The sequence below is a fragment of the Nymphaea colorata genome, chromosome 7, assembly GCF_008831285.2.
Source record: "Nymphaea colorata isolate Beijing-Zhang1983 chromosome 7, ASM883128v2, whole genome shotgun sequence".
NCBI classification, from domain to species: Eukaryota; Viridiplantae; Streptophyta; class Magnoliopsida; order Nymphaeales; family Nymphaeaceae; genus Nymphaea; species Nymphaea colorata.
This window is the reverse complement of record NC_045144.1, coordinates 21,689,363-21,757,397: the sequence shown is the minus strand read 5'-3', so window position 1 is coordinate 21,757,397 and position 68,035 is coordinate 21,689,363. Positions and strand designations below refer to the sequence as shown.

The 68,035-nt window shown below is 38.0% G+C and overlaps 3 long non-coding RNA genes across 3 annotated transcripts; 2 read left to right on the top strand and 1 right to left on the bottom strand.

The window, feature by feature from the left end:
- Positions 1–24,077: 24,077 nt before the first annotated feature.
- On the top strand, positions 24,078–25,342 carry LOC116257916 (uncharacterized). The gene is made up of 2 exons (XR_004173501.2): positions 24,078–24,444; positions 24,897–25,342. It is a non-coding gene; the product is annotated as an uncharacterized LOC116257916 (long non-coding RNA).
- Positions 25,343–33,510: 8,168 nt separating this feature from the next.
- LOC126410256 (uncharacterized) lies at positions 33,511–34,793 on the top strand. The gene is made up of 3 exons (XR_007573919.1): positions 33,511–34,278; positions 34,433–34,604; positions 34,694–34,793. It is a non-coding gene; the product is annotated as an uncharacterized LOC126410256 (long non-coding RNA).
- A 17,637-nt stretch (positions 34,794–52,430) lies between these two features.
- LOC126410258 (uncharacterized) lies at positions 52,431–58,808 on the bottom strand. The gene is made up of 3 exons (XR_007573924.1): positions 58,672–58,808; positions 56,453–56,507; positions 52,431–52,682 (listed from the first exon to the last, which is right to left on the bottom strand). It is a non-coding gene; the product is annotated as an uncharacterized LOC126410258 (long non-coding RNA).
- Between the last annotated feature and the right edge of the window lie 9,227 nt (positions 58,809–68,035).

Genomic DNA, 68,035 nt, shown 5'->3' with positions numbered 1-68,035 from the left:
TACATATATATATATATATATGCAGAACTAATGCCAACCATCTCAGACCAAGAGAGGGGGAGGAATACATTGAACGAAATCTGCCACTAGCACCATGTTCGGTATCCATCCATCATCATCATTAATTCGTTATGGCCGCCCAAGTAATTCGTTTAACGATTTTGGGAAACTAGAAGTTTAGTGTGAACCTTTTGATTGAGAACTCATGAATTTTTCGTCGAATCCTGATTCAATCTAAAATTTTTATTCATCAAAGCCGTAGCTTGAGATGTTGGCTTTGTAAATAAGAATGTATTGAAGATATAGCACATGATATATGTATAAGATGATCAAAATACTTAAGTTCTACAAGTTACTTGCACTGAGCACAAGGTCGGAGCAGAAATTCTTGCATGCGCAAAACCGTGAAAAGAATCAGCCGATGCCAATGCATAAATAAATAAAAAAATTGGGCTGTAAGAAATGTAATATGCAAAAATGTAGGTGGGTTTTGTGGAAAGGTACACACAGCCCACCCTTGGGCAGGCAGGATTGTTGGCTATGCAGGACTGGGTTAGTCTGACACCCGACATCACCAAGCTCGTCTAAGTACCAATCGGTTGCTGAAAGCTTTGTTAAAATGTCTTTTCCCACTGACGGTGGCCAAAAACTAGCTACAAAACATACATTATCTATCTATCTAGAACAGTATTTGTTCATTAAGCGCCTAATAGAAATGGCTAAATAGAAAGACAGACTGCCCACCAGCAATATTAATTTTAGAAAAAGGAAAGAAAAGGGAGGAAATAATTAGGATCACACAGATTTTTAACCAATATTTCTTTAAAATATTTTGTCACTAAAACCAACATAAGACCCAGTACATAAAACAAGTCCAACTATTCACTTCGAATATAATTTTAAGGGAAACAAATAATTGTGTATAGGTTTGTGCACTTGCTTTCTTGCACAATATTTGGTGTCAGCATAGAAGAAAGGGTGAGCCTTCATTAACAAACAGTGGTAACAGAACACGTGCATCTTGCTCACAACAACAACATACGTGCTCACAACTTTGATAATTTGGCACGCTTGAAGAAATGACTTAACTGTATTTAAGGTTCTCATGATATTTTCCGTTTTAGAATGCTAATATTACATAATGAACATTACTTTTTCTCAATGTTTGTCTTTCAACTTTCCATTACAAAGGATCAGACGGTTCTTGCAAGTGAGCAGAGGTGTACGTATATGTGTGTGTATGGAGAGAGTGCGTTGTGTGTATATATAAAGAGAGGCGATGAGAAAGGCCAATGATGGTGGGGTCTTGTCCTCGTCAAGGGAGATGGTGGTCGATATCGAGAGAGAGAGAGTGAGAGTGAGAGTGAAAGGAAAAATAATGAGATGGGTGGTGCTGGTGGTCGAGTACTCACTACTAAGAAGCTTACTGCTATGGGAATTGTGATAGTAAAAGGATTAAGGCTGTAGATCTAGTAGTTAAAGACAGCTAAATTTTCTCTCTTTCTAGTAAGGTAGACCTCTTGACTCAGTCCGACCATGTGAATCCTATAAATAGATCGTTGAGAGGATGCCATTTGCACTCATCCAGTCATCCACCATTAGTTGGTATTCACTCTAACTAGTGGGCTATCCACAATGAAGCAAGTTCCTTTCCCGTCCTCTTTCTTGCCCTTCTCTTGCTGCTCTCTGTGGCTTTTGCACGTATTGTTGAAAAACAGGGTAGTTTTCGTTTCTAGCTGGTCTTTCGTTACTTCCCTCCAAACGATGTCTGCTAGGTGATCATGCATACTTTTTCTGTCAAACAGGCAACTTCACAACCGAGTTGCTTAGCAGGACGCAGCCAACGATCGATCCAGGACAGATTTAATTTTGGTTGTTAATCTTGTAGTAGTGGTGTTTGACATGCATTCGGGTAGTCACTAATGCTGCTTGGGAGCTGAGGGAGGAGGGACCCTTGGTTCTTCGCCAGTAACTAGGCTAAAAAATATCAACCGATCCAAAAAGCATAGTAGTCTACTAACCAGACCACCTGCTTGGCAGCTTGAGTGTCGATGTGACCTATAGATACGCAACATTGTGACATTTGTGCATCTAGCTAGACAAGCATTCAATTAATTGGTTGGCTAAACACTTAATTTCCTGAACATTATGGCTATGGATGCAGATGAAAAGAATGCAACAGGCGATGTTTGTGGATCCTCTTGCGGCAGTGGTCGATGCTGCCCTCTGGTTACTCCTGCTGCCCAAACGACTGGTGCTGCCGATCAAGTTACATATGCTGCGGCTATCATGGTTGCTGTAGTCTTATGAGTATGGTGCACTCGTGAATGCTCACGGTGTCGCTAGCATACTGAAACCTTCTCGTCGCTGATATGTTATCATGTTGGTCATGCTGATAGTAGTAACTTGTGGTATATCTAAATAATAAAGCAAGCATGTCTAAATAATAAAGCAAGCATGCTTATTGTTGCTAGCATGCATGCAGGGTCTGTACTTCCTAGTTCTTGTTGCCCGCAAGAACCAGAACAGTGTTTCCGTCCATCCTCTTGTGTACTTGTGCAATCGAAATAAATGCACCGATGTTGTGCTTAGTTATTTTAGTTGAATTTGTTTTAATATGTATATATTCTACAAATACTTCATCCCCTCTTACCTTAATTTCTTTTTCATTCTCTCAAATATTTGGCTGGCGGCTAGAAGCTTTCTCAATTTTAGTCAATAAGTTGTCTATATTCCACAAGGTAGTAGTTCCGATCAGCAGGTTATCGAAAACAGCAAAAACTAAGTCCGATTCAGGGCTCTCAATTTGGGGTCTACAAGGAACTATGAAATCCGGCAAAAAAAACAGCTTTTAAGCATGAAATGGACTTTTGGACAGAAAATATAAAAGAAAAGCATTCAAGTGGAGTTGATATTAATGCATAATATGTGAAAGATGGATAAAATACAATGACCAAGCACGCCAAACATTGAGAAAATGCGCGCCCGAGAGAGAGACGCACTGGTGATTCCCGGACGCCCATAATCGTCCGGACAGATGATTATGGTCCCCACGCCTGAGACCGTCGACAATGGTTTAGTGGGCGTCGAGAAGGACTGGCAATGGTTTTTTGGAGCTTTGCCCACGGCTTCGGCCGTCGCCAGAGCTTTGTCTGTACGACACCCTAATCAGATCCCTTTGCTGTACTTCCAATCACAACAAAAATCGTTTGTATTTTAGCGCATGTAAATCTGATGTTTTACAACATAAACTCAAAGTCTCTAACGCATGGATTAACAAAAGTGTAGAAAATTGAAAAAAAATGCGAAATGCAATAGATTGTATCAGAACAAAGAAAAAAATGATTTCAGCAATTCAAAAGCACAACTTTCATATTATGGACATGTTCTTAGTTGTCATGATTGCAGGTCCAACCCATATAGTCGCAAGTGCATATGTAACGAGCTTCTAAGTGAATGAAAAAAGAAAAGAAATGCAAAGGCAGCAATTAACATGGTTCGATGTTATGCCTCCATCTACGACAGGGAGCATCGAGCTCTCCCTTTTGATTCTCATTGACATATGGGAAGAATTACAACAGCAATATATATTGGATACAAATTAATTTTTGGATATAGATAAATGACAAGAAACAAAGACAATCCTTATCGGCGTAACCACCACCAGCTGGATCGATCAACACAAATGCAAAGCGATATATATATATTATATATATACATATATTATATATATATATATATTTTCAAATAGAATTAGGGAGGAAAAAATTTCTAAAATTTAATTTTCATTGTTGATCATTCAAAAAAATTATCCATCAAAGTATAATACACAAAAATTCAATGTCATCAACAATATTCAACTCTTCTCATCTGAAATTTTGTTCTTTAGATGCCCAGCATGCATAAAAAGGATGAAATTGTTTTTGTTATTGTCGGCCATTGAAATACAAAATAATCATGTGCAACAAATAACTCTGGTTTAACAGTTCTTCTCGATCATTGCAAAGAAAAAACAATTTCATAACAGAAGGTTTGCCTGCAAGCAGCTGCCAATTTAATGTAGCCGATAGTGGAATTAAGCTACTTTCACAATCGTACAGGAAAAGGAACCGAAAAAGAAAAGGATGTTGAGATTCCCAATCAAACTAGCAAAATTTGAAAACATTGGTAACATGTTCTGCCCAACAAAGTGTATAAAGAGAATGAATAAAAGTGATTTGCAACTCTCTGACAAAGTTCACATAAGAAGTCCAAGAAGCTCCAGGTACATGTCAATCAACTCTTTTTTTAGAAAAACGAGCAAAAAAAAAAAATGTTGGTACGGGATTCTCATTACAGTATCATTTGGCATACTTTGGGCACCCGCCACAATGAACTTCATAGCGGTGGCAGAGCTAGAAATTTAGTTATTTTAAATTTTGAACTTTATAAAGCACCTGTATAGAATATGTCAAAATTATAGAATTATCAAACGCTGAAAAGTTCCACACTAACATTGGAAGACCTAAGCAACTGTCAAAATAGTAGTTCCCCCACCTTAATCGTCATAAATGGAGGCAAAACCATAAACTGAAGGTTTGGTTTGCATGTTCTGGAATATCACAGTTCTACATTTTTTTCTTGGGTAGTAATTTGTATTGTAACTCAAACTAGCAAAATTTGAAAACGTTTGTAACATGTTCTGCGCAACAAAGTGTATAAAGAGCATGAATAAAAGATGATTTGCAACTCCCTGCAAAGTTCACATAAGAAGTCCAAGAAGCTCCAGGTACATGTCAATCAACTAATTTTGCAAAAAAATTAGCAAAAAAAAAAAAATTGTTGGTAAGGTATTCTCATTACAGTATCATTTGCATACTTTTGGTACCCGCCACAATGAAGTTCACAGCAGTGGCAGAGCTAGAAATTTTGTTAAAGGGTATCGATATTTTACATTTTGAACTTTATAGAGAACATGTATACAAATATGTCAAAATTATAGAGTTATCAATGTTGGGATAAATGGATTGGACATGGGATCAAATGGATTGGACACGAATCTACTAAAATAATTCAACAACAAATTATAGTCCAATAGATCATGCAATAAGCAACGAATCAACGACCTAACACTCCAACCAAACTAACCACAATCACAAACTGCACGAGAAATTTTTACGTAAAAAAACCCCTCAAAACAATGAGGGTAAGAAACCACGGGGTACTACGACCCAAAAACAGTCTACTATAATCAATGAGTGAAGTGATCCCACGAGGGGCTACACAAAGCCAACCCTCAAACAATAATATCTTAGATAAAGAAAGAGAATATCACTGATTGAATCCAGAAATCGTGGATTAGGAGGAGATGCATCTGGCTTCTTCCTCGATATCAAAACTTGCTCAAGGCAAGTGCTCGTAGCCTTCTCTTCCTTGCCTCCCTCTCCTCCTTTCTTTTTCCTCAAAAGAAACCCTAAAGAGAGAGAGACAGAAGAGAGGTTAGGGGCACCATCGGGTGCCCTCCCTTTTCGTCAGCGCGTCACTTAAGTGAAGGGTCGGATAGGGTCGGGTCCTCTCTTGTGGCTGGACCCGACCTAACAAACTCCCCATCCAGCCTCAAGTGAGGGAACATACCTGCAAAATGAACAAAATTAATATACTGCCTTAAATACAGTCATTCCAACAAAGTATCTACATATGTCATGCTTCTCTTTAGGTAGAGACTTCTTCATCATTTCTGCAGGATTATTATTTATATGGATCTTATCAAGAACAAACTGCTTCGACTCTAGAAAATCACGTATCCATTGATACCTCACGTTTATGTGCTTTGACCTTGCATGAAAAGTAGAATTCTTTCCAAGGTGAATAGCACTCTGACTGTCACAGTAAAGCACATACTTGTCTTGACTGAACTGAAGTTCATGCATGAACCTCTGCATCCATAGTAACTCTTTGCTCGCCTCTGTAGCTGCAATAAACTCTGTTTCAGTGGCAGATAATGCTACACATTTTTGAAGTCTGGATTGCCAAGAAACTGCACCACTTGCATATGTCAATAAATAGCCAGATATAGATCTTCTCCCATCAATGTCTCCTGCCATGTTTGAATCTGTATAGCCAACAAGAATAGATTTTTTTGTCCCAAAACAAAGTGAAAAACTGTTAGTCCCACAAAGATATCTCAAAATCCATTTAATTGCTTCCCAGTGTTTCTTTCCTCGATTAAAGATAAGCCAACTAACAACTCCAATTAAATGAACAATATCAGGTCTAGTAAATACCATAACATACATCAGACTACATATAGCTGATGCATAGGAAATCTTCTCCATATCTTTCTTTTTTGAACCTATCCTTGGACTCTGCTTGGTGCTCAACATGAAATGCGCTGCAAGAGAGGTGTTAACAGGCTTTGCCTTGTCCATATGAAATCTTTGAAGTACCTTCTCAATATACTTCTCCTGAGATAGCCATAGCTTCTTCGACTTCCTATCTCGTGTGATCTTCATACCCAAAATCTGACTAGCAGGTCCCAAGTCCTTCATTGCAAAAGACTTGCTCAACTCCTTTTTCAAGCTTAAAATTCTCGATATATTCTTGCCAACAATAAATATGTCATCTACATAAATCACCAAATTGACAAAATCATCACCTGAGAATTTCTTCACAAAGACACAGTGATTTGAGGTAGTCTTCGTGTAACCATACTCCCCCATAAATGACTCGAACTTCTTGTAACATTGCCTAGGTGCCTACTTTATACCATACTAGCTTTTATTTAATCTGCAAACATGGTTTTCTTTACCTTTCACAAGAAAACTTTCGGGCAGCATCATGTAAATTTCCTCATCAAGATCACCATGAAGAAAAGCTATCTTCACATCAATCTGCTCGATCTCCAAGTCAACACTGGCTGCCAAACTGAGAACAATTCTGATAGATGACATCTTGACCACCGGTGAGAATATCTCGTCAAAGTCAACCCTCTTTCTCTGATTGAACCCTTCACAACCAACGTAGCTTGGTATCTTGGGTTTAGAGAGCTTTCATCATGCTTCACTCTAAAAACCCATTTGTTTCTCAATGCCCTCTTGGCTTGGGGCAACTCCACAAGCTTGAAGGTGTGGTTGTCATAAAGTGACTGTATCTCATCTTTCATGTTTTCCATCCACTTTTCCTTGTGCACATCATGCATAACTTCTTCATAGCATTCATGCTCACCAATGTCAGTCAACAAAATATAGTCACATACGGGATATTTAGTTGAGGGACGCTGCTCCCTCATGGATCTCCGCTGCCAATCTGCATCTGAGGAAAAACCCTTCAAATTCTGGTCGTCATCTTCGTCATCTAAATTAGGAATATCTGGCATGTCTACTTGTCCTTCTCTATCATGTATCTGCCCAATAGCATCAACTGGCAAATAGCTGCTATGAGAAAAATCATTTACTGCTTTCTGAATATCCACAATATTCTGATCTTCAGCAAATTCCACATCCCTGCTTCTGACAAACTTCTTCTCAACTGGATCATACAATCTGTAACCAAATTCAACATTGCCAAAACCCAAAAACATGCATTGCCTGTTTTTTATTCCAACTTCGATCTCTCATCCTTCGGTATATGCACAAATGTCTTGCATCCAAATACACGTAAGTGCTCATAGGATACATCCTTCTCATACGAAACTTTGTTATGAACATCACCATCCAAAAGAATATGTGGAGACAAGTTAATCACATGAGCAGCAGTATGTAAAGTTTCACACCAAAAAGAATCAGATAATTTAGCTTCAGATATAAGACATCTAACTCTCTCCATGAGTGTCCTGTTCATTCTTTCTGTCACGCCATTCAACCGAGGAGTCTTAGGTGGAGCCTTCTGAACTGCCTTTTAACCAGTGCATTAAAGTCCTTAAAAACACCAAAGACTTGGTCTTTCCACTTCAAAGAATAGACCAAACTTTCCTAAAAAAATCATCAATAAACGTAACAAAATAAAGTGCTCCACCATGTGAACTTACTTTCATAGGACCGCATACATCTTTATGAACCAACTCAAGTGCTTCTAACTTTCTGGAGGGTGGATAACTCTTGAAAGAGACCTGCGTTTGCTTCCCTACAAAACAATGGCTGCATTTATCAAGTTTATCCTTCTTTACATCTGGTAGAAGATTCTTCTTGATCAAGAATTGCAATCCCTTGTCACTTATATGTCCCAGCCTCCTGTACTACAACTCAATAGATTTCTCATCTTGTGTCACATGCACCATCTCTTTAGAAATCGATGCTTGTATAATATAAAGATTATTGTTGTATTTCTTGCCTCGGGCAATAATCAAGTAACCTCTGGTAAACTTCTACTGGCCATCACCAAAAGTGTTGTGATACCCTTCTTCATCGAGCCTTCCTGCAGAGATAAGGTTCAGATGCATGTCAGGTGCATGCCTCATGTCTGTCAGCTTCAATAAGGCTCCATTCGCATTCTTCAGAATGACGTCGTCTCTGCCTACAACTTAAGACAAAGAACCATTACTCATTCTCAAAGTGCCAAAATTACCAGAAATATATGAAAAAAAAAATTCTTATGGAAAGTAACATGAAGAGCTGAACCACTATCAACAAGCCAACAAGTATCATCTCTGGCAACATTAACCATGTCAGCATCGCAAACCATGAACATTTCATGCTGTGCAGCAATTGCGACGTCATCATCTCGGTCATTTTTCTTCTCTTGTTTCTCCCTAATTTTATTCTCCTTCTTCAGCTGGAAGAAATACTTCTTTATGTGCCTTTTTTTTCCACAGTGGTGGCATCCAAATTCTTATATCTGGATCTGGACTTGCTTTTGTTTTTAGAAATTCTTATATCTGGATCTGGACTTATATCTGGATCTTATAACTCTTGAAAGAGACCTGCGTTTGCTTCCCTACAAAACAATGGCTGCATTTATCAAGTTTATCCTTCTTTACATCTGGTAGAAGATTCTTCTTGATCAAGAATTGCAATCCCTTGTCACTTATATGTCCCAGCCTCCTGTACTACAACTCAATAGATTTCTCATCTTGTGTCACATGCACCATCTCTTTAGAAATCGATGCTTGTATAATATAAAGATTATTGTTGTATTTCTTGCCTCGGGCAATAATCAAGTAACCTCTGGTAAACTTCTACTGGCCATCACCAAAAGTGTTGTGATACCCTTCTTCATCGAGCCTTCCTGCAGAGATAAGGTTCAGATGCATGTCAGGTGCATGCCTCACATCTGTCAGCTTCAATAGAGCTCCATTCGCATTCTTCAAAATGACGTCGTCTTTGCCTACAACATTAGACAAAGAACCATTACCCATTCTCAAAGTACCAAAATCACCAGAAATATATGAAGAGAAAAAATCCTTATGGGAAGTAACATGAAGAGCTGAACCACTATCAACAAGCCAACAAGTATCGTCTCTAGCAACATTAACCATGTTAGCATCACAAACAATAAACATTTCATGTTGTGCAGCAGCTGCGACATTGTCATCTCGGTCATTTTTCTTCTCCTGTTTCTCCCTAATTTTATTCTCCTTCTTCAGCTGGAAGCAGTACTTCATTATGTGTCCTTTCTTTCCACAGTGATGGCATTCCAAATTCTTATATCTGGATCTAGACTTGCTTTTGTTTTTATCTCTGCCCTATCACTTTTGAATTTACTCCTCCTCCTGTTCTTTGTGAAAAGAACCTTTGTCTGAGAAGAGCAGACCTGAGATTTTTTTCTCATCTCCTCATTGAGAATACCTGACTTAATAGTCTCTAAAGAAACAACCACATTAGCTGCAGAATTAGTAAGCGAGACTCTAAATGTCTCCCACGAATCAGGCAAAGTAGCAAGCAATAATAATCCCAAAATCTCATTTTCAAATTGAACTCCCATACTGGATAACTGACTGGTGATCCCCTGAAAAACATTTAGAAAATCTGACATTGAACTGCCCTCCCTGAATCTCAAATTCATCAATCTTTTCAGAAGAAATAATTTACTACATCCTGTCTTGGAGGCATAAAGATTTTCTAATTTTACCCACAAACTACATGCATGATTTTCATCTTGGATATGGTTGTAAACATTTTCATCCACAAATTGTCGAATGAAACCACAAACATGTTCATGTTCAAATTCTCATTCCTCATCAGACTTGGAATTGGGCTATTCTTTGGAAAAAATTAGGAGGTGCATAGCCTTCACATATAAGAGATCTTTTATTTTATTTTTCCATAGACTATAATTAGTCTCATTTAGGCTAATCATATGACTAGTACCAAAATCAATTTTGTTATCCACCATGTTGACTCTAATACCACTTTGTTGGGATAAAATGGATTGGACACGAATCTACTAAAATAATTCAACAACAAACTATAGCCCAATAGATCATGCAATAAGCAACGAATTAATGACCAAACACTCCAACCAAACTAATCACAATCACAAACTGCACGAGAAATTTTTACGTGAAAAAACCCCTCAAAACAATGAGGGTAAAAAACTACAGGGTACTACGTCCCAAAAACAATCCACTATAATTAATGATAAAAGTTATCCCACGATGGGCTACACAAAGTCAACCCTCAAACAATAATATCTCATCAAAACAATATGAGATAAACAAAGAGAATATCACTAATAAAATGAAGAAATCGTGGATTGGGAGGAGATGCGTCTGGCTTCCTCCTCGATATCAAAACTTGCTCAAGCCAAGTGCTCGCAGCCTTCTCTTCCTTGCCTTCCTCTTCCACTTTGTTTTTCCCCTTTCTTTTTCCTAAAAAGAAAACATAAAGAGAGAGAGACGTAAGAGAGACTGGGGGCACCATCGAGTGCCCTCCCTTTCCTTTCGCCCGTCACTTAAGTGACGGGTTGGATCGGGTCGGGTCCTCTCTTGAGGCTGGACCCAACCCAACAATCAATACATAATTAGACAATTTGTTTAGGTTGGTGCGAGCAATTGTTGATGTCAGCCACACCAAACTCCCCCACAAGTTGGCTTGGTGGCATGCACAAAAAATTTCCTCCTGTCATCATTTCTTAGCTAATTTGGCTTTTGCTCTTGATTTTTATATCTTATCTCTTCTTTCAGGCTTCAATTTGTGGCAAGAGGCCATTGAGGGGGCCACTCGGCAACAGTAACTAAATGTTATGTTTCTATCAATCTATCACAACAAAAATGGCTATCATGTCTAAAAAGCTAAAGACCGTGAGTAATACTTATTCTGAAGGTAATGTCAATCCGTCAGTGTACATGATGTCACTGAAGGCTCCGCTGATGGTTAGTCTGAAGGTTCCACTGACTATTAGTCTAAGCCACCAGTATGAGTCAATTTATACTAATGGGCGTGCTTGATAATGTATTTCATTAGTTTTTCAGTATACACAGCTACTCACGAACATTTTGGTATGTATATTGCGTTGGTTAAACGAATGGTTTTGCCCATCCATCAGTACTGACAGAAGTTGTCCTCAAAGTGAGCATGCTTACGGTTGACCTTTGTCTTTTATGTAAGTGGCCTGGTAGTTACCAACTTTCTTTTCTCTCTCTCTCTCTCTCTCTCTCTATATATATATATATATATATATATATATAAATAGTATCTCTCCTCAATATTTGATAATAACCTTAATCATCTTGAAGTACTTGTGAGTAGCAAGGAAATATATGCAGATAACCAATTGCTGGGGACTAAAATTTCCATGGTCATGTGGGCCATGAAAGCTCTACATGCATGCATTTATAGAGTTGTGATATATATGTCTGTGGAATGATGCTATGAAGTTTCTCAACTTCCCACCATGCATGGATTTATAAAGAAAGGTAGGAGGCCTTTATTCAATTGGCGGGAGTGGCCAAGGGTAGCCGCCTGCAAGTGGGGAGAGCGAGTCCATTCTTGTGGTGGCTGAGCATAAATTATTTGGGAGGAGAAAAGTTAGCTAAAAGATCACGAGCCTGCAGCTGTGGGTTTCTCGGCCCAATTGTTACTCATTTCATCACAATAACATTTTATTATACATAGGTAGTAAACTATGGAACCAAGTTGCAGCTCCATAGGATCTATCCGGCATGGAAGCTAAATTTCTTTGAAATGACAAACATAAATTATGAATTAGAATATAAATGGTTGAAGAGGGTATATTGTTTATTTATGCAAGTGGATGAGGAGATGATGGATGAAGATGTGTTAAAAGATAACAAGGACAATGAAGAGGTGCCGAAAGATAATGACTTGTTAGAAGTATGCAAATAACAATGAGAAAATGAGCGCGCGAGAGAGGGATAGAGAGTTGAAAGAAGAAAACAATGTTGGGTCAATAATTATAATAAGAGTCACCTACCAACCTATATATATATATATATATATATACATATATATATATATAAAACAAGTATATATATATATATATAACAAGTAGGAATTTCTTTTTTCTTTCTTGATGCATTGGTGCTGCTTGTACACTGCGTTATCAAAATTGAATTGGGAGGTGATTTTTTTCAACCTATTCTCAATTTTGCATTTTCTTTGAAGAACTTTCTAACATTAGTACATATGTCTAACTGTTTTGTGTACATCAAAATTGCCCCACAAATGAATGCAAGGCTCCTATCTTAGGGCCGTAATACGTACATGTCTTTTTCTTCTGCCCCAAGACCAAGTCAAGATCCTGACTGATCAATTCAATTCACGACAGTCGACATCAAAATCAAGTGATTGTTATTTAGAGGTTATCTGTTACAGTACATGCCCTGGCCCATTTCGATAGAGAAAGAAACCAACAAAAAAAAAAATCGAAATTTTCATGAGATTTTCTGCAATTATTTGCAAGTGAAATTTGTCTTTTTTGGAGGATCCATACAAAAAACTCAATGCGAATTTCGGGTTTGATCTCTTCCAGAGCTTCACTAATCCTTCAATGAGAGCCGGATGAAAATTTATAATTCATGTTGGAGTAAATAAGTAAAGGTGTACCACCTTGCATATGCGTGAAGATGACTTAATATATATTTGATCATCTAAATCACGGTGCCAGAACTCCTATGCTACTAGTTGTTTTGGTTCTTATTAAGGCACATATGCATGAACTGAAAACTTAATCAGATTAATTCTTCTTGAACGGAACTGAACCTACATAGATGTGAACTGAGGTCTGATATCTTTGGCTGTTATCTAATTTGAACTAGTATTGTTTCAGTAGAGTTTATTTCAAATATATATATATATATATATATATATATTTTATATTTATTTATTTATATATATATTTATATATATTTATATATATTTATATAGTTGACACAGTACAGTTTATTTCATAAAAACTTACATATTGGCCTTTAGCTTAGGAGGTCATCTTGAATGCCTATAGGTTGAAGAAGCAGCACAGGTATACATGAAGAGCTTTGTCAGTTAACCAGTCCTACAAAGGTTGCAAAGCAAGACAAGTTTTTTGTAAAAGGAAAAAAAGAAGAGTGAAACTGCACGACCTGAAGGCAAAATAGATTCTATCTGGGGATGCTGCTGGTTCAAGTAAATACTACGTTATTTATTTATATTTATATTTATTGTGTGTGTGTGTGTGTGTTTGTGCGGGTGGGTGGGTGTGTGTTGGGGCAGGGGGGGGCGGGGGCGTAAATGGCAGACCACTTACGTAAAAGACAAAAACTCCCTAAAATTAATTGTGAAAACAATTGTTTTAATATAACCTTTTAGATATATGACAGCCATATATTAAGTTAGTCATTTTTTTTTACTTTAATAATGTTGTTTATAATAAAAAATGAATGGCTTTCATACATCAAAAATTTAATTGTAGAAAAATTAATTTTTTATAAGGATAACTGGAGCTTAAACACAATTTATATTAAGTTAGTGTATATAAATATACTAAGTGGTTCACATGTTGTTTAAAATACTTTCTAACAAAAATTTGAGGGATCTAGGTTTTGTCCCTTTCCTTAAGTAGTTTGGTATTTACCGGTGTGTGTGTGTGTGTGTGTGTGTGTGTGTGTGTGTGTGTGTATGTGCGTGTGTGTGTGTGTGTATGTGCGTGTGTGTGTGTGTGTGGGTATGTTGGTAGATCTCAAACAGCTAGGCCAGGAACAAAACCAGACCACTCAAAATCTATTGTTCAAGCATTTTTTTTTGTATAATCCAATTGTATAAATATCATCTTAGGACTGTCTTGATGAGAATCATACACTAAATCGGTTTTCAGTTTAACATGTTTCTATTGCTATAAAAAAATGAACTTCTCGACTGATTTCAAATCGTATAAAAATCAGTGATTTCCTTACAAACAACTTTAACTATGTCATATTGCATGTTCGTTTAAACTATTTTCTTATAAGAATTTAAGAGATTTGGTTTTGTCTTATGTGATTTGAGATATACCAAATTATATATATATACAGAGACAGGAAAATTGATCAGTGTTCTGGCTATATAGAGTCACTCAGCTCATTCTCGAGAACCATCTCATCCATTGTAATGAAAGGTTCAACAGATATTTTCATTTGGTTCAGACTTTTTTCTCTTCATTTTCCTCTCAACAGTCCATCATGATCATATCGGTGCTTGAAAAATAATGTATAGACCATTATGTCTTTTTTAATCTAAAACGGAAAATACGACATACACTATTGGGGACAAATTTTTTGGTCCACTCATAATGTTGTTTTCAATGGTGCACTTCATTCTTTGTGCGAAAAGACCATTTGAAATTATATGTATTTCATGTAAAAGAAGTCATGTTCTACCAGGTCAAAGAAGCCATGAGGTCGGAATCCAAGAGGACTTGAAGCCAATGATACCAAAAGCCAAAGACTAAGATGTCAATTTCCTTGTTGCTTGCAATTTAATGAATAGAATATGATATGCATATATCAGTTAGAAATATCACTTTCTATATTATCTGGCATTAGGTTTACCTCATCCAATCTTATTAGACCTAAGAGATAAAAAGCTAGTGGTTTAAATTTAGTCAAATTAGTTGAAGAAAAATCATTGTCTACTAAATGCCGAATCGCCACTCCATGTGAGAAAATGCCATTAATTGTATCCCTTCGCCGTACAAATTGTATCTCCTAGTATTACAGAAAAGGCCATGGGTTCCAAATCCAAGAAGATTTGTAGCAAATGAAATGACACCAAAATAAGCAGGAGACTGGGATGTCACCAACGTTCCACAATGCCACTTGCAATTTATTGGATAGAAAATCGTTTTCATCAGCTAGAAAGATCATTTTCTATATTACAGAGCTGGCTTGAGGTATAAACCCCACCCGTGCATGTTTTTTAAATTTAGTCATCTCAATAAAATATCTACTTGAATAAGAACCTTGAAACCATTAACTTATTTCTACTGTCGTGTCAATTATCAAAGGTGTCGACACGTATGTTGTTGTTGTGAGCAAGAAGTACCACAGTTTGTTAATCAAGGTTTACACTTTCTTATATATTGCACCAATTTATAGTGCAAGAAAGCAAGTAGATAAAAGAACACCTCAAGCTGTAAAAGATATAGAATCACATATATACCTTACAATGTGAAGTTATTGAGAAACATGCAAAACTATTGATAGAGGCATTTGCAATTTTGCATGATGCGTGGAAACCTTGCTCGATTCATGTAAAACTTGCCCAATGTATGCAACCACTAGTCTTGCCAGATGCAAGCAAATCGTCACTTTCGCATGCAGTACAAGAAATAAATCCCATTCTCTTCCAAACCAAAAACAACACATTCAATACTACTTTGATGAACAGATATATGACCCAATAACAACAAGAGACAAAATCAAATAAGAGCAGCTAAGAAAAGATGGCTCCAAAAGGCACCTACCTTTCTTCTCTATTTATTCTTCTTTCTTCCTTCTCTCCTTTTCTTCCTCTTGATGCACCTACATGCACACGAAACTTGCTGCATTATTCTTTTCTTCACTTTCACCGTGACCCTCCTACCACCACAAGGGTTGTTATCTTCTTCTTCTTCTTCTTTTTTTCTTCTCCCCTTCTTCCTCCGATGGTCTTTTCTCTCTCTCTCTCTCTCTACACACCCACCAAATCCGTTGAGTGGAAAATTAAATTTGGTTTTAGAAAGAAAAATCAGGTTAGGTTTTAAACGAGAGTGAGAAACATATGCTTTTTCAGTTTTATACGGTATCCTGCTAAAAGGCTGCTGGGGGAAGAACCCCCTCTTTATTCAACAAAAAAGGAGATAAATGTACCCCAAAAAAATTTAGATCTCCATAAAAAATGGGAGATGATACATGTGAAAAGGAGCTAACCAAAGGGATACCGTTGCCTATCCCATTCAATGGTACTGAGGTCAGGCCCATTGGGGCTGTTTGGCACCCATTGGGGATTCTGTTCTAAAATTTGGGGTAGATTCATAAAACATAGTATTCCATGGTTTCATGAATTTACCGCAAATTTTGAAGCAGTTTTGCTGAACAGCAACAATAGAATGTGTTATGTCCTGTCCATCCTTATATCGTCCAATGTATCCATTTCACATGAGATGTGAGTAGGCTGTTAGGCTACCAGTCTAGCATGTTCTTTCTGCTAGGGCTTTAGCCAAAATGGAGTTACACTTCGTATTGGTAACTCGATTGCAAGATTATCTCCAGGTTATAAGTGTTTTGTTTTTGGGGTCAGCCGGTGGTTGGAATGGTGCTAGAGGTTGGACCCTTGGGGAGCTATATATTGCCTGGCAAGGGTAGTTGCCTACACCAGCCGCACAATTTTACACAATCATTCCTTATTTTCATGTGGAAGTCGTTAATTCTTCGTTTAGTGGTCCTTAAGGTATGAGAATCTTAGTAGTGTCCCTCCCCCAAAACTTTTAACTCTGCCATTGAGGCTGAATATCTGAAAAGGGCCGTGGAAATCTCGAAAAGAAGTCGTGAGAAGAGACAGAGAAAACAATGAAAAATGAAGAGTATCACACATATGGGGTATTTACACCCTTTTACTAATATTTTTTAAATCAACCCACCTTATTACATAAATTTTCAGAAGATGGGTTATAATTTTACTACTTTTATTTCTTACCGTCACTTTTTGTGAGCTTTGGTGATGAAATGCCTTATCATAAACCTATGAAAGAACATAATTTATACTGTTGAATTTTACCTCTTATAAATGCGGTGTCAACTCGACTTTGAAAATGTGGTTCCTGAAATTTCTGCTTTTCCATGAATTTATTTTTCAATAAGAGTAGAATAGTCATTTCAAGTATATTGGGGCACTTGCTTTCCAGTATCTCAATATTTGACTTATTTGGAATCAACTGAACCATCGATTTCAAAGAGATCATTTGATCATTCAGATTAAATTGAAAATATAATTAAACATAAAGCATATTTATTTCATTGCACATGAAAGACGTAAATACTGGTTCTTGATAACAACAACAACAACAACCAGGAAATCCACCCCTGGGTGCATGCTCCTCCAGCAGAGGATAAGCAAAACCAGACCTGTCATGTATCCGACTCTAGTTCCATGCCTCAGGTCCCACCTTCGTGCTTCAGTGCAGACCATGAAACCTCATCTGTTATTTCACCCATGGGACCCCAACCCTAAGCTCAGCTCAAAACGGACTTCTAAACTGGTACTCAAATTCAAATCTCAACCCTAGACCCAAGACAGACTTTTATATCTATTCCCAAGTCTGATTCACGACCACTCGATCCAAACGGATTACTAGGCTCATATCTGAGTCCAAATGCAAGATTTAAATCCAAAATCTAAATTTTGACCAAGATTCAAATTTAAATCCAAGTTCTAGAGCAGATCATGGAACAGTTGTAATGGTGTTCCATGAATGTGCCTCATTTTTTGACGCAGTTTCATCAGACAATAACAAAATGTTCTTGTTGTCAAACACCCTCTAAAGAGTTCATATTGTTCTAATGGTTGGACTTGTGTGAGTGGTTCTGTACATGAACCCATACTTGTCTAATTAATGGTGCGCCCTCAATATTCTTCTACTTAGTTTGATGGATTTAAAATTTGTTGAAGAGTTTTGAAATTGACTTATAGTGTATTAATGACCCCAGAAAAGAATTTCTGGCTAGCCGCTATTTCATTGCAATTACCTCACCAGGACAAATGAAGTAAGCGCTAGCTTAGGGCTCCGGGCGCCGATACTTCTTTCGATGGCGATTTGACTAGTGTAGTGCCAGAGAAGTACCCAACAATAGTGCTATGTAGTGTAGCACCCTTCAAAACACGAAACAAAGAAATGGTGCTCATGATTTTATTGCCCTGCAAATCGTGCCAGTGACTGGCGTGAGTTTTGGTGGTCTCTACCGGTGTAGCCTGCTGGATAAACGTGATTGTTTTGCTTACATTTATATTGCCTATACAAGACTCAGAATGTCCTCATCATCAGCTGGTAAGACCCCAAATATCAAATACCACTAGGAAACAACCACAAATCTATACTCTCTACATCGAGCAACTTGCGGTGTCGTTGCCTGGTCGACATCAAGAGCATACGCACAGGGTGACATGATCTACTCTTGGTGGGCTGATGGTTTTGGAAGGAAAGAGAAGTGAAGGAAGAACAGAGATCAGTGAGACATACTTTTACTGTCATCTAGTTTACGTGCAAAAGTCAGAGAGAACAGCAAGAAAACGGCAAGAAAGAGGATAGGGAAATTAGCTTCATTGCGGATGCTAACTGATGGAGAAATACTCACAGGATGGGTGCAGCATAGCATCTCGCACATTATCTGTTTATAGGGGTGACATGAGACTCAGAAAGATCTATCTAAATGTCCATCTAGAGAGGATGGGGTTTGAGATTTGTAATACTGAAGCTCGCCTCTTTAAGTATCCCCGACTCTGCTGGTCAACCCCAACTCGTTCTTATTAATTAGTTTCTGGCTTTGATTCTTGATTAATTCCATGCTTAATTGGAGAGCTTATCTTAATCCTCAATCTGTCTTCTTATCAATTGTTATTTCTTTACTCCTACTTACTCTGTGCCAGTTCTTATCCTACTTGCTTCAATTGAAAAAGAAAAAATCAGCCTCACCAGTAAGACGTTCACATGGAACAGATCTTCCACAGTGGAAAAAAGAAGAAAAAAAAACCTACTATTACCATCCTTCAAGGAAAGGTTTGGACATCACCAATTTTCTTGGGTGAAGGACCTTCCTCTCCTCCTGAAATGGTCGTCCAATCTTCTTCACTCTGGGATCCTTGGGCTATATTTCTTAGATGAAAATACCAGCTCAATGTTGCTGATCTTTGTCTTCATTTAACTTTCCCACAACTCTTTTCATTTGTAAAAAGGGATATAACAACCTGCTCTATTCTTACACCGAAATGGTTTGGCAGATCACAATTCACCTACTAACAGCTTCAGTTTCAATTCAGAAAGGTGAGGAATGTTGACAACCATTCATTTAGCTGACTCCCTCATAGGTCCCTTAGGATTCATTGCAATCTTAAAATGTGAGACTAAACTTTTTAATGTGTTGTGTCACGTAAGCAACATGAATGTTGGGTTATATCATCGATCCATTCTAACAGATGGTGTAAAAGACCCTTCGGGCATAATCTGCTGTTGTTTTTAGTTATTGGTATTCCTCCTTTTCTCGAGAGTAAAATTTTCATTTGGGTTTTTTTTTTTTTTACCCTTTTACGCATTTGTCCTGTCAGGGAAGGCCTTTTTTTTTTGGTCCCACTCATTGAGTTGAGTCCCACAATCAATTTTATCTGCATTCAGCTTTTGGGTTTTGTTTCAACTAAAAAAAAGCAAACAAGAAGAATTACCTCGGCTTTAGATCGCCCGATTTATATCAATCTTTGCGAGCATGCACACTTTGTGCAAAATTAATACTGGAGATCCATATAATTAACGAGATCAATCACTGCAAGAAAAAGGACAGTTCAGTAGCATGAAAAAAGTGCCGTCACTAAGAAAACTGTTTTTAGCGATGGTTTTATCGTTGCTGAAGACTTAGAAAATTGTAGTTAAAAGTCTTTAGGCATGGTTTCAATCCTTTGCCACAGATGTTATAAACTGTGCCAGAAACAACTCAGACTAAAAACTTGTAGCTACCGCTGTTACTTTTTAGCAACAATTTTTTTAGTATGTAGTGAGTTATATATATATATATATATATATGTATATATATATATATATATATATATATATATATGTGTATATATATTGTCAGAGAGAATGAGAATTGCTGATAACACAAAAATAATGATCATACAATTACAATTTTGAAATGATAACATCCTATTGATTACATTTTGTACATGATTAAAAAAAAACCCCTTCCAATCTAACAATATCACAAACTCACCAACTCAGGATTGAGAACTCAAAAGGATTGTCGAATAGTGTCGGTAAAACTATTATGGACTAGCTTCTAAAACGTAGAATAAGTTTAGTAGAAGTGCTGCTGAGGAGTATTGACAGGACTCCAGTGCGCAAAAAGCATATCTGTGATGATCAGCGCCAGAAAAATAATGTCTTGATTATTATGCCTTTTAGCATTCTTAAAAGGAAAATATGACACAGACACTAATGCATGGGGAAAAATCTTTTGGTCCACAGATAATGTTGTTTTCATATTTGGTGAACACCATTCGATGTGAAAAAAGGCCATATAAAATTATATATTTTCCCTTGAAAAGGAATTCATGTCCCACCATGTGAAAGAAGTCAGGAGGTCCTAGAGGTCCTAATCCATGAAGACTTGGAGCCAATGATACCAAAACCCAAAGACCGCGATGTCAACCTCCCTGTTGCTTGCAATTTAATGAATTAAGATATTGGTTCGAAATATCACTTTCTATATATTATATGACATTAGATCTGGGCCCCATCTGAATCAATTCACAGCTCCATCTTATTAGACCTAAAACATAAAAAAGCTAGTGGCTGAAATTTTGTCAAGTTCTTTGGAGGAGAATAAGTTTCTACCGAAAATGTTATTTTCAATGGGAATCGACATTCCACGTGGGAGAAGGCCGTGAAATTATATATGGATATCCCTTCGCCAGAAAATTGTATCTCCTATTGTGACAAAATAGGCCCACTAGGTCCAAAAGCTGGAGATTGGGTTGTCACGAAGCTGGAGATTGGGTTGTCACGTACGGTCCTTGTCACTTGCAATTTACTGGACAGGAAATCATTTTTATCGGTTAGAAACATCAGTTTCAATATTATATAACTGCCTTCCACCAAATCGAGTACTCGAACTCATATACATGAGGTTCTTTGGTACAGGATAGGCATGATGTGCCGGTCATCTTCTAGTGGACAAGACCGTTTTTGTCCATTGTTTGATGAGCTTAGGAACAAAACCTCATGTTCATTCTGTTGGGTGTTTCTGTTTGGTGTTTGTTTCGTGTTATGTCCGTTCTAGCTATTTTCATTCTGCATTTGCATCTTCTTGTGAGTCCATTCTCACTCTTGTGTAGGCGGCCGGCAGGAGCCATGCCAAACAGGTATCACCATTTCTGCAGCATGTCTCTTTCAACATCCTTTTCTTCTTGTGAAAGCTGAAGAAAGGACCACCCTTCTCTGCCATACTACTCGGGATCTGCTTAATTGCCATAATAATTGATTATTACACACGTGAAAGTAAAAATAAGTTATGCGAGATGAACATGTCCTACTACTTGAAACTGGGGGAACTAGAAAGTCCCAACTGATTTTCTCTTCTTTTGATTTTAAATCCAAAGTATACCTTGGGGATTGTACACTAGGGAACACAATCCTAGCAATCAAACGTGCCTAATCTCTGCATATTGGTAGATAAGCACCTAAATATTTTTGTATGGTTATTAAAATCAATTTTTGAAAATTTAAAATATTGAAATCAATATAAATTCAATCACCATTTGTTGTTCCATAAAAAGTTCACGAAATTGTCATCTAAGACATAGTAAATTGGGTAAGGTTGAAAACAAAATTGTCAGCCGAAAGTCCGAGATGAAATGGAGTACTCCTATTCACTTGAAGGGCAGTTTGACAGCACGACTAGTATCCCATGAATCTAGCCCAATCTTTATGACATATTTCTATGTCCTTGATGTCAAATGAACTCTAAAGGGCAGTTGGAAATTCACATTAAGAACCCAATCTGAATAGGGCTGTTAGATTCACATATGAATCCAAATTATGACTTACAAACCAAAATTAACGCGTAAATACAATTTTCAAAATATATGGACATTGGATAGATGTAAGATACTTAAAACTAAATTGGATCTGAATGTGATCAGATAAACCTAAATCTGAATCTGATGTTATTCCTTAAATTTGAATTCGATATCAAACTTTTTTGTTTCATGTCTGATTTCTTTTGAAACGTCCCGGTAGGATATGTGATCTAAATTGGAAAAATAATCTCTAATGCCAGTGGTCCAATGGGAGACCGGATACATGAACAACCCCACCCCATTAATGATCATGGTACAGTGCCAGTGGACCATGTACATCATCTCATCTATGAGGTAGAATATGTCAGCTCCATTACGTAGATGAAGCTTGCATCATGGACTAGACGACTAAGAATGATCTAACACCGCCGTCCGTCGATGGACATGCCTGCATCAGAGAACGTCATGCTGGAACGCCCTACATCACAAATAGCTGCTGCAAGCTTCGTACTGAATAATTAACTGGAGATAGTGACCACCACCGCTGGAGCTATATACATATATATATATATATGCAGAACTAATGCCAACCATCTCAGACCAAGAGAGTGGGGAGGAATACATTGAACGAAATCTGCCACTAGCACCATGTTCGGTATCCATCCATCATCATCATTAATTCATTATGGCACGCCCAAGTAATTCGTTTAACGATTTTGGGAAACTAGAAGTTTAGTGTGAACCTTTTGATTGAGAACTCATGAAATTTTTCGTCGAATCCTGATTCAATCTAAAATTTTTATTCATCAAAGCCGTAGCTTGAGATGTTGGCTTTGTAAATAAGAATGTATTGAAGATATAGCACATGATATATGTATAAGATGATCAAAATACTTAAGTTCTACAAGTTACTTGCACTGAGCACAAGGTCGGAGCAGAAATTTCTTGCATGCGCAAAACCGTGAAAAGAATCAGCCGATGCCAATGCATAAATAAATAAAAAAATTGGGCTGTAAGAAATGAGTAATATGCAAATAAATGTAGGTGGGTTTGTGTGGAAAGGTACACACAAGCCCACCACTTGGGCAGGCAGGATTGTTGGCTATGCAGGACTGGGTTAGTCTGACACCCGACATCACCAAGCTCGTCCTAAGTACCAATCGGTTGCTGAAAGCTTTGTTAAAATGTCTTTTCCCACTGACGGTGGCCAAAAACTAGCTACACAAACATACATTATCTATCTATCTAGAACAGTATTTGTTCATTAAGCGCCTAATAGAAATGGCTAAATAGAAAGACAGACTGCCCACCAGCAATATTAATTTTAGAAAAGGAAAGAAAAGGGAGGAAATAATTAGGATCACACAGATTTTTAACCAATATTTCTTTAAAATATTTTGTCACTAAAACCAACATAAGACCCAGTACATAAAACAAGTCCAACTATTCACTTCGAATATAATTTTAAGGGAAACAAATAATTGTGTATAGGTTTGTGCACTTGCTTTCTTGCACAATATTTGGTGTCAGCATAGAAGAAAGGGTGAGCCTTCATTAACAAACAGTGGTAACAGAACACGTGCATCTTGCTCACAACAACAACATACGTGCTCACAACTTTGATAATTTGGCACGCTTGAAGAAATGACTTAACTGTATTTAAGGTTCTCATGATATTTTCCGTTTTAGAATGCTAAATATTACATAATGAACATTACTTTTTTCTCAATGTTTGTCTTTCAACTTTCCATTACAAAGGATCAGACGGTTCTTGCAAGTGAGCAGAGTGTGTACGTATATGTGTGTGTATGGAGAGAGTGCGTGTGTGTGTATATATAAAGAGAGGCGATGAGAAAGGCCAATGATGGTGGGGTCTTGTCCTCGTCAAGGGAGATGGGTGGTCGATATCGAGAGAGAGAGAGAGTGAGAGTGAGAGTGAAAGGAAAAATAATGAGATGGGTGGTGCTGGTGGTCGAGTACTCACTACTAAGAAGCTTACTGCTATGGGAATTGTGATAGTAAAAGGATTAAGGCTGTAGATCTAGTAGTTAAAGACAGCTAAATTTTCTCTCTTTCTAGTAAGGTAGACCTCTTGACTCAGTCCGACCATGTGAATCCTATAAATAGATCGTTGAGAGGATGCCATTCTGCACTCATCCAGTCATCCACCATTAGTTGGTATTCACTCTAACTAGTGGGCTATCCACAATGAAGCAAGTTTCCTTTCCCGTCCTCTTTCTTGCCCTTCTCTTGCTGCTCTCTGTGGCTTTTGCACGTAGTGTTGTTGAAAAACAGGGTATGTTTTCGTTTCTAGCTGGTCTTTCGTTACTTCCCTCCAAACGATGTCATCCTGCTAGGTGATCATGCAATACTTTTTCTGTCAAACAGGCAACTTCACAACCGAGTTGCTTAGCAGGACGCAGCCAACGATCGATCCAGGACAGATTTAATTTGTGGTTGTTAATCTTGTAGTAGTGGTGTTTGACATGCATTCGGGTAGTCACTAATGCTGCTTGGGAGCTGAGGGAGGAGGGACCCTTGGTTCTTCGCCAGTAACTAGGCTAAAAAATATCAACCGATCCAAAAAGCATAGTAGTCTACTAACCAGACCACCTGCTTGGCAGCTTGAGTGTCGATGTGACCTATAGATACGCAACATTGTGACATTTGTGCATCTAGCTAGACAAGCATTCAATTAATTGGTTGGCTAAACACTTAATTTCCTGAACATTATGGCTATGGATGCAGATGAAAAGAATGCAACAGGCGATGTTTGTGGATCCTCTTGCGGCAGTGGTCGATGCTGCCCCTCTGGTTACTCCTGCTGCCCAAACGACTGGTGCTGCCGATCAAGTTACATATGCTGCGGCTATCATGGTTGCTGTAGTCTTAATGAGTATGGTGCACTCGTGAATGCTCACGGTGTCGCTAGCATACTGAAACCTTCTCGTCGCTGATATGTTATCATGTTGGTCATGCTGATAGTAGTAACTTGTGGTATATCTAAATAATAAAGCAAGCATGTCTAAATAATAAAGCAAGCATGCTTATTGTCTGCTAGGACAGCATGCATGCAGGGTCTGTACTTCCTAGTTCTTGTTGCCCGCAAGAACCAGAACCAGTGTTTCCGTCCATCCTCTTTGTGTACTTGTGCAATCGAAATAAATGCACCGATGTTGTGCTTAGTTATTTTAGTTGAATTTGTTTTATATATGTATATATTCTACAAATACTTCATCCCCTCTTACCTTAATTTCTTTTTCATTCTCTCAAATATTTGGCTGGCGGCTAGAAGCTTTCTCAATTTTAGTCAATAAGTTGTCTATATTCCACAAGGTAGTAGTTCCGATCAGCAGGTTATCGAAAACAGCAAAAACTAAGTCCGATTCAGGGCTCTCAATTTGGGGTCTACAAGGAACTATGAAATCCGGCAAAAAAAACAGCTTTTAAGCATGAAATGGACTTTTGGACAGAAAATATAAAAGAAAAGCATTCAAGTGGAGTTGATATTAATGCATAATATGTGAAAGATGGATAAAATACAATGACCAAGCACGCTCAAACATTGAGAAAATGCGCGCCCGAGAGAGAGACGCACTGGTGATTCCCGGACGCCCATAATCGTCCGGACAGATGATTATGGTCCCCACGCCTGAGACCGTCGACAATGGTTTAGTGGGCGTCGAGAAGGACTGGCAATGGTTTTTTGGAGCTTTGCCCACGGCTTCGGCCGTCGCCAGAGCTTTGTCTGTACGACACCCTAATCAGATCCCTTTGCTGTACTTCCAATCACAACAAAAATCGTTTGTATTTTTAGCGCATGTAAATCTGATGTTTTTACAACATAAACTCAAAGTCTCTAACGCATGGATTAACAAAAGTGTAGAAAATTGAAAAAAAAATGCGAAATGCAATAGATTGTATTCAGAACAAAGAAAAAAAATGATTTCAGCAATTCAAAAGCACAACTTTCATATTATGGACATGTTCTTTAGTTGTTCATGACTTGCAGGTCCAACCCCATATAGTCGCAAGTGCATATCGTTAACGAGCTTCTAAGTGAATGAAAAAAGAAAAGAAATGCAAAGGCAGCAATTAACATGGTTCGATGTTATGCCTCCATCTACGACAGGGAGCATCGAGCTCTCCCTTTTGATTCTCATTGACATATGGGAAGAATTACAACAGCAATATATATTGGATACAAATTAATTTTTGGATATAGATAAATGACAAGAAACAAAGACAATCCTTATCGGCGTAACCACCACCAGCTGGATCGATCAACACAAATGCAAAGCGATATATATATATATATATATATATACATATATATATATATATATATATATTTTCAAATAGAATTAGGGAGGAAAAAATTTCTAAAATTTAATTTTCATTGTTGATCATTCAAAAAAAATTATCCATCAAAGTATAATACACAAAAATTCAATGTCATCAACAATATTCAACTCTTCTCATCTGAAATTTTGTTCTTTAGATGCCCAGCATGCATAAAAAAGGATGAAATTGTTTTTGTTATTGTCGGCCATTGAAATACAAAAATAATCATGTGCAACAAATAACTCTGGTTTAACAGTTCTTCTCGATCATTGCAAAGAAAAAAACAATTTCATAAACAGAAGGTTTGCCTGCAAGCAGCTGCCAATTTAATGTAGCCGAATAGTGGAATTAAGCTACTTTCACAATCGTACAGGAAAAAGGAACCGAAAAAGAAAAGGATGTTGAGATTCCCAATCAAACTAGCAAAATTTGAAAACATTGGTAACATGTTCTGCCCAACAAAGTGTATAAAGAGAATGAATAAAAGATGATTTGCAACTCTCTGACAAAGTTCACATAAGAAGTCCAAGAAGCTCCAGGTACATGTCAATCAACTCTTTTTTTAGAAAAACGAGCAAAAAAAGAAAAAATTGTTGGTACGGGATTCTCATTACAGTATCATTTGGCATACTTTGGGCACCCGCCACAATGAACTTCATAGCGGTCGCAGAGCTAGAAATTTTAGTTATTTTAAATTTTGAACTTTATAAAGCACCTGTATAGAAATATGTCAAAATTATAGAATTATCAAACGCTGAAAAGTTCCACACTAACATTGGAAGACCTAAGCAACTGTCAAAATAGTAGTTCCCCCACCTTAATCGTCAATAAAATGGAAGCAAAACCATAAACTGAAGGTTTGGTTTGCATGTTCTGGAATATCACAGTTCTACATTTTTTTTCTTGGGTAGTAATTTGTATTGTAACTCAAACTAGCAAAATTTAAAAACGTTTGTAACATGTTCTGCGCAACAAAGTGTATAAAGAGCATGAATAAAAGATGATTTGCAACTCCCTGCAAAGTTCACATAAGAAGTCCAAGAAGCTCCAGGTACATGTCAATCAACTAATTTTGCAGAAAAAAGAGCAAAAAAAAAAAAAAGTTGGTATGGTATTCTCATTACAGTATCATTTGCTTACTTTTGGCACCCGCCACAATGAAGTTCACAGCAGTTGCAGAGCTAGAAATTTTGTTAAAGGGTATCGACATTTTAAATTTTGAACTTTATAGAGCACCTGTATACAAACATGTCAGAATTATAGAGTTATCAATACATAATTAGGCAATTTGTTTGGGTTGGTGCGAGCAATTGTTGATGTCAGCCACACCAAACTCCCCCACAAGTTGGCATGGTGGCATGCACAAAAAATTTCCTCTTGTCATCATTTCTTAGCTAATTTGGCTTTTGCTCTTGATTTTTATATCTTATCTCTTCTTTCAGGCTTCTACTTGTGGCAAGAGGCCATTGAAGGGGCCACTCGGCAACAGTAACAAAATGTTATGTTTCTATCAATCTATCACAACAAAAATGACTATCATGTCTAAAAAGCTACAGACCGTGAGTAATACTTATTCTGAAGGTAATGGCAATCCGTCAGTGTACATGATGTCACTGAAGGCTCCGCCGATGGTTAGTCTAAAGGTTCCACTGACGGTTAGTCTAAGCCACCAGTTTGAGTCAATTTTTACGAATGGACGTGCTTGACAATGTATTTCATTAGTTTTTCAGTATACACAGCTACTGACGGACATTTTGGTACGTATATTGCGTTGGTTATACCAATGGTTTTGCCCATCCATCTGTACTGATAGACGTTGATGTTGTCCACAAAGTGAGCATGCTTAGGGTTAGGGTTGACCTTTGTCTTTTATTTAAGTGGCCTGGTAGTTACCAACTTCCTTTTTTTCTCTCTCCCTCTCTCTCTCTCTCTCTCTCTCTCTCTCTATATATATATATATATATATATATATATATATATATATATATATATATATATATATATATATATATATATATATATATATATATATATATATATATATATATATATATATATATATTAGGATACAAAATAGTATCTATCCTCAATATTTGATAATAACTTAATCATCTTGAAGTACTTGTGAGTAGCAAGGAAATATATGCGGATAACCAATTGCTGGGGACTAAAATTTCCATGGTCATGTGGGCCATGAAAGCTCTACATGCATGCATTTACAGAGTTGTGATACATATGTCTGTGGAATGATGTTATGAAGTTTCTCAACTTCCCACCATGCTTGGATTTATAAAGAAAGGTAGGAGGCCTTTATTCAATTGGCGGGAGTGGCCAAGGGTAGCCGCCTGCAAGTGGGGAGAGAGAGTCCAGTCTTGTGGTGGCTGAGCATAAATTATATGGGAGGAGAAAAGTTAGCTAAAAGATCACGAGCCGGCAGCTGTGGGTTTCCCCGCCCAATTGTTACTCATTTCATCACAATAACATTTTATTATATATAGGTAGTAAACTATGGAACCAAGTTGCAGCTCCATAGGATCTAATCCGGCATGGAAGCTAAATTTCTTTGAAACGACAGACATAAATTATGAATTAGAATATAAATGATTGAAGAGGGTATATTGTTTATTTATGCAAGAGGATGAGGAGATGATGGATGAAGATGTGCTAAAAGATAACAAGGTCGATGAAGAGGTGCCGAAAGATAATGACTTGTTATAAGTATGCAAATAACAATGAGAAAATGAGCGCGCGAGAGACGGATAGAGAGTTGAAAGAAGAAAACAGTGTTGGGTCAATAATTATAATAAGAGTCACTTACCAACCAATATATATATATATATATATATATATATATATATATATAAACATATATATATATAAATACATATATATATATATATATATATATATATATATATAACAAGTAGGAATTTTTTTTTCTTTCTTGATGCATTGGTGCTGCTTGTACACTGCGTTATCAAAATTGAATTGGGAGGTGATTTTTTTCTACAAAAACAACATGTTAGAGTATTTTACATGTGTTTTATTTCGGTTAGAGGCAAACAATTAGCTGGTTGGCATTGAGTGCTCGGTTTGTCGTTTAATTCCCATGGGCACTACTCTTTCGACATACAAACAATATCTAACACTACACTTCAATTGATGGGGGTTATTCTGACAGTAGTAGTAAGATCATCCAAATTCTAAAACAACTGTAGATTCCAAAGGTAAAAGGAAGAAAAAGGAGGGGAGAAAAAAAGGTTATGGTTTCAACTAGACCTGGGCAACCGGCCGGGTACCCATCCGGTACCCGGTACTCGGCCCGGTCAAGCCCGGGTCCGGGCTGTGAAAACGGCCCTGCGGGCACGAAGCCCGGGCCCTGGCTTCGTACCCGACGGCCGACCTGGCCCGTTGCCCAGGTCTAGTTTCAACCTCTCAACGAATTTCCAGAGCCAGAGCCAAATATTTTACTCACCTTAGAACATTTTGTCCTTAGTTCGAATAGAAAATAAACAAACACTAGACAGAACTGACCATGAAAGACACAAATATCGGAGAGAGCGGATAAATCGAAAATAACAGAAACAAACGGCAAATAGGACAGATAGAACTGACAGAACAGACATATGTGAAACAAATGCTGAACAAAAGGAATGTAGTGTTCTGTTCTTAAAATCATCAAGCGGTGGAAAATGAGCACCATTGTTCATGAGGACATGACAGTAGTGTGATGGATAGGACGTCATATCTGTCATGTCCTAATGGACAGCAATTAAACCACTTGTTAAGGTTTCTAAGATATTGTGTTGGGAAAATTGCTGCAGCCACCTCCGGCCGACAGCAAGGCCACCGGTGGCATGTGCCTAAATGTATCCTCTTGTGTTTATTTTATATATGTATCTTATTCTCAGTTTTTGCCTTGCCAAACCAGCTTTCACTATATGAACAGTGATCCTAGTCAGCAAGGAGGCACTTTCCATCCTCATTCAAATGATCCTATCTAAAGTTTATTAAGTCTGTTTCAGGTCTGGAAATGGCTTACCGGGAACAACTTTAACGAAGAATATTAAATAAGCACTCAACACAACTAAGGAGGACTTCAATCTTCATTTCCATCTACCACGGTGGATACCAACGTCATGAGAATAACGTACAGATACATTATTTATGCAGGTTTCTGGATGCATGTTTAATTCTTGACAGGATTTGTGTATCTATTGCAAATAGGCCTAGGCATCGGGCCGGGCCGGGCTGTCTCGGCCACCCGGCCCAGGTCGGCCCTTTGGGCCCAAGACCCGGCCCGATTATTTGACGGGCCGGGCCAGGCCGGGTACTGGGCCTGGTCGACCATGCCTGAAGCCCAGCCCGGCCCATTTTTGTTAACTGGCGGGCCGGGTCTTGTCGAGGGTCGGCCTGATGCCCACACGGCCGTCTCCGGCTCTCTGCCTCCTCCCCGTCGGCTCTCCGCCCTGCCAACGACCCCATCGGCTTCCCTTCGCTCCCCGACGGCGACCAGGGCAGCCTTGGGCTCCCTTCCTTCCCCGACCTCTTCGCCGCCGCGCTGTCTGTGAAACTGGACGACCTCTGGAGAAAACCTGTTTCTTATTTGTGCTTAAATGGCTTCTGTCGGTGGGGAAAAACAGAGATTATTACAGGTGCAGTAGTTCAAAAGGTTGCTTGGCGGGGAAACAAGTGGAGAGGAGCAGATAAGATCCCTTGATGTTACATCCTCTTCTTGCCATGGTCATCGGAAGGCAAACACAAACACAGAGGAGCAAAAAAAGGGGAACAACGAGGACCCCACGTCTGAAAACCCCCATCGTCGTCATTATGTTTCCTAATCCCTTTCTCTCACTCATAGAGTAAGTGGGGCTTGTTCTCCGGCGGGTTTGTCGCCGACGACGCCGTTGATGGCAGCCATGGAAGAGACCAGCATGCCGCAGTTTGACAACGACGAACCTGAAAATGCGAAAGGGGAGGGAGGGCGCGGCCAAGGAAGGAAATCTGGAATGAGTCATTGATGGGCCGTCGGGCTGGGCCGGGCTCACTCAAGTTGAGTCCAATAAAGAAAATGTTGGACCCGAACCCAGCCCGTACCGGGCCGGGCCCCCACCCAGGCGTAATTGCAAATGCATATACAGTGGGTATCTTGTAGACATATCATATTGTATGTATGACATAGATAAATGTGCATGAGTCTTTCATAGAGAAAACGGTCTTTGTAATGCACTTGGGCATAATAGATACCATGTATGATACATCATAATTTCACTTTTGTCATGCACGAATTGATGCATGCATATTTCAACCATAAACACGTATGTCATGCTATACCAAATAAACTAACGAAGACAATATTCGGTGAGGCACACTACCACTGATGAAGCCAGCGCTCACTCAACGCGTACACAAACAAAACAAGGGAACTCTCAAGGCACTCACCGAAATTGAATAGAACAAGGAAGTTTGCAAAGGCCGTGTCCTTCATCCAGTTCGAAGCAATGCGGCAGTTCACAAATTTTTTTTATTATTATCAAATTTCAAATTTCATTTCTATTATTATTTTATAATTATTTAAAAACGTAAGTGTTTACATAAGCGCCATTCATTTTTTTTAATATTGGAATGTATTTTTCAATTAAAAATGACTAACTTAATACATGTTTCACATCAAATAATCTTCAAGATCAAATCTAGAAGGTAAGATTAACAAAAAGGCACTTTAATAGTTATTTTTAGTGAGTCTAGTTCGTGTACTCACCGATCTCTCTCTCTCTCTCATATATATATATATATATATATATATATATATATATATATATATATATATATATATATTATATATATATATATAACCTAATATAAAAGTAGTCGGACTTTCTTACATATAAAAACAGAATGGACTAATGGTCACAACTTTGGAACGAAGAGGAACAAGTAACCTCAATAAAGTGGTCACAACTTTGGACTTCTAATGTGATGAGTTACCAAGTCCAGATTGCATTGACATCTTCACCATATTCTACACAAAGGTTGCAGCCTCCATTAGAGATGGCAAAATTAATAGTGGACCTACGTGACAAAAGTTGTTTCCTGGTAAATGCTTACGGATTTTTGTTCTCACATATATTAACAACGGGCTAAAAGGTGAGGCATCTTATACTAGTTAAACAAAAAGGAGAATTTAGAAGGTCTCGTACATGGATTTTGTTCCATTCTTGACATAAATTAATCACTTATATTAGGCCAAGAAGTAGACAAGCAGGGATTTGTTTGTCATATCTGATCTGATCTTGATCAACCCCGCTGCCATCTTTTTAATTACAATTCTTAATATATATAAGGAGTGTCACAAACTAAATCATAGAGAAGGAAAGAAAGTCTTCCTTAGCAGGTTTTTATCTTCCGAATGATAATATAGATGTATATTAGGATTTTTTTTCTTCATGGCATTCCGAATGATAATATAGATGAAACATTTTTTTGTCGTTAATTTCTATGCGAACGGTAGTTTTTTCTCCCACAAAAAAAAAAGTAGTTCTGACTATAATTGTTCATGTTGTGATAAATTTGATTTTTGTTTCGTTTATATTCATACGTGAGACTTAAATTCTCATTTTATTATTTTTTAAATGGTCACCGGTGGGATTATTAACCATGTTCTCTATCTATTTTATTGACAACCTACATTTCTTGTTTCATTGCATTAAAAGTTTTTCCTCTTTCCTTTATAAACCAGAATTGTTTGATCTGGTAGGTGTTAGGATTCGGACCACTTGATCCAAATCTTAACTGGTATAAACATGTTTTGATCGTGTGTAAATTTTTCTTTAAGGGGGCGTTTGTTGCGCCGAAAAAGAACTGTTCATTGAGAAAAATAATTCAAAAATTTGAAATCAAAAATTTGAAATTTTTCCATCGTATCAAACATGGAAAAATTTTTTCGACCGTTAAAGTCGAATTCCCGAAATTTTTTCAGTGATTGAATTTTATTTTTGCCCGTTAGGGCACGCACGCGAGCGCGTCTTCGTCTTCCTCCTGCACCGTCGTCGTCTTCCTCTCCTCACGCCGAGCTTCCTCTTGCACAGCCTTCTCACACAGCGTCTAGCAGAGAAAGAAAAAGGAAGAACGAAGGGGAAAGAGGAAGAAGTGAAGAAAGGGGAAAGAGGAAGAACAAAGGGGAAAGAGCATCGTCCGTCGCCCACCACCTCACGCCCAGCACCGTCGTCGTCTTCCTCTCCTCACGCCCAGCTTCGTCTTTCTCCCTCTCACTCGCCTCTCCCTCCTGCCGCAAGCCCGCAGCCCGCAGCTGCCTCTTTCGCCCTCTCACTCTCCTGCTCCCTCATCCTCTCTCTCGTCCTCTGTTCTTGATATCTGGTTGATGGGCATCTGTTTTTCCCTTTGATCGTGACTCTCCGTGAGTTATTTTGAGTGTCTCGGAAGCTTTTGATTTTGTTTGGTGCTCTTGATTTTGTTTGGTGCTCTTTGCTCTGGATTTCCTGAGAGTCGATTCCGTGGGTTTCTTCCGTCTGTTCAATCGGTTTCTTGTTCTAACTTGGTAAAAAGCGGTGTTCCTTAATTTGCCTCTGCAAGACAACTTGTTTGGAAAATCAACCTTGCTTTTTTCTTTCATTCTTGTTCTGCAGGACCGATACTGTTGGTCTGTCTTCTGGAGTTCTGAGTGATGGTTGCTGGCTGAAGCCACCATTTCTACTGCTGCCACCGTTTCTACTGCTGCTGTTGGTGAATCGGATGCGTGGAGTTTACTTGTGTTTATCGTTCGGATGTTAAGTTTCTTGTAAAGAATTTAGTAATCCATATGAGCAGTTCAAGAATAAGTTCTTCGATATCAGTTTGTTAAAGTGGCTTTCTCTTTATTAGTTTCCTGATTGGTTAGTTTCGTCGTATTCATCAAGCTCTTGTGCAATAATAAATTTCAGGGGTGGATAAAATTGTCAACCCCCAACAGCCTTCCTATGAAATTTGGTGCTTGCAAATTTTGTGCAATATCAAAGGAACAACAGTTGAACAGGTCACAGTCTCAGAAGTCCAAAACGTCGAGTTCAGTGGCAGCAGCAAAAATACGTGCAACAAGGGTACTTTTGCTTCTTGGTACTTTCTTTTCTCTCCCCATTTCATTAACCTTGTTAGCAAAGCTTAGCATTCGGAATTTTCATTTTATCACTTCTTTCTGCAACCAGAATACGGATTATGAGATGCCTGTTATTTGCGATTCAACCAGAATGGAATGAAAATTTGACGCTTTCAGTTTCTGATCCCATTTTGCTGGTCAAGATTGTATGTTCTCTTCTTTCCCAGCTACTTATTTCTTGTTTTGCATGGAAAATATGCTCGTTAATTGGCTGATAATTTTTTTGGTAAAATGCTATGTTTTTTGAAATATAATTCTTTTTCATCAAACATAGAAATATATTTTTAGAAATATATTTCTCAGTCATCACACACACATTAAAATTGGAATCGGAAAGATTTTTCCCATTCATTTTTTCCAAAAAATATATTTCCAGAAATATATTTCCAATTCCACATTTCCAGGCCATCAAACGGCCCCTAAGTGACATTGAACCTCGAAGGACCAAACTGTTGGCATTAATATTTGTCAGTATCGGTCGATACACATTGATACACATTGTATCGATAAGTTGCCAACGCTACGGTACAAGGCCCGATATATATGGCAAAACTAGTGCATATTTTTATTTGTTCATCAAAAATATTGTTTTCAAACCAAGTTCATTTATTAACCCCTATTTTCTTTTTACATTAGACTTCTAAGCACAGGGCAACTTATGTGTTAGCTTTCTACTGGATGGAATGCCCCAATGTTGCAGATGGAATGCCCTAAAAAATAATATGCTCGATTTATAAAAATGAGTCGGTGGAAACTTTTAAATTAACAAACAACTACATTTGAATGTTCAAGCTTTCCACTTCTAGCTCCGGAGCTTCTACAAGATCCACAGAAATAAATTGGAAACAATCACAGCATGGCAAAAGCTACATTTGAAGGATTTGAAATTATAAAGATCTTGGATCCATAATTTTTTTATCATTCAAAGAGTGTACAAATCACATGACGAGTTTGTAGGATTTGCGTTTAATAACCCATGAAGCTCATGTCAAACCCTTTCCTTAAATATAAGCTAAGTTATCTTAGATGCATGTTTAATTATACAGGAATTGTCCGTTTAGAACATCTATCTTATTGGACTATAAATTGTCTTCCTTTCTGTCATCTCCTTCAATAGAAGAGATTTCTTTCAAAGTGGGTCATTGGCAAAAGTAGATCTTCACCGACGGCCAGTAGCGGAGCCAGCGTGGGTGACTGCCCACACCAGCCCAAGATAGCTCCATGTGGAATGGAGCTTCACGCCCCTGCTGACGCCGGGTTGCCCATGCCAGAAATGGATCGGGTGTAGCGATGAACGATCCAACTCCAACGACAAACTTAAAACAGTCGGCCCGCCCATTACGCCCAAATTCACCGAAACTCAAAAAGGGGAAGGCCGAAGCGCCGAAGCCGCAAAACGGCGAAGGGCAAGGCCGCAAGGACCACCGGCCAAAGACCAAGGGCGGCAGCAGCCAGCAGCCAGTAGGGCGACTGCTAGTGCCCCATAGCCAAAAATTTCTGGCTCCGCCGCTGCGAATGGCCGATAACAAAATGTGGGTGAAATTACTCCCTGTCTTACATTCATCAACGGTGGGACTGTGGTCGTCAGTAAATGTATCGATTTCACCAACACTACCTTGAGGCGGTGTTGGTGAAAGACATTTCCGGCAAACTGATACCTTGAAAATAGTCACAAACAACTAAACAGCATATTCTTAATATGCAAATTGTAATAGGTTTAGGATAAGTGGACTAGATTAATAGACAATGAAGGCGTTCAAGACTCAATGAACGGTGAACCAGACGTGCGATACAAGTTAATGTGCTTAATTATGATCAGGTGTTTGTCTAATTTGGCTTCCGGTCAGGCCTGTTAAATGGTGAGTTTTCCTTCTCGTGGAGCAAATCTATTAACTGCATTGATTCTTAGCTTCTATTTTGCATTAAAACCGATATATGAAATTCATATTAGATATGGTATAAACTTTTTTCGTTCATACTTGGACCAGAATTTAAATCCAAATATGGTCTGAAAAAGCAAATGTATGGTCCTAAGTGGCCGGAGACGCCTCGCCGGGCCCTCTCCGGTGGTATCGGAGTGAAGAGCACCGAGGGAAAATTTTTTTGCGTTAGAAGAGGCCGACGCCTCCCCGCATCAGCAGTGACTTGTGAGGCGTTGTCTGACGACACCTCGCCCAGCGTTGCCTGCTCATGACATTAAAAAAGCGAGTGCTTTGTGCACACCGCAGAGAAAAGGCAACGGCTTCCCTCCATGAAAGCCTCAGGGCAACGGATGCCTGTTCATTTCTTTCTTATTTTTTAATTAAAAGAAATGTCATATCTAAAAACATTGGACAGGAGATGCTATATATATATATATATATATATATATATATATCCAATAGTAATATACCAATGTAAAAAATTAAAAATAGAGACTTAATTTATTTCTGTGGCATTGGACAATCCATCCACGCGTTGGCCAACTTCTTAAGGAGGCCAAGTTGGCACCCATGCTTTGATAGGTTGGCAACTACAGTGAGGTGTACTTTTGCAATATGGGTAGTGTAGACCAGAAAATTTTGGCAAAAAAAAAAATCTGGAAACATATATTATGGTAATGCAATATTGTCTCTAGCTACTTCCAATCTTTATGTGCATGGTGACGTCTAGTATATGAATTTCTCACTTCTGATAAAAAACGGTCATAACTACAATATTTTAAGAGTGTCTTCTGTGTTTATATGTAGATTAGTAATCAAATTGAAATCTACAATATCCTAAAATAACATTATATGGCATCTTTCCTAGATACGAAAATCTTTTAAAGTCTCACATTTTTCCAAAATAATAATGCAGTAGAAACAGTATTTTCTCTTCCGAATTTTATTATTTCATCAAAAATTGTCTTAAAAAAGAAGACGCATTTTCACCCCAGCATATAGTGAAAGAGATCACAATGATATATACAAGCTCGGTTGATAGCTCCAATCAATCCAATGATCAGAGAGAGAGATCAGATAAAAGTTTTACCTCATGTCGGTGTCCCTTTTTCTGAACTGTCAATATGAAAATAAGCATTTTTTGTTGCTGGTCTGTGGTCTGCGTGGGCAATTTTCAGACACCTGCCTCAGCCTCCAGGTATGAGACCCTCAAGATTGCAAACAACTATATGAGGTGGGCAAGGAAGGCACTGCTTTCAAAAATATACTCCACACATTGTGCAACACTCTCCATATCCAAGTTTCTAATATGACAGTGAACAATACATTTATTAATGTCTGCATCGGGAACCATTACTAAACAAGTGGAAATTTCCTTAGTTTCTTGGACAAATCAATAGTAGTAAAAGCAAAAACTAGAGTAAGCTAGAGCATCTAACCGCTCAACTCGCTATTCATGGCAACCGTGTACAGTAATCCAAGTAGAAGAAGTCAAACGCATACGCAGGCTTTTCCCTGTCTGGCTTTGCACCATCAGTCTACTATGTTGTGTTCATTCAAATGGCTTCTTGGAATACAACAAAGAAGGAGGCCGATTCAGTGAACAGAACAGAGTAGATGATGGTGCTAAGCCAGATAAGAAGGAGCCTAAGTATGCATTTGGCTTCTTCCACTTGGGAAACCAAACACAGTCGCCATGGGTTTCGAGTTGAGTGATCAGATACTTCAGTTTCTGCTTTTACTACCTGAGTCACCTGGGTGCGTTTTTTTTTTGTCTCGCACCCGCGTTGACGCGATGCGGGTGCTGGTGCAGGTGCACACCCAAATGGGTTAAACAAGAGTCGGGTGCGGTAAGCCGCACCCAACTAAAATCATCTTTTTCAGACTCGCACCCGATATCTTTCCTTGATTTTTTTTGTGAAGTCATACTCAGTTATCCTAATGAAACTGGTCATCTCATAAGTGGATATGACGGCTTTGGTGGGTGTCCTTAACATCAAGTCCAGCCGATGAGATTGTTTCATTTCTAGCAGATGATCTTTATATATAACCATTTGTGCATCACAATCAGATTATTCGCCAACGCATGGCGGAGTCGCGCGTCGTAGAAAGTGCCCGCCTTTCTGAAACGCAACCAATAGCTACCTCGTTCATATTCTGCATGGTAAAGTATGATGTTAAGGTGCGCATCGTTAGAATAACGCATGAATAGTTTGGTAATTTCACTTTTTCATTTTCTAGTCCTTCTCCATAAGGGGTATAGTGAAGGGGGGGAATGGCAGGGCTCTGGCCTCTTAAAAAAATAAAAAAAATTTCATATAAATTTTAAAATATTTCACTTATTTTATATGAAAATGTATCAAAATGTTGAAAAAATATATTTAGACCTCTGTCAAAATTTAGAAACTATAATTTGGTCTTTTATAAAAAAAAATTTGGCTTCATCTTTTGATTTTACATGCTCGTAGGGGGATGTAATGAAACCTTTTCCAGCGGAGCAGAAAATCCGTTTGGGCCGGCAATAGCAAATGCTTGTTGGGGCACAAAATAACAAAAATGCCTTTGCATGAAAAATTTAGGAGGACAATGTAAGAGATAAATCATTTTTCAAAAAAAAAGACAAATATCTTCCAGCCGAGTGCGAGGGTTAGAACATGAGGTCTGCACTCTACAGTTGGAGTAGTAGAGCCTTTTAATTTTCCTACATGTTTGGTAGCCTTGGATATCAAATGCAAGGTTAACCAAAAGCCAGTCCTATGATTATATAAACAAGGGATGAGGGGATGCCAATAGCATAGACATCAAATGCACGATACATGAAAAAAAGAGCAAGGATTTGAGGTCCAATTCGGAAATTAAATCGACTTAGCCAGGCTATATGAATACAGGACTTTGTGAGCAAGTCCATATGAATACCTAGAAATTTGCTTCGAACCAGAATTTGGTAAAGATGCAGATTCAAATAGATTTGAGTACCCGCAGGCATCCACATAATGATAAGAAAAGTCGGATGCGAAAAAGTATGGGGCTTTGAAGAGTAAAGTATCGGACAGGCAGGTGAATGTCATAGTGGCGCATAGAGAAATAATGATCTTAATAAATAGGAGGAGCCATCTGCTCCCACTGTATCGTTCCAATTTGTTCGGATGTGATCGAAGAGACAAGGAACCGCGTGCTTCTGCACATCGACTTAAACAGCTAGCGTGCACACACACACACATACATATATATATATATATATATATATATATATATATATATATATATATATATATATATATATATATAATTGGAGTATTTGTAGTTACTTTGCTTGAGCACACACTATATTTTCAGAAATTGGGAATACTAGGTTATACAAATATTCTGTGATAAATGTAAGAGAAAGCCCTTTCTAGATATGCACAAGATTTTTTGGAATCCAGTTGCTTTTGTCCCGGGTGGCTTGTGGGTAGGTGCAGGTGAAAAGTGGCGATTCTCAATTCTAAAATGTTTAATTTTAATTCCATCTTGATTTTGATCTACATCAATTGTATAGTTACGTAGACCGTGCTTCACTTGTAGTTACATGATAAAAGATCATGTGGAATTTAGAGAAAGTTTTGAGCAACCTTCACGTCTTGAGTTATTCATTGTTACTAGGACCAATAAGAACATGAGCTACTCAAACCTTGAAACCAACGTTGTGATTATAAATTTTATTTGAATAATTACATTCTTTTAATCTCAATAGCTGCAAACATTTATATTCTTCATAATATATGTTATCTTGTTTTGTAGGGTCAACTAAAAAAACAACCCCAAACGTTAGCTGAAGGGAGACTAGATAAACTAAGAAGTAATGACGTCCACTCTCGAGTGATGGGACATGAGAGACATGGAAGAGTATGGATGAAGCAGATTAATGTCATTCCTTTTCAGTTCGGTTCCTCATCAAATTCGAGTGTCATATGTACCGTGCGTGAAAAAACTGCATCACTAAAGGATAAAGTTTTTGCACTTAAATCCATGAAGAAAATCCATTATGAAGGATAAAGTTTTCGCACTTGAGTCCTAGTTTCTTCAATTTCAACCGCAATTCCAAGAATGTTAAACTTCAGTTAATCAGTTTATGGCACAACAACTTAGTGATCTAGGTTACTTAACATTCAATTTTATATAATGAATTCTATTTGTTAAACTTAGTCCTAACATGTTTTCTTAATGTTCATTGGAGACATGCCGACATTGCCAAACTTTGCACATTTCCACCTCACGATCACATTATCATGGGAATAATTTTTGTTCATGTTTTTGTAACTTTGAACTTTAGTTAATGACTTTTGTTATAATATAAGTTTGAACATTTGTTATATATATTTGGTTGGTTTACGAACATTTAACTGTTTCTTTTGTTTTGTTTGATACATGAAACTGAAAGAAAATATGCAAGACTAAGATTTTTTAAGTGGTTCGGAGTAAAATCCTACGTCCACTGTCTCTCACACCTATTAGGCGATAAATGTGAGGTTCCCTTAATGTGAGAATTTATACATGATTTGTTGAAGAGATTGTTAAACAATCCTTCCTTGATTTTTTTGTTTCTATAATCCTTTCTTTCTCTTTTGATAAAGGGACGTTGCCACTTTTCTTGCCTAGATTCTTGTCTTTGTGATCTTGATTGATTTCTCCAGATTTAACAAGTATAGTTGCCTTTTTGCTGGATTTGTCACGATCTTCATGATTATCTTCAATCGCCTTGTGATCTTGATTGATTTCTTCCAACCTAGCGAGTACAGTTGCCTTGTTGCTGGATTTGTCATGATTTTCTTCATTTGTTGAACTGGCATGATCTCCACAATTTCCTTCATTCGGTGGACAGCTGTAACTATCAGCAGTTTGTGTGTTAACATCCCCCTTCAATGTCGAGCGTAGGTTGTAGCGAAGACCGAGATTGTGGCCTAGAGCTGTCAACCGATGATGGGGAAGAGGTTTTGTAAACATATCAGCTAGCTGATGAGTGGTCGAAATATATTGAGTAACTAATGATCCAAGAGCCACCTTTTCTCATACGAAATGAAAATCAAGCTCAATAAGCTTCATCCGAGAGTGATGCGTCGTTTTGATGGTGGATTGCAGGGCGGACAGATTGTCACATAACGACAAGAGAGATTGAGAAAGAAACATTCCAAGATGTCGAAGAATAAATCTGATCCAAGTGAGCTCTACTGCTGTCGTTGCAAGGGCACGGTATTCAGCTTCACAAGAAGACCTTGCAACACTTTGTTGTTTTTTGGATGCCCAATAAATACAATTGGGGCCTAGAAAAGTGCAGTAGCCAGTGGTAGAACGACGAATGGAGGGGCAGCCAGCCCAATCTGCATCAGAATAAGCTCGGATTGATAATTTTTTGGGCTTAAAGAATTGCATTCCAAAAGAGATAGTGCCCTGAATATAGTGAAGAATGCGTTTCAGCAGCTAAAAATGGCGCAGGGAAGGAGCATGCATAAACTATGACACATAATTAACAGCATAAGTGATGTCTGGTCGGGTGAAAGTAAGATATTGCAGAGCTCCAACAAGACTGCGATACAACGTAGCATTGGGATATGCTTCTTCTTCTACAGTGCTGTTGTTATAAACATTAGTAACTATTGGCGTAACAGTTGATCGGCATGATTGCATCTGAGCACGTTCTAGGATGTCCATAGCATAGCGTTGCTGATTGAGAAACATGCCAAAAGCAGGGCATTGGACTTGAATGCCTAAGAAGTAATGTAAGTCCCCAAGGTCTATCATAGCAAAAGTACGAGATACTTCATTCTGAAAGGATGCAAGAAAAGTTGGACTGCTGCCGGTGAGAATGATATCATCCACATATAAGAGAAGAATGGTTACAGTCGATTGTTGGAGTCTCACAAATAACGATGGATCTGCAGAGCTGGCTTGAAAATTGTGAGAGAATAAAAATTGAGCAAAGCGATCATACCAAGTTCGCGGGGCCTGTTTGAGACCATATAGAGCACGATTTAATTTGCAAACGTGGTGAGGAAACTGAGCATCTTGGAAACCTGGAGGCTCAATAAAAACAGTTTCAGTCAAATATCCATTCAGAAATGCATTTTTGACATCAAGTTGTTTAAGAGGCCAGCCATTCATAAGAGCAACAAAAAGTATGATCCGAATAGTTGCTGGTTTAACAACTGGTGAGAAGGTTTCAAGAAAATCCATGCCTTCAATTTGAGTATAGCCCTGTGCCACCAACCTTGCTTTAAGTCTGTCAATGTGGCCTTCACTATTCAATTTTGTTTTGTAAACCCATCGGCTGCCAATAATATGCATGGAGGGGTCACGAGGTACCAAGGTCCAAGTATCATTTGCAATCAAAGCTGCCATTTCATCTTCCATAGCACGCCTCCAGCCGGGATGTTTGAGGGCAATGGAGAAATGTTTAGGTTCAGCGGGAACAAGGGTAGTTAATATGTATTTGGGATTGGGTTTGACAATACCATGTTGAGAACGTGTGACCATAGGGTGAGACGCTCTGGTCATGGTATGAGGTAAGGCATTAGATGGGATAGGAGAAGAAGGACTAGGTGGCAATGGTGAAGGAAGAGGTGGCGAGCTAGGTAGCGATGGTGAAGGAGAAGGTGGCGAGCTAGGTAGCGATGGTGAAGGAAGAGGTGGCAAGCTAGGTGGCGATGGTGAAGTAAGAACCGGCAACTCTGGTGATGGTGGAGGTAAGGGAGAAATGGCTGGTGATGGTAGAGTAGAGGTAGAAAGGGAAGGTTCAGGTTCATTATTGTGAAGTCTGGCAACATCATGAGGGTTCACTTCAATGAGAGCGGGCTGATTAGATTGAATAGTAACCGGAGAGAAGGACACAAGATCGTGAGCAAAATTGTAATTCAGTTGTGTGCTAGCCAAACCTTGATTGAAGGGAAAACATTGTTCGTCAAACACTACGTGTCTTGAAATATAGACCCGATTTGTCAAGGGATAAAGGCAGTGATAACTTTTGTGTTGGTCACTATATCCTATGAAGACACATGGTAAGGATTTGGGTTCAAATTTGTGTTTATTGTAGCTTTTGATGTAGGGAAAACATCTACATCCAAAAGTCCTTAGGCAAGAATAGTCGGAAGGTTTATGAAATAAGCTTTCATATGGACTTAGCATTTGGAGTGTGGATGTCGGCAACCGATTTATGAACCACACAACAGTAGTGAAGGCTTCCACCCAATGTTTTGCTGGAACATTACTATGGAATAGTAGAGTTAATCCAAGTTCAGTAACTGACCTGTGTTTTCGTTCCACCAACCCATTCTGTTCAGGTGTTTTTGGACAGGCCTTGAGATGTTTGATTCCACATTCTCTTAGATAAGAGAGAAAAGCATTGCTATTAAATTCACCACCTTCATCACTTTGAAAAATTTTAACAGATCTTCCAAATTGCGTACTCACCATCTTATGAAACTCCATAAACTTGGCAAAAAAATCAGATTTGGATTTTAACGGGTAGATCCAAGAATAGTGAGAATGATGATCAACAAAGAGCGCATAATATCGAAACTTTTGACATGAATCAACCGGTGCTGGTCCCCAAAGATCACAATAAATTTTTTCAAAGGGTTCATAATATTCATCATCTAATGGAAGAAACGGTAAGCGTGTTGCTTTGCCCAATTGACAACTTTGACAAATAGAAAACATAGTCATTTTTGCTGCTAAATTTATTCTACCCTTGGATGACAAAAAAGCAATGATTTTAGCTGATGGATGCCCGAGCCGACTGTGCCAAATCTCTGAAGTTGCTGTCCTGAAACGATCAGAAAAAAATACTGCCTTTGGTCTAGTCTTGAGCGCATACAAATCTCCCTTTCTAGCTCCCTTGGCAATCGTCTGATTGGTTTCCTTGTCCTTAATCACAAAAGAATCAGATGCAAACTCAAAGACATAGGGCGTAGACGAGGTAAGCTGACTCACGGAAATAAGATTTTTCTTTATAGCAGGAACAACCAGCACATTATCAAGAGGAAGAGTCGTATTTCCAAGATCAAGATTAGTAGAACCAATATGAGTTATTGGTAAATGCTGCCCATTTCCAACCATAACTGAATCGGTTCCATGATATTTATTGAGATAATTGAGAGTACCTGGATCATCTGTAACATGAGAAGTTGCGCCAGTGTCCGGATACCAGTCTGCATTATTAGGATTGGCAACTTGAACAGTGGAAAAGATTTGTGGAAGATCTTTGGGTTGATACGCCTGATTGAATCTATGGTAGCATTTGAATGCCATGTGATTACTCAGTCCACAAATTTGACACGCTGTTTTAACTGAAGGCTGAGTGGTACTTTGATCGGCGTTGGCTGGAGTATTGGTGGGATGAGATTGAGAAGCAGGTGGAAAACCATGTCCTCGCTAGTTGAAGCGAGGGTTGCTGTGTTTCCTGGTATACTGAGCACGTCCTCTGTAGTTGTGAGAGTAGGAGGGTTGAGCTGGAACTTGCTGGCTTATGAACGCAGCATTTCGATTAAGTTGAAACCCATGGATGTTTTTCATGTTGTCATGGCTTTCAAGCAGAGAGACAACATCAATATGTGCCGGAATAGGAGGCTGAAGTATCGACGTCATAAACGATTCATAACCTGCTCCAAGCCCATTTATGAGCCAATAAACTTTGTCTTGATTCGATAGAGGTTTCCCAATGGCTGCCAATTCATCACATATGGTTTTGAAACCTGTTACATACTCAGTAACAGTTTTTTCTTGCTTTTGAAACGTCTGCAATTTTCTGTTTAACAGAAATTCTCGGTCTTTGGATTCTCTAGCAAAGACCTTTAAAAGAGCAGTCCAGACTTCAGAAGAAGTTCGGAGTCCGACTACACGACCTAGTACTTCTTCAGAGAGTGATCCACCCTCTAAGGAGTCGGTCTGATTTTTTCCAGGCAAGAAATTCTGGATTTGGGACAGGACGGGCCTCACCATGTTCAACAGTTTCAATGGCGGAGGTCGGTTTGGAGATTTTTCCTTCTATAAATCCCATCATGTCTTGGCTTTCAATGAGTCCAAGCATTTGGGTCTTCCAAAGCAAGTAATTCTTGTGGGAGAGTTTGATAGAGACAAAATTTGCAACATTAACGTTGGAAGGATATGGATACTTAGCTGCCATGATAAGCGAAGGAGATGCTCTGGTCGAAGAGGATGCACTGGAAGCCATGAGAAAACGAAAATCCTCACGGAGATAGCTCTGATACCATGAAAGAAAAGATGCAAGACTAAGATTTCTTAAGTGGTTCGGAGTAAAATCCGACGTCCACTGTCTCTCACACCTATTAGGCGATAAATGTGAGGTTCCCTTAATGTGAGAATTTATACATGATTTGTTGAAGAGATTGTTAAACAATCCTTCCTTGATTTTTTTGTTTCTATAATCCTTTCTTTCTCTTTTGATAAAGGGACGTTGCCACTTTTCTTGCCTAGATTCTTGCCTTTGTGATCTTGATTGATTTCTTCAGATTTAACAAGTATAGTTGCCTTTTTGCTGGATTTGTCACAATCTTCATGATTATCTTCAATCGCCTTGTGATCTTGATTGATTTCTTCCAATCTAGCGAGTACAGTTGCCTTGTTGCTGGATTTGTTATGATTTTCTTCATTCTTTGAACTGACATGATCTCCACAATTTCCTTCATCCGGTGGACAGCTGTAACTATCAGCAGTTTATGCGTTAACAGAAACATGTAAGACTATTAATTGTTTGTATACGTATTTTCGATTTTTGAAAGACATTATATCATACATAGATGGCACGCGTAAAATGTGTTTTCCTGGGGATGTCTAGCAGCTTAGACATCAGTTTCTTGCCGGCAACATGCAGCCTTGATTGAGCAGATTTGATAAAGCCTACTGCAGAAGGGTGATTTTGTTCGTTTGGTGTGTTTTCCATTATCATGCACTCCCCGTAAATGTCTAGAATATGCAAAGATTCATCAACTAAACTAATTTTGAACCCATAATTTTTTAAAAACAAGAAATCAAGGAATGCATCAGTGTTTATCTCGGTTTTTTTTTCTACCTCAACCAACTTCCTTAAGACAAGGAGAGGGATTTGGTTTTCTAGCAACAACATGTCCCGTCGAATTATAGTACTCGCGCCAGGCTTGCTAAAGACAAGATCAGGCTCATAACTATCCCCATTTCGTAAGAGCTCAATCATGAAGCATCCATCGAGCAACATCATTCTTAAAAATGAATCGGATGATAATTTTGGATCCAGATTGTCATAGCTATTCCTGAGTTCTTGCTCTACGCCCTTCAAGGAGTCAATGAATGCATAGAGTAAATCGCTCCTCCCCTTCAATATCCTATAGAGAGCTCTCTTTGTGATACTCCATGGGCTGCAAGTGTTCCTTTCCGTGGTGATAGGGGCCAAAGGATGCAACCTGAGGAGTCTGGTGCATCAACATGCATGATGCAATCATGCAACGGAAAGGCGAGGCCAGCTGAGGAGTCTGGTGCATCAACATGCGAGGGGCCATGGCAAAGTCGTTCGGCCATTCGTAGATGGACTTCTTTTCCAGCTCCAACTCATATTTAGAATTATCATGAAATCCAAAACTTTCTTCTATCTCAACCATCCAAGAGTCTTTGTTCTCCTTCTGAGCCATATATTTCGTTATTTGGCTCAAGTATCCTGCCTCTAAATATGGATAACAGCAGAGAAACAAGGATCTTAGAGGCAGGATACTTGAGCCAAATAATGAAATATATGCAGGAATCCTGTGTTCAACGCCACAGCAGAGAATTATTAGAGAAACAAGAGAGGCTGATACTCCTTCCTTGTGTTGAGGAAGGCAACATTAAGCTATTTATAGATTATAATGGATTTCCCGCCAACAGTCTTCTTTTTTTTTTAAAAAAAAGACAGTTGTCTCTAAATGGCAAGATGAATTTTCATCTCGAAACTAAATTACTGAGTAAAAGAGTTAAGGTAGCATTTGAGCGACGGGGTAGAAAACTAAGTAATTTTCCAAAAATCGCAGGTTTGTAAAAGTGTAGTTTCTATTCAGGTTATCTATCGTATGGCTGGATACTTGGTTTTGGTTTTTAATGACGAGTCAATGCAATCATGACAAATTATGGTCTAAACAGAAGACTGTTGGCGTTAATAGCACAAATGTCACCAGCAAGTGAACCAAGGATTTGACTTTTTTTTGAGCTGAATTCAGGGACAAAGGAGGTTTCGTCCAAGTGTTATGTGGTCCTTCCATTTTATATATCATCTGTGTCACGGTATTTAAAGCAATCTGTGTCACGGTATTTAAAGCAATCAAATCGGATCTTTACTCTTTCTAAAATTATCAAATTCAATGGATTTTCCCCCAAGAGTCTTTCTCGTATCTTCCTTTAAGAAAGCTAAAAGAAACAATTATCAATACATTATTTTTTAGGCGCCGATCATCACAGATATGCTTGTTGCTTCTCTATCCCTCAATTTCTCTCTTGAGGTTTTACTTTTTTTTTCTCTTCAAATATATACGGCGGAGGAAGGGGGCGGTAGGGTCCTCGCTTTTCACTCATATCTAAAAAAATTTAAAAATGTATATGTAAAGTTAAAAAACTTTAGTTTAATGTATATAAAAATTAAAAAAATTCTAATTCTGCTCTTCTTAAAATTTAAAATTATAGTTAAGGTCATTGTGCAATGAAAAATTTTTGGTTTCACCCTGTTTCTATTGTTTTCCCACCATCTAACTAGGACCATTTGATTTAGCATAATGAATGGTTAAAAGAAAAATAAGAAAAAAAAAGTGATGGATATTTTCATTAACTAGTATTCATTTCATTTCCACCTTTTTTTCCATGTTTTTCTGTCAACCATTAGATGGCTTTGATTAAATGGTTGCGTAACTCTAGATCACACTCCAACATTTGGAAAAAAAAAAATTGTACCGAGTCACGACACCTAGCCACTACTGCAGAGAAAAGGCCGCGCAATGGCTGCCTCCTTGAGGTGGTTGATGACGCCGGTGCAGCCGCCGGGGGTCGGCCGGAGGGCGGTCTCCTATGGCATCTGGCGGCGCGACTGCCGTCCACCAAACTAAAAGAATTGGCGGTGGTTGCCACCCCCGCCTTCAACTTAGACTTTCTATGTTCTACTTGATAATTACGCATGAACTATAGGCTATTTAATCGTACATTTTTTTTAAATAATATATATATTGGTGTATCATAAGTTCCTAAAGAAAAATATGAAAATTAAACCTTCCTGTTTGGCGTCATTGGTTTTTTTTTTTTTTCTAAATGTTACTGACAATACAGTAATATAGTGAAAAACTATAGTAGTGGCCCATTTCTTGAAAATAAATTCGAGAGGCTACGCGTACTGCAGCTTAGACTCATCAATATCACGACATATATAATTGACGTGGCGCTGGGATGGTTTAAGTTCTTCCTTCTGTGAGGCTACACATAATTGATTTAATTTTTCTATTAACAAAATGTGGATACCACAATTTTTTCAGGAGTTGTACTAGCAAATTTTAACCACGTAAATGTGTTCCACATAATCTATTGGAAAGAACCAAAATCTTGAAATCAGATATGTAAATGTACATTTGACATTTTTATAACCTTCATTTTCGGAAAAACAGGCAGCTACCAAACCTTTATATACAAAATTTTGATGAGAATTATATAGAATGTCGATTATGGAAAAATCAAATGATGAATATAAAAGGTAAGTTGTTTTCCCAAGGGCCCAAACTATGTTTCAAAAAATGCAAGAATTTATTTAAGGAAACTCATTTGTTTCCTTATTTCTCTCTTTTTCTCTTATCCTTTAAAGGGTGTTTCATACTCTTAAAAATTTACCTTGGTGAAACATTGTATTTTATTGTTTTACAAATTTACTTCAATCTTTCTAACAGATTCAAGAAAGACTATGTTCTTCTTTATTGCCAAATGCCCCATTTAGATCGTATTGTTAACACATGATCACACTCATGACACTCATTGCAATTGTTTGACCATTTCCTTGTATCTTTAAATGCCAATGCCTGCCCACATCATCCAACTTTAAAAGGACAAGGGGTAGAGTCAAAAATATTTATTGAAAGGGGTCACCCCTTTCACTATCTTTACCAAAGAAAAAGACCAAGCTTTCTCGAGTTTAATGAAGTCAAGTTCATGTATATTGACTCAACTCGTTTAGAAGCTCAAGTAAATGTATATTTCAGAAATAGTCGTCTTCCTAGTCATGAAAATATGAGGTTCAGCAATAAGGGGATGGTGTACAATTTTTTGCTTAGTTTTCTGAAATATATTTCAAACGTCTATTTCAAAATTGATTTTCTCTTTTGGTTATAGGACCCTGTTCTTTTTTGGTCATACGTCCCTTCCATATGCATATAGATGTCGGATGGGCCGTTTCCTACTAATATCTAGTTATAGTACCATATAGATACTATTATTACTAGTGGATTTGAATTATCGATGTGGAACTGGGATCTAGATTTACATTGTTCGTGTTATTGTTGCGAGTGGTGGCAATTGACAACACATTATGATCTTTCTGTAGGCTTTCATTGGTGTCACAGGTCAGGCCTGACTTCAACCACATATATAAAACTATTTCCTCTCCTTTTTGTCCCATTTTAAACCTCCCAAACATGAATTATAAGTTTCATCTGGCCCCCTGCATTGAAGGATTAAAGAAGTTATGGAAGAGATCGGACCCCCAAATTCGCCATTGAGTTTTACGTATGGATCTGTAAAAAGCAAATTTTACATGCAAATAATGGCAGAAAATCTCATGGATCTTTCAAGCGTTTTTTTCTTGGGTTTCCGTCTCCGTCCAAATGGGGCAGGTATTGCTAACAACCCCTTAATTTTGATGTCGACTCAATTGATTAGTCAGGATCTTGTCTTATTCTTGGGGCAGAAGAAAAGGACATCACATATTCTGGTCCCAAGATAGGAGACTTGCGTTCATTTATGGGGCCCATTTTGATGTACACAAAACAGCTACGCCGGCAAATATTCTAATGTTAGAACGTTCTTCAAAGAAAATGCAAAAGTAGAGAAAGATAAAATGGAAATTTTTTAATGGTTTGACAATTAATAATTTTCAAAAATATTCTTGTGGATATCTTTTGATTAGCCACAGAAAAACTTAGGCATGCGTTTAATGATACGAATGGTTAATTAGCCAAGAAAAACTTTATTTACATTAATGCATCTCCCTTTTTATATTTTGCTTTTGTACATACTACTATGGTTAATTATCCCATACCCAAAATGGTCATGATTCATAGATTTGTGATACGAGATAAATATTAAACTTGTGTTCTTATAAAATAAAATGACGAATCACAAGCAACGTTTTTTTTGTGTGTATAATTTCCCTAACATTTTACAACTTGGAAGAATGTCACCTTTCAATACAGTTATACACCTTTAAGGCATTTTCTTATTGGAAAATGAGACCTTTCAAATATAATAGTCCTCGTTGACTAATTTCTAAATTCATTTCTCTTGTTTTTAAATAGTTGGACGCATTCATCTCACATAACAAATTTTTTGAGCTTAAGCTAAACTGGTTGTCAGAAATTAGATCAGCTTACCCTTAAGCAATCTTCAGTTAGTACTCAAAATCACGTTTTATTTTAAGAAATCTAATGTCAAAAATGTGAATTTCGATTTTATTTTTTCAACATGACTTGTTCATGTATAATTTGGATGAGCAGGAGGTTAACTACCACCGCTGAAAGTAAACTGGAACCCCTCCACTCCCCCCTAGGGCTGCACACAAACCGAGTCGAGCCGAGCTTGCCCAGCTCGAGCTCGACTTGGTTCAAAGAGCTCGAGCTCGAGCTCGAGTCGAGTTCCCTAACATGAGCTTGAGCTCGACTCCTTTAACTCCTTTACCTTTTTGTTGGTAAATTTGTTGTTGTTACTCTAATCGATTAAATCAGAATTGACTTCTTAAATCACATTTTTAGCAAAAGTAATACTTATTTGTTTTGAAAAGATTATAACCCTTTTTACATTTATTAGAAACGATGAGGGTAGGTAAGATGTCAATAGTTTGAACGGTAATTCTAATTAAAAGAACTGTCGCGGACTTTAAGAATTAAACCAATTGTACTAAAATAGCTTCACAGAAAGGAGTGCATTGTAATGTCAAGCATCTGACGTTAAGAAAATAAATTGCAAATCCAATATGTATAATAAATGGTAAAGCTAATATGTAAATAAACAAAAGGCTGAACAAATGACTATGAAGCACTAACATATAAGCCAACCTGACGCATAGCCAACTTTTGTTTGTCCAAAAAAGGCTACGAATCACCATCTATACAATCAGACCACTCACAATTTCTTTTACAGGAAAGCACTTTCCATGTTATGTCCTTAACATGAGAAGGCAAGGAACATCGCCAGTGCAAGAGAACTAAAAAGCCACTTTAGGAGGTAAGTAATTTCCTCCTAAGAAGCTCTGTTGTTAAATGTTGAAGGTGAGCCTGGACAGGGAGGGGTAGAAGGATCATCCGTGACCAACATTGAGGTAAGCACACCAGTCACCAGTTGGCAGAAATTTTGGAGACCAAGGTGGTCGTTCTGGTCATCCCCAGACTCTAACCTGAGAGTTCATTCAAAGGATGCTGATGGTGCTTATGGTAGACAGAAATAGTCATAGAGAGATAAATGCCATCTCGCAGACACAAAAATGCAGAAGCCAAGAATTCTGGAACATGTATAAGCATTTCCTACTTATGATACAAGCAAGAGTGCATGACTTCATAGAAAAGTAAGAATTTCTACTGCTAACAGTTTCATCCAAAAGATATATAAAACCACCTGGCATTAATTATGTTCAACAACCAACAATTTTTGGAGAACATACAAGCAATTCCTGTGTCAAGTTCGGGATCACAGCAAGAAGCATCTGAGGGGCGCACAGGAAAATTTCAAAAATAATTTCGTGATAAACTTCTCCAAGTTCACTGCCTCTAGCTCCTCTATCAATAATTGATATGTCAAGAACCTTCGGACGAAAGGCTCAAGCTTTTCCATGCAATTTTAGATGACAGAGACCGCAAGCCTCTAGGAAGCAGGAGACACATTCTGCAAGTATGAACATTTCAAGATCTAGGGTTAGTATCTAAAAACCTGAACTTCTATTTACTATGTGAAAACGTCAATGAAAAAACCATTCATCAAAGACGAAGCTTACATCATAGTAACAGGAAAAGGCACAGGTTTAACACCCACGAAATGACATAGTGAAAAGTTAACAATGTTAAAGATAACAACACTTGTATGCAATGTTATCACTGCCGTATCGTATCGTGTATCGGTCAGGCCGACCTATATGCCATATCGTAACGTATCGTAAATGTACCGTAACGTATCGTAAAATTAATTTTTTAATTTGTAAAAAATATTAAAAATTTATAAAAAATAGAAAAAAAATCAGAAAATTTCTAAAAAAAAATCTAAAAAAACTAGTAAAAATCAGAAAAATTCAAGAAAAATGTATTTAAAGGAACATTCATCATTCATGTATATGAAGTATGAACTATGAAGTATGCATATGAACAATACATTCCAAAATAAGAAATCAAACATTCAAAAACCAAAATAACATACTAAGCAACCTAAGAGTATTCAATTACATCACAATTCATAAGTTCAGAAGTCAAAACTCAAAACATATTGACATAGTTTTCAAAACTCAAAACAAAAAGCCTTGTCAATCGTCATTTGCATCATCATCTTCATTCTTCATCATCATCTTCATTTTCTTCATTAACTGCTTCTTCTATCCCCTCTGTTGCAAATGAAATGTCACCAACATTCCATTGCTCCCCCCAGCCTCTCCTTCATCAATAATCTCTGCTGCTCCTTCAACATTCAAAAAACCAAGATCATCCTCATCAAGTATTGCAGATGGTTCTTCTTCAACCCAAAAATCTAATATATCAAAATGGTCAATGAAGATAGGATCATATTGATTTTGATGCTTCCTCGCAGATGTTGTTTCTAGTTGCCTAACAAGAGAAAAAATTAACAAATTGTTAGAGATTAAAATATATATTAGAATTTACTATTTTGTATAACAAATATTTACCTTTGTCTCAACTTCATATTATAACGAACGTAAATAGGTCATTCAACCTTTTATTTTCCAGCCTATTCCTTTTCTTATTGTGGATGTGTTGAAATACACTCCAATTTCTTTCACATCCAGTTGCACTACATGTTTGGCTAAGGATTTTAATTGCAAACTTCCTTAATTCTGGGCAATCAGGCCCAAACCTTTCCCACCACAAATCTAATAACAGATGAAAAGTAAAAATGTTCCCAGAATAAATGTGAGAAGGTAGAATAAAATCTAAACAACAAAAAGTATAAAGTCTCTTTTCTAATATATGGACACATAGTTGTGCTGCATCGCACTGTTGTGTCTCTCGCCATGGTACTAGAAGCCGTATCATATTTGTTGATCCAACATGCCATACTCGACCTCTCTGTCCTTCTTAAAAGTGGGAAGATATCTAATAGCAGGATTTAGGTAGTAGGCTGCTGCATGAAGTGGACGATGAAGCTGTCCAGACCACCTTTCATCTATAATCTTCCATATAAACATGTACAACTTCTTTTTCCCCTTCATATTATCTCTAATGGCCTCCTTGGCTCTGTCCATAGACTCATATAAATATCCAATAGAAGGTTATCTTCACTATTAACTAATCTGAGGACTTTCACTAGAGGTACACAAATCTTCAATAAGTGCACACATGATTCCCAAAAGTCAGCATCGAATATGGTATCCACAACTGTCGTAGCCTTTCTTTTATAGGCATGTGGATATGCAGCCCAATCATCACTTGAAAACATCTGCATGAGAGAAGTTCTTTGCTTGACTATACCCTGCACAGTCAAAACATTTGTAGCAAATCGTGTTTGTGCAGGTCGAATCAATTCAGCCCCATTTGTGAATTTTCTCATCAAATTCAAGACATAAGCATGATTATAAATAAACTTCGTAAGACATAAGCATGATTATAAATAAACTTCGTGATTTTTTGGCATCTATGAACTATCAACTTCATATCATCTCTTTCACCAAAATCCTGAAGCATAAGATTTACACAGTGAGCAGCATATGGACTCCAATAAAATGTCTCATATCGTGCTGCTAACATTTCACCTGCAGCTTTATAATTTGCTGCATTATCAGTAATAAATTGTACGACATTTTCAGGCCCAACTTCTTCTATAACTTTATCAAAAATCCGAAACAACACATCAGCAGTCTTAGGAGTATCAAACAAATCAACAGATTTTAAGAACATAGTACGAAGAGGGCAATATACAAGGAAGTTTACCAATGTTCTGTTCTTGATGTATGTCCACCCATCTGCCATTACACTGCATCATGTAGCTTTCCAGCTCAATTTTAGTTCATCACAATTTGTCTTCACATCTCTAACTATATTGTTGAGAATTATACCTCACAATTTATGAAAAGAGGGCATTTTATACCCTCACCCTACACTAGCAATCGCATCTGCTATAGGCTGATAATGATAAGAGTTTGCTGCACTGAAGGGAATGGATGCATCATAGAACCACCTTCCTATGGTTTCATATGTTGCTTCAATAATATCCTTTGATTGCATGGCTATACGAATCTTAGGCTGAGCACCAGCAGCAGTATAATTGGAAAAAAAATTCTTGATCGAACCAGACATATTGCTCGACCTCATAGTAGGTACTCTACCACCACCAGTACGAGCACTCTGACTCACGCCACGTCCTCGTGAAACTGACCTTATATTTGCAACTCTTCTTTTTTTGGTTGCAGTTGCAGAAGAACCACCTCCACGCATGATGTCTTTCCCTTTAGCTGTTCCCAAACTGACACCAACATCTTCTTCTTCAAGCTAAACTTCTTCACCTTCACTTTCTTCCTCTTCATGTGGGTCCCCATATCCTTCCTCTGCATCTTCCATTTCCTTTTCAATCCTACTTGCTTTCACTGCATCAAGAAGCTCCTGACATTGGTGCTTTACATACACTGGCAATGGGTTCTCTTGGGAGCCATTGCATTGAGCCACATCGTTGTGTGTACCAACTATGTGGTGTTTAAAGCGAGAGATCCCTCCTGATATGATTTGCTTACAATAATTACGCTTAACTCTTAATCTATCTTTGGGATTCACCCTTGTACACCACTGCCATGCAGGATCCGACATTATATCTTCACAAAACAAGTAAAAACATACAAATAAATGTAGGAAATAAGACAAATGAACGATTCAACGGCAAAAATGAGTTACTTCTTACCTTCTTGGTGTTAAAAACCAAAAAATCCTCTTTCTCCAAGCTTCCCACCGTCCCAAGACTCCCCACAACGAGAAATAAAGCTTCTTCACTGGCAAATCTTGATGCAATGGAGAAAATCTCTCCCTCCCACGTCTCTAGCAGCGTTGAGAAACAAGAAAAGAGAGAGAGAGGAGCGTCGGTTTCAAAACAAGACACAAAAAAAGGGGCCATCGGGTCCCTTTTTTAATTTCACCCTTGTATCGTGCGATATGGGGGTGTCTCGCACGTATCATGCGATATGGTCACCGTATCGCACAATACATACGATACACGTACGATACATACACGTATCGTATTTAAACAGTGTATCGTATAGGTTTTCTTGACCTATACGATACGTATCGTACGATATAGATAACATTGCCTGTATGGGCCATATAGAAGCTCTCCACACAATCATGAGTCATGAACATTGGACATCAAAGCTGAAAACTGCAAGAGGCAACGGAAACAAACACTAGAATCACATTAGAACAAAAGAAATAGAAAAAAACAAACATTACCAAGAGGCAAATTGAATCAATCTAATGATATATATTCACTTGATTCATCTTCAACCTGAAAGAAATATATATAGTCAATTAACAAATGGTTCACAAAATATTTAATGAAGACAATTTCTTCAAAACATACTTACTTTTGTTAACACTTTATGCATTGGATCGCCATCATTCTTTACCCAATTACCAAAACAAACCAAAGCTTCAACTGTTTTTTGCACCAATGAACTACGACTATCATTAACAATTCGACCTCCTGTACTAAAACCTTTTTCTGAAGTAACAAAAGTTATTGGAATTGACAATAGATCACGTGCCATTTGTGAAATAATTCGATACTTAGATTCCTTAAGGAGAAAAATTATTTTATTACCAATCATTTTATTTCCTAAAAATATTTGAAGTAGAATCCATATAAAAGACTGCTAAGTAACATTCCTAGAAGTATTAACAACAGCTTTAGAGGCTGTTCTACGCAGACATCAGTGTGGGGCAGTGCACCTTAAACCACAAATCCCAACTAAGTATTTTAAAATAGAAAATAGCGGAGATAAAAAAATGAAGTGAAACATCAGAATGTTCAATCCATCTTATGGTTGAATGAGTGATTGGGTTTTTAAGGTTGAATCCATGCATTTCATATCCTCATAATTTCAGCTGAGAAGAAGCTCCTAGAACGTTAATATTGCATACATGCACAAAGTGAAACCCAACCAAGCATATAACTTGCTGAAAAAGTGAAAACAACTAGAAAGCATAGAACAGAGAAAAAGGAATATCTGTACGAGAAAACATCTAAGGATACTGACATATAGCCCACATGCTTGTTTAAAGATACATCATACTGTGCCATCTCCAGATGGCATGAAACCTCTTGCAAAACGGAAGAACCCTGAAGAAGAAACCCTAGGACTTTTTACTGTAATTTAAGACTTGAGGAATGTCATTCGAGAGCAAAAAATAGATCACATCAAACATATAGAGCATATAAATCCACTTGATCCATGTTCTGCAGAAGAACGAACTCTTTACAATGCTAAGCTTCAAAATAGCAACATTCTGTGCAAGCAATTTTATCATAGAAATGCTACATGTTCCAACAAATACATGGGACAAACTTCAATTACTGCATGCAATACAGTTTGACCACAAAGAAAACAGGAAAACTTTTGCCCCCAACAAACTATTGTAATCAGAAGTTCATATCTTCTGATGCCCAACGTATGAGTTCCTTATCTGTTCTGCAACATTCTAAGAGAACTAACGACCTCAACGGTCTACTTAGAATAAATACACTATCATCAAGATGTTGGTCAGAACACCATCAATGATTTTTAAAGTTCCATCTCATATTAACCCGCATGTACATGACCTTGATCTTGACAATTTTCACCAGGCTAGCAATCATTAATCATTGTTAACTGGTATTTCGTGACACAAGTTACTGATCTCCCTCAAGTTTCTTGCCAAAGTATCAGATTCTCTGTAGCACATAAGCCCAAACCATAATCTTGGAGATTAACTCTCTCAGAGAGTACATGAAAGATCACCTATCATGTGTCAATGCCGACCAGTTAGACCAAGCTTTCAGGTTCTCTAATCTAGACTATGTGAATTGTGAACTGCACAAATGTGTTGTTAGGACGCTGAGGTTCCTTCTTTCAAACTTGTCAGTTACCTCTTATTTAGTTATTTTAGGACTTCATTCAATAATATGTGCACCCTAACCTGCAACCCACAACCAACAAATGAGCATCTGGTTGGCATGACTTGGGAACCAGAATGGAGAAAAGAAATTAATCTGCAAATCTTCTTGCTTGATGACATTGCTAAGGAAAAACTAAAAAGTTCTTAACTGAAAGATTTCTACTTCAATTTTTTGTTGTTAGTTAAAAATGCTAACAGTTATGTCAAAGTAGAAACAAAACAGGGGTAATCAAAGGTAACAAGAGAACACTTGAAGGAAAACCGACCGCCCACTTTATTGATAAAATTGGGTCAATGTAAAAATTTTTAACTAAAGACCAACAAAATGTTTTCAACTTATCTAACTTTTCCGTGAAGAATGGTGCAACCACGCCATGACAGAATGTCAACGTGAACCAATAAGAACAACAACAACCAAAGGAAGAAGACGCGCTCTTGAAGCAAAATGTGAAGAACACAAAGAACTAGACTTTACGAAGAGAACTTACAATAATAAAAGGCTCGCAGAGACTCACCTAAGCATAGGTAGTGACCTTGCTCGCCCAAATACACACACACTGACACTCGAGCACTTACCCACACGCTCCAGCTCCAGCACTTCACATGCTCGGCGCACACGAAAAAGGGGTCATCACCGTTACAGGCACGGACACGTCGGCGGTAGAATGTTCTGCAACTCACAACAACATGTCATTGTTACTTTATTACGGTGGATTGCAGCAATAGGGCTGGGCATCAAGGAAACACATAAAATAATCTTCCAACAAAGCACGGGAAAAAAGAAAAGAACATAAATGCCAAGGAAACTTGCCCTCTTTGCTGCAGGCACAGGCAGGAACCTTGGGCTGAAAGCTGAAGGGAGAAGGCTGAAGCGGAGCTGCTGGATGACCTTGAAGGCTGAGGGGAGAAGGCTGAAGCGGAGCTGCTGGATGACCTTGAAGGCTGAGGGGAGAAGGCTGAAGCGGAGCTGCTGGATGACCTTGAAGGCTGAAGGGCGAAGGCTGAAGCGGTCGTGGGCAGAAGATCTTAGTTAGGGTTGCAATGGGGGAAAAGTTTCAAAACGAGAGATGGAGGGAAGAAGAAGTTTCCAGACGGAGAGAGGGAGAAGAAAAAGGAAAGTGAAAACATAAAACTGAAAAGAGTTTCCCGCCTGAGACACTTTTGGAAACTGATTTTTAATTACCGAGTCACCTACACATTTGAGCCCAGTCGAGCTTTAACTAAACTTAGTTGAGTGAACTCGAACTCGACTCGATTAGTTGAATGAGTCGACTCGCTAACTCGAGCTCGACTCGTTTAACTAATGATACAGCTTGAACTCGCTTACGAGTCGAGCTACTCGAGCTCGACTCGTGGTGCACCCCTACCTCCTCCCCCCTCCTCTTGCTCACTAGTTCTCCTGTTTTTTTGGGACTTGGGCTGTGTTGGGCGTGTGTGGGGTATGATACACCCTTCAACTTGAGTGTCATGATTCCACCTTTTACAGTTCAAGAGAATAGCACTTATGAGAGTTAAACAAGCAACACACCTTTTACACACCTATCTACTAACTAGTTATGCAAGATCAAGATCTTCTAGAAAAAAATAAAGAGATCACATCTATATAGTTTTATTTTAACATACCACTAATTAGTTTTCATATTCATCTTTCCATTTATTTAGTTATATCTAATGTCATCCCAAATCCATCCCTAAAAGGTTGTCTCTTTCTTCGTACTTGAAAGTTTGATATGGTAGTACAATCTTAAGGATGGATTTTTCCCTGGATCAGTAAAAGTGATGGATGAAATGGAAAACTTGAAAAGTGAAGTCTAGGGTAGTAATATAACCAATCAGGACTTTCATGGAAAGATATACTATAGAAAGGGGATATATAACAGTCGGCTACCCCAACATGTAAATCTACACACCTTCTTTTCTTTGTAGTATATTTACCTCTACCTTGCGATATGGGTTTCTAACTTTCTACATTCCATCAGATTCATTTGCAAATTTCACATGTAAAATGCCTCTTTTTATATACCAATTTTGTCTGCTGTCTAGCATTACCAGATATCTTTGTGACTCTTAAAATTGTTAAATCAGGAAAAATTCAAACACAATCTGTTGTTCCGGCAAAAGTTCTCATATATGTCATCTAAGACTAATTAGTGAAGTGGGTAATATTGGAAACAAATTTTTTAGCTGAAAGTCAGAGACAAAATGGAGTACTCCGGCTCACTTAAAACGCAGTTTAGCAGCAGGACTGTCCCATGAATTTACCCAATGTTTATGGCAGATTTCAAGACACTCACAATATGTCCTTCATCTCAAAGGAACTCTAACGGGCTGTTGGCAATTCACAGTAAGAACCCAATCTGAATCGGGCTTTTAGATTGCCATACGAATCCAATATATGACTTCCGAACAATATTTATCGTGTTAAATACAATTTTAAAAAATGCATGGACATTGGATATGTATAAGATATTTAAAACTAAATCAGATCTGAACGTGATCAGATAAACTTAAATCCGAACATGATGTTATTCCTTAAATTTGAATTCGAACGGATTTTCTAATTAAATACCAAAGTGTTTTTTTTTTTCCGTGTCTGATTTCTTTTGAAACATTTCGGCAGAATATGTGATCTAAATTGGACAAATAATATCTAATGCAGTCCAACAGGAGACCGGATGCATGAACAACCCCACCTCATTAATGATGTTACAGCGCCAGTGGACCACGTACATCATCACATCTGTGAGGTAGAATATGTCATCTCCATTACGTATAGGTGAAGCTTGCGTCATGCACTGGACAACTAAGAAAGATGCAACACCGCGCCTCGTCGCTGGTCAGGCCTGATGCAACACCGCGCCTCATCGCTGGTCAGGCCTGCATCAGAGAACGTGATGCTGGGACGCCCTACATCACAAATACTTAACTGGAGATAATTATTTAGGGTAGCTGAGAAAGTGATGCCATCTTCCATTCAATTAAACTCGACTTAATTGAATGGGCCCTTGTGGGCTTTGCTCGTCTGATAGTCAAAACACTCGCTTTGTTTGCGTTAGGGAACTAGCAAAGCGAATTGACAAAGCACCGGGATGCACTGCAAGAGATAAGCTCGAATCAATTAACTGTCGTGCATGGAATTGAGTAAGGCTCTTGACTCGGTCTTGGCCTTCTAAGAAAATGATGCCTATTTATGGGCGAGCGTTTTCATTTATAGAACCATATAGGCCTATTAACATCAGAACTTTCTTCAAATTAGAAATCCTCATTATATTAATACAGTTAGACATATTCCTCATCTTATTTGTAAAAGGTAAAATAATTGACAAATTTTTTGCTGATTTAAAAATTAAATTTTCAAAAACAAACTTATGATAAATTTTTTATTAGAGGTAGAAAAATTAGGTGCAGCTTAAAATTGTCGTTCGGTTGCTTGTGTTTGACATCAAGAGTATTGTCGTTCAGTTGCTTGTGTTTGACATCAAGAGTACCACCTACTATGTCACATGATCTACTCTTGGTTTGTGGGGGAAGGGGAAGCAAAGGAAGAATAATACTTGAGAATGAAACATGCTTCTAATTTTTGAACCAGATCACAAACCATATATAGAGGGAATAAGAGAAGAGTAAGGACAATGAGAAGGGAAACTCGCTTCACTGTTAATACTTGAATTGGTGGACGAAGACTGGATGAGGCACACAATGGCATCCCATCATAAGATATATTTACAATAGTGGCATGAGACCATGTCATAGGTCTACATTTCTCCCTATGTCTACGGCCATACAGGATGTTTTTTTCCCCCCCACTAATATCTCAGAAGAGACGACGAGAGCTCAAGAAAAATAACTGTCACCTACTTAGACAGGGATAAGGCAAGACCATAAAAATGTAAAAATTATGTACATGTCCTTACAAAATAGGGAAGCTAGATCAGGCTCCCCACTCCAACACATATTACCTTCAGATTAGTAGAAAACTCGAAGTAAAGAAAAATTTTCAAAAGCTGCTGGGCCTAAATTTTGATATATTAATGTGAGGACCCATGAGATGTACTAGTGGCGGAACCACTTGTTGGCTGGTGTGAGCAATTGCCTACATCAGCCCAACAAAAATCATATTATAGCAGTCCAAGATCACATTGTCACCACTCAAAGAATTACATGCTATGCCTACGCTAAACTTATGTCGCCAGCTCAAGTGCCCCTTAGCAAAAAAAATACTAGCTCCGCCGATGAGATGTATGCAGTAGTTGTCGAGACCTACCAGCCTTCAATTGCAGTTGAGGGACACCCATGTGCATAGCTGACCTTTCACCTCCAAAATTTAGGTCCCACCAGAAAAATGACCTCCATGAAGCAACTTGAATTTTTGCATGATTCAACAATGAAGCGGCTCTATACAAAGAAAGGCCTCTCTATGAAATCCATGGTGAGAACGACATGATTCTTTAGAACGTTGTTCCACAAGATCTGACATATGGCAGTCGCGTGTCTCTGAATACATGCATCCTTAGCTTTCATCGTATGTAACAATTGGGCATCGACATTTGCTCGAATTTAACTCCCCACCAAACTCTACGACCTCGCCTTTGATCCAAGGGTGGCTATATTTCTGCCTTTTTTTTAGTGTCACAGAATGCCGATTCCAACCCGATTCAACTTACACATCAAGATGACCATATTGAAGGTAAATCTCGCCATACAACCCAGCTCTCCACTCACCTCATGTCAGCAGTTGGAAGCGATTCCTTGACACCCCAAATACAAGGTCCACTTATTGAGAAACTAAAGGACACGATTGAGAGAACTGAAGAGAGTAAGACTCACGACGGTGCCGTTGCGCTTTGTGGTGTTGCCAAATGGGTTTCACGAGGGTAACGGTCATTGGCGTGATGGTTATGCGAAAAAGAATGGCCAGCATTAATAAGTGGGGGAAAATGTCTATACTAAACCCAATTATATACATAAATATATAGTTTAAATCTTTATTTTATGAAGGTTTGCTTATGTATACCCCCTCCTTGCGTTGAGTTTGTTATATGATCCTGGATTGCTGTTATATAATTGTTTGTTACAATTTGTTTATGAATCTTAAATGGAAGGTTAATAGGTAAATCAAGTTCATAATGATAAATTCCACTTCCTAAAGTGATGTACTGGCATGATCTTTCTTGATTTTTAATAATGTTTTTCAGTGAATATCCCTAACAATAAAAACTGAAAACATATTATAGTTCTTATTTTGTTTCACGTAGTGGCCAACCACATAAAAGAAAAGAAGCTGACGGGTGGGCTTTAGTGGATGGACTAGGCTTCTCCAAAGCAGCAGCAGTGGCCGCTGCAGCAAAAGAAAAAAGCACACTTTGAGCAATAATTAATTTAGAATAATGTCTGCTCTTTATTGTCTCTGTATTCAGAACTTCACTAGATTGAATTCAATTGGAAACTTTCTTTACCTTCCTGAATTATTTCGGAATGGAATAAGTTTCTCTCTCTCTCTCTCTCTCTCTCTCTCTCTATATATATATATATATATATATATATATATATATATATATATATATATATATATATATATATATATATATATATACAACAAATAGTTACATTAGCCATGGTTTTTTTTCATGGCTAATGTATAAGTGAGCGGTGACTGTTGTAAGTAGTAATCATAGCTAAAATCATGGCTAATAGTCCAAGCAAACTGTGGCTGATTAATGCAATAGCCAGCGTCTAAACCATGGGAATAAATCAACAGCCACAAGGGCTATTGGCACAGCCACATTAGTTAATGGCCGAAATAAAACCCATTGCTGAAGTACAGCTACGGTTTCTTTGTTGTAGATAAAATTAGTGAGCAATGGCTTTCCAAGTTAAATGCGTGACATATTGTGTTAAATTCACCAACAACATATGCCATTAGACAACATAAAATGTAGATGGAAGCTATTGCCAATATTCGAACCAAGTATGTCCAGACCAAGCATCGTGCAGCTAATAAAGGTTATTTGTTGACCATCCTAACATTATGCTGAAGTCAATGGTGTTGATTCGTTTGTTTGAATATCGTGCAGGTAAAGTTTGCTAACAGTGCCTTGGATGAGAAGAATCCCCTGATTGGTTTTTTGTCCATATTTCCACCATGTATGTTAATTTGCGGGAATGTCAGCTAGTCTGCTACTAATAGCAGGAACTCTAGTCACTAATGACTCGGTTTTCTGCAAGGAAATATACTCAAGAGGCAATAGAAAACAACCCAGCAAAGGAAACATCACACAACATATGGATACGTCTGAGCAATAGAGTGGAAATAAAGTTGTTACACAGCGACCACAATCCATCGATGAGACATGGGAAAGTCCTAGAGCTTGTGACATTATATAGAGGAAGGGAAGCCAGCAAAGTTTGGCAGATTCTTGTCCATATACATAAACACATGAGAAACAGGAAAAATTTTTCTTTAAAGTTTTAGAAGTAGAAAACAATGAAATTGAACTGAAAGAAATTGCACCATCCTTGGACTTCTCCATGGCACTTCGTCTTCCCCTCTCACTGCTCTCTCTCTGTCTCTGGTGACCACCCACTTTCATGTTTTCTTGGAAAGGTTTAGCACAATATTGTCTTTGATAAATTCCTTCGGAATGTCTTTGAATCCTGCTATTGCTAGATACAAGAGATTTAGGGAACTGATGATTTCACATAAATTGCTTGATGAAATGCCTCAGAAGGATCATGGAACAGGCTGATTGTGGGCTACCTGGAATGCCAGGATATGAATTCTCCAATGATTTTATGAATGTGACTGGTCGCTTTTCAAGAAGAAACTTGTTTCCCTACATCCATTGGTTCCTTGTTTTATTTCAGGTGTTCTAACCTGAGCTGTTATTTTTTCTATTTGTTTTGGTTTTTCTATTTCAATATCGTTTTCTTGTTGTGCAAAAGAAAAAACTACCCCTCTGCTCTAGTACTCTGGATGTGTTTAATTAATTGCTGATATTTTATTATTACACTCATGAAAGTAAGAATAAGTTATGGAGATGAATACGTTAATAAGAGAATGCATTGATGGCATACCACTGCGTTGCAACGTGGTCTTCTTCCAAGCCCTAAAAATTAGCGAACTGTATAAACGGAAAAGGGTGATCCTTGTGATTCCTCGTTGTCTTTTATGAGGACACAAGTATGATTAATTACCTGGTATTATAGTCCCAATTTATGAATTACCACAAGGCACAGATACATGGGGCTGGTGTGAGTAGGGATGTCAATATATCCGATTTGAATCGGATATCCGACCGATTCGATCGGAAAAAATCGGATATGGATAAAAATTTAATATTCGATTAAGAAATCGGATCGGATTCGAAATTAATAAATGGCATCCGATCGGATTCGGATTCAGATATACATGAATATCGGATCGGATTCGGATCAGATTCATTTTTAGACAAATATCCTCTATCTCATATTTGAAAAATGGCAAAATCTGGTTCAAAATTTGGATTCGGATATAAATATAAAAATTGGATTCGGATTGTAAAGTCGGATTTTGGATTTGGATTCGGATATGACTTTGCTTTATTCGAATTTGAATCTGAATCTGAGTCCAAATATATGAATATCTGAAAAAGTGGATATGATTGAAGATGTATCCGATCCGAATCCGATCCGTTGACATCCCTAGGTGTGAGCCACCACTTGCCCATAAAAGTTTTCACTGAAAAAATGATATATATTGTGATATAAAAATTACGTGGAGCACTCACATCAAGCCTGTGACGATTCAAATCTCGATCTTATTAGACCTAAAAGATAAAAAGCTAGTGGTTTAAATTTAGTCAAGTTCTTTGAAGAAAAATAATTTTCTACTGAAAATGTTATTTTCAATGGGAATCGACATTTCACGTGAGAGAAGGCTATGAAATTATATCCCTTTCCCAGCAAACTGGATCTTCTATTGTGACAAAATAGGACCACTAGGTCGAATTCAAGAAGACTTGTAGCAAAAATGATACCAAACGCTGGAGATTGGGATGCCACCTATGGTCCTTGTCACTTGCAATTTACTGGATAGGAAATCATTTTCATCGGTTAGAAACATCACTTACAACTGGCCTTTTTGTGCTTAGATCGAGTTAATAAGCCAATCTTATGTTACTTGAAAGTCAAGATACCAAATCGAGTACTCTAACTCCTGTTCATGAGGTGGTATGCATACAATTCTTTGGTACAGGATACGCAGTATGTGGTGTCAACCACACCACTAGCATGTTCATTCTGTGTGGTTTTTGTTTCTGTCTATCTCATGCATGCTGATGTGGATTCGGTGACACTGTATGACGGTCATAAAAATCACCGCTGTAGATGGGGACAGGTTTTTTGTTTTCTTCCAAAATTGAATGATGCTTTCCGGTAAGTAAATTTTATCCTCTTTCAAATTGATGATATATATGAATTGGCTAATTTTTCATTCGTCCCAAAAATTTTCTATTCATGGAGGTAGAGCCCTGACAGATCCTCCCATTTTGAGTGATGGTGCCGAGTCCAAAGGAGGAGCCAGAAAATTCAGGTTAAAAGGCATTAGGCATAAATTTTTTAAATTTCAAGGAACTCCAATATATAAATAAAAAAAATTCAAAAATATAAACATAAAAATAAGAAGTTTGTTGGGGTCCGTGTAGGCAATTTGTCATATGTAGCCTAAATTGCCTCTGCCCCTGCTGGAGTCCATGTAACATTAGATTGCTGTGCTCCTGCTCAAGGAAGCTGCTTGGAGATTGTGGATTGCCGGGATCCTGTTGAGAATGATGGAAAAGTCTTTGGACCTGGAAGTGAATGAATACTCATACTTAGGGAACGAATTGTTTGAAGCCATGAAACCTCCCTTCTATTTCTTGCCAATTGTTGGATGTTTATTCCATGGAACGAAGATGGATAGTGTGGAATTGGAGTTCTTCATTGAAGGATTAAGGAAACTCTGTAAGGCATCCAAACCCCCAAATTTTCCATTGAGTTTCATGTATGAATTGCAAAAGGTCAAATTTTACATTCAAATAATTTCAGAGAATCTTATGACTTTTCATGTTTCTTTGGGTTTCATTCTTGGTTCCAAATGGGCCAGGGATTGTATTGCAAAAGATAAGCTTTGATTGGCAACCCCTTAATAATGTTCTTGCCACACCCTTTCCGACGGAAGAAGAGGTAGAGCACGCTCTTTCTGGTGATGCCAGGGGACTCTGCCTACAAGGCTCCGCCGTTGTCAAATTTACTTTTTGGTTTTGTAGTTAACACATCACCGACATGGGCAACACATATGTAAATATTGACTATTTTCCATGTTCAACCACATCGGTAAAACCTTATACCAACAATGTTCTTAGACGGTTCTTAGACGTGCTGTCACTACAAAAAGCCAGGCATTACAAGGTCAATAAAATATCGGTAAAATTGAATGTAATAAGCCCAACAAACATTTTTTGCAAAGTGTCATGGCTAAATATTATTGAAAAACGACAATATCTTGTCGAAAACATTCGGTTGTACATCCTACAAGCATGTTATAACTTAAAATCATATAGAATTAGAAAAATTGAGAGATGAAATTGAGGAACCCACCTTCTCAAGCTTCAAGCAGTCCAAAAACATGATGAACACCTACAGTCACCAGAAAATCGCCAGTGGAAGGAAGAGGAAAGAGAAAAGAAGAGAGAGAAGAATAAGAAAGGAAAAGAAGGGTTGAAAGGGAGGTAATAAGTCGGGAAAACCTTTATCGATGAGTGCAACAAGTTCGTAAAGACATTACTTAAAAACAATGGTATTGTTAATGCGGTAGACATTAATGACGTCCAAGGCACGTTAGCGATGTTTGGAGTGAACATG